The sequence below is a fragment of the Somniosus microcephalus genome, unplaced genomic scaffold (genome assembly GCF_052327205.1).
Source record: "Somniosus microcephalus isolate GS21.2 unplaced genomic scaffold, FLI_Smic_1.0 scaffold176, whole genome shotgun sequence".
In the NCBI taxonomy this organism is placed as follows: domain Eukaryota; kingdom Metazoa; phylum Chordata; class Chondrichthyes; order Squaliformes; family Somniosidae; genus Somniosus; species Somniosus microcephalus.
The window spans coordinates 19,298-91,386 of NW_028225363.1; the positions used below are offsets into that span (position 1 = coordinate 19,298).

At 46.8% G+C, this 72,089-nt stretch overlaps 2 pseudogenes; both read left to right on the forward strand.

The window, feature by feature from the left end:
* Positions 1 to 17,865: 17,865 nt before the first annotated feature.
* On the forward strand, positions 17,866 to 19,605 carry LOC147082095 (beta-1,3-galactosyltransferase 5-like; annotated as a pseudogene).
* A 16,536-nt stretch (positions 19,606 to 36,141) lies between these two features.
* On the forward strand, positions 36,142 to 37,296 carry LOC147082096 (putative G protein-coupled receptor 139; annotated as a pseudogene).
* The last annotated feature ends 34,793 nt before the right edge of the window (positions 37,297 to 72,089 follow it).

Sequence of the window (72,089 nt, forward strand, 5' to 3'; positions counted from 1 at the left end):
ATAGATAAAAAACGGGATGAGGTCCTAAAAGCTGAATATAGGGAGTTAGGACGTAGATTTAAAAATAGGACCGCAAAGGTAGTAATCTCAGGAGTGCTACAAGTGCCACGTCCTAGTCAGAGTAGAAATAGAAGGCTATTTCAGATGAATACATGGCTGGAGGAATGGTGTGAGGGGGAGGGATTCAAATTCCTGTGACATTGGAACCAGTTCTGGGAGATGTGGGAACAGTTCAAACTGGATGGTTTGCACCTGAGCAGGGCCAGGACCAATGTCCTAGGGGGAGTGTTTGCTAGTGCTCTGGGGGAGGGTTTAAACTAAAATGGCAGAGGGTTGGGTACCTGAGCAGGTTTACAGAGGAAAGGGAAACAAGGATAAAAGCAAAAGATAGGAAGGAGAAAAACAGAAGTGGCAGTCAGAGAAATCACTGGTTTTAATCAAACATGGCCACAGTAAATAACAATTCTAATAGGTCTAAGAGCGTTAAAAAGACAAGCCTGAAGGCTTTGTGTCTTAATGCGAGGAGCATTCGTAAAAAGGTGGATGAATTAGCTGCGCAAATAAAGGAATACGAATAGGATATGATTGGGATTACGGAAACATGGCTCCAGGGTGGCCAAGGCTGGGAACTCAACATCCAGGGGTGTTCAATATTCAGGAAAGATAGCGAAAAAGGAAAGGGAGGTGGGGTAGCATTGCTGGTTAAAGAAGGGATTAACACAATTGTAAGGAAGGATATTAGCTCTGATGATGTGGAATCTCTATGGTTAGAACTGAGTAATACCAAGGGGCAGAAAACGTTAGTGGGAGTGGTATATACACCTCCAAACAGTAATGCGCAGGTTGGGGATGGCATTAAAAGGGAAATTAGAGAAGCGTGCAATAAGGCCACAGCATTCATCATGGGCGAATTTTATCGACATATAGATTGGGCTAACCAAATTAGTAAGAATACTGTGGAGGTGGAATTCCTGGAATGTTTACGGGATGGTTTCCTGGACCAATATGTCGAGGAACCAACCAGAGATCAGGCCATCTTAGACTGGGTATAATGTAACGAGAAAGGATTAATTAGCAATCTTGTTGTACGAGGCCCCTTGGGCAGGAGCGATCATAATGTGATCGAAATCTTCATTAAGATTGAGAATGATGAGACTAGGGTCCTGAATTTAAATAAGGGAAACTACGATGATCTGAGGCGCGAGTTGGGTAGGATTGATTGGGGAATGTCACTCAAAGGGTTTACGGTGGATAGGTAATGGCAAACATTCAAATAACGCATGGATGATCTACGTAATTTTTTCATCCCTGTTTGGCTTAAAAATAAAACAAAAAAGGTGACTCAACCGTGGCTAACAAGGGAAATAAGGGATAGCATAAGATCCAAGGAGAGGACACATAAATTGGCCAGAGTAAGCGGTAAACCTGAGGACTGGGAGCAGTTTAGGATTCAACAAAGGAGGACAAAGAGATTAATTAAGAAAGGGATAATAGAATATGAGAGTGAGTTGGCTGGGAACATAAAAAACTGACTGTCAAAACTTTTATAGATATGTGAAGAGAAAAAGATTGGTGAAGTCAAGTGTAGGTCCCTTGCAGTCAGAATCAGGGGAATTTATAATGGGGAACAAAGAAATGGCAGACCAATTAAATATATATTTTAGTTCTGTCATAGCAAAGGAGGACACAAATAACCTCCCAGAGATGTCGGGGAACATAGGGTGTGATGAAAGGGAGGAAATGAAAGAAATCAGCATTTGTAGGGAAATGGTGTTGGGGAAATTGATGGGATTGAAGGCCGATAAATCCCCAGGGCCTGATAATCTACATCCAGGGGTAATTAAGGAAGTGGCCCTAGAATTAGTAGATGCATTGCTGATCATCTTCCAACATTCGAAAGAATCTGGAACAGTACCCATGGATTGGAGGGTAACTAATGTTACCCCACTCTTCAAAAAAGTTGGTAGAGAGCAAACGGGGAATTACAGACCAGTAAGTCTGACATCGGTAGTGGGGAAAATGCTAGAGACCATTGTAAAAGATGGAATAGCAGAGCACTTCGAAAACAGTGAAAGGATCGGACAAATTCAACATGGATTTACAAAAGGTAAATAGTGCTTGACTAATCTACTGGAATTTTTTGAGCATGTAACTAGTAAAATATATAAGGGAGAATCAGTGGGTGTGGTGTATTTGGACTTTCAGAAGACTTTCGATAAGGTCCCACATAAGAGATTAGCGTGTAAAGTTAAGGAACATGGGATTGGGGGCAAGGTATTGATTTGGATAGAGTACAGATTGGCAGACAGAAAGCAAAGTGTTGGAATAAATGGGTCTTTTTATGAGTGGTCCCTATATCCAGGGCTCTAATACCTATGGTCCCTATATCCAGTGCTCTTATATTCTCAGCCCCTATATCCAGGACACAAAAGACCCGTTGGAATAAACCGGTCTTTATCCGAGTGGCAGGCAGTGAATAGTGGGGTTTTGCAGGGAGTGTCCTTGGACCCCAGCTATTCACAATATATATTAATGATCTAGACAAGGGAACTAGATGTAATTTTTCAAAATTTTCAGATGACAAAAAGCTGGGTGGGCGTGTGTGCTTTGAGGAGGATGCCGAGAAACTACAGGATGATTTGGACAGGTTGGGTGATTGGGCAAAAGCATGGCAAATGCAAAATAACGTGGATAAATGTGAGGTTATCCTCTTTGGTGGCAGAAACAGGGAGGCAGATTATTATCTGCATGGCAATAATTGAGAGAAGGGGAAGTGCAACGAGACCTAGGTGTTGTTGTGCACGAGCAGCTGAAGGTAAGCATGCAGGTGCAGCAGGCAGTTAAGAAGGCAAATGGTATGTTGGCCTTCATAGCGAGAGGGTTTGAGTACAGGAACAAGGATGTCTTGCTGCAGTTGTACAGGTATTTGGTGAGACCACATCTTGAGTATTGTGTGCAGTTTTGGTCGGTTTATCTGAGGAAGGATGTTCTTGCCATGGAAGGAGTTCAGCGAAGATTCACCAGGCTGATACCTGGGACGGCAGGAATGACGCATGAGGAGAGATTGGGACGATTGGACTTGTACTCGCTGGAGTTTAGAAGAATGAGAGGGGATCTCATTGTAAATTATAAAATTCTGACAGGACTGGACAGAATAGATGCAGGAAGGATGTTCCCGATGGCCGGGAAGTTCAGAATCAGGGTTACAGTCTAAGGATAAATGGTAAGCTAATTAGGACAGAAATTAGGAGGAAGGCAGTAGACGCCAATACATTAAATATATTCAAGAAGGAGTTGGATATATTTCTTAAGGCTAAAGGGATCAAAGGGTATGGGGAGAAAGCAGGGACCGGGTATTGAATTTAAAGAAGCCATCCCCTATGGATAAGACCTGCGAATACACAGGATCTGCTCAGACAAGGAGGAACGCGATGGACACCTACAGATGCTGAAAGACGCCCTCGTAAGAACGGGATATGACGCTCGACTCGTCGATCGACAGTTCCGATGGGCCACAGCGAAAAATCGCATAGACCTCCTCAGAAGAGAAACACGGGACATAACCAACAGAGTACCCTTCGTCATCCAGTACTTCCCCGGAGCGGAGAAACTACGCCATGTACTTCGCAGCCTTCAACATGTCATCGATGATGACGAACACCTCGCTAAGGCCATCCCCACGCCTCCACTACTCACCTTCAAACAGCCGCCTAACCTCAAACAGACCATCATTCGCAGCAAATTACCCAGCTTTCAGGAGAACAGCGACCATGACACCACACAACCCTGCCACAGCAACCTCTGCAAGGCATGCCAGATCATCAACACAGATAGCTTCATCACACATGAGGACACCACCCACCAGATACATGGTACATACTCATGTGACTCGGACAACGTTGTCTCCCTCATACGTTGCAGGAAAGGATGCCCCGGAGCATGGTACATCACGAGACCATGCAGAGACTGCGACAATGGATGAACAGACACCATGCAACAATCGCCAGGCAGGAGTGTTCCCTCGCTGTCGGGGAACACTTCAGCAGTCAAGGACATTCAGCCTCCGATCTTCAGGTAAGCATTCTCCAAGGCGGCCTTTGAGACACACGACAATGCAAAATCATCGAGCAGAAACTGATAGCCAAGTTCCGCACCCATGAGGACGGCCTGAAACGGGATCTTGGGTTCATGTCATGCTACATGTAACCCCACCTGACGTAGGGTCATCTAGACTCGAGTCGTCATTGGCTTGTTCTCTCCACACAGATGCGGCCGGACCTGCTGTGATTTCCAGCAAAAAAAATGTTAATTGTCTGTTTTTTTGTTTTTATACAGACACCACCTCATTGCTTTTTGATGTAATGTTTTCCTGATTGACCTGTTTGGAAACCATTTACACCTTTGATTGCTGTGATTATCTCTCTGCCGAGGTGTGATAAATGGCAGTTAGAAAGATTACCTGTAAACATCTGACATTATTCTCTGACTATATAAGCTGTGTTTTTATGCATCTCTCCACATCACCTGACGAAGGAGCAGCGCTCCGAAAGCTTGTGATTTCAAATAAAGCTGTTGGACCATAACCTGGTGTTGTGTGATTTCTTACATTTGTCCACCCCAGTCCAACACTGGCTTCTCCACACCATGACTGTCTATAAGGTCAGAGGGATCACATCCAGCTATATATAGTGAGTGTATAAAAATCGCAATCATAAATTAAAATAATTAAGATCAAGACTCAAAAATTCAAAAATTAGAAGCATAAATCTGTCAAGAAAAACAATAAAACACCACAAGACCGTTTGAGACCAAGTACAGGATCATTTAATTCTTGAACATAAATAAAGGCAATTACAATGCTATGAAGACAGAGTTGGCAATCGTGGACTGGGAAAATAGATTAAAGGGCAAGTCGTTAGAAAAACAGTGGCTGTCAATTAAGGAGATTTTTCATAACTCTCAGGAAAGGTTTATTTCAGTGAGAAAGAAAGAATCTACGAGAAGGATGAATGATCAGTGACTAACTAAGGACGTGAAGGATGCTATGAAATTGAAGGAAATTCTGCTGATGATACAAAGCTAGGTGGGACTGTAACTGTTAGGAGAACACAAAGAGTCTGTGTAAACAGTAACCTGGGGAAGGTATTCTGTAACATCATAAACAAAAGACTTATAAACTTCCTTGAGGAGCACAATGTCTTGAGTAAAAGCCAAATTGGATTCCTGCCAAACTATAGAACATCAGGTCATATCTTCACCCGACAGACCCTAATTGACAAACACGTTCACCATAACAAAAGCTAAATCTACGCATGCTTTATAGATTTCCAGAAGGCTTTTGACTCCATCTGGCATGACGGTTTATTCCTGAAACTTATCGAAAGCGGGGTAGGGGGAAAAACATATGATGTAATTAAATCAATGTATACAAACAACAAATGTGCAGTTAAAATTGGAGACAAACAAACAAAATACTTCCCACAGGGGCGGGGGGTGATGCAGGGCTCGCCAATCTCACCGACACTCTTTAATATTTACATAAATGCATTGGCAAAACTACTTGAACAATCTACAGCACCCGGCCTCACCCTATATGAATCCAAGGTTAAATTCCTCCTCTATGCAGACGACCTGCTTCTGCTGTCACCAACTAAGGAGGGTCTACAGCAGAACCTGGATCTGCTGGAGTCGTACTGCCAGACTTGGGCCCTGACAATAAATCCCAAAAAAACCAAAGTCCTTGTGTTCCAGCAAAGACCCAGACAGCAGGGACCCAAAATAAATTTCACACTAGGAACAACCAAAATTGAACAAACCACTAACTACACATACTTGGGCTTAAAAATCAGTTCTACGGGAAACTTCAAACTGGCTGTGAATGAACTGAAAGAGAAAGCAAGAAGGGCTTTCTATGCCATTAAAAAATCAATCCAAATAGAAATCCCAAATAGCAGTTGGCTAAAAATTTTCAAATCAGTAATTGAACCAATTGCACTCTATGGCAGTGAGGTATGCAAAATGGGACAAACACCCAATTGAGATCCTACATGCAGAATTCTGTAAAAGTATCCTCCGGACTCAAAGGAAAACAGTAAACAATGCATGCAGGGCGGAACTAGGCTAATATCCATTAATAATCACTATCCAAAAAAGAGCCACCAAATTTTGGAATCACCTACAAATGAGCAACCCCCAATGCTATCACTACGACGCCCTGAAATGCCAAGAGCTGACCATAAAGAAGAATACCCTCAGTCAACTAGTCCTGGGACTCAGTGAAGTAACTACTAACACTACTAACAATAACCAGCCCCAGGACAGTGACAGCATAACACAAATAATTCGACCCAACACAATCGTCGCTGAGCAAAAGGAAAATCCAAAGCAAACTCAATTGCTACTTGTCCCTAAACAGACCATACAACATAGCTGATTACCTGACCATGGTAAAGGACAGCAAACTGAGAAAAATCCTGACAATGTACAGACTTAGTGAACATAGCCTGGCGATCGAAAAAGGTAGACACAGGCAGACCCGGCTACCAAGAGAGGACAGGATATGCTCTCACTGCAGTCAGGGAATGTTGGAGACAGAGATGCACTTCCTCACAGCTTGTAGAAAATATCAGGGCATAAGGGAGAATTTCTACCCAAAATTTACAAAAATATGCCCGGAATTCAGAAAATTGAATGACGACCAAAAACTCACATACCCACTAGGGGAAGAGAGAAGTTGCATAACACTAGCGGCACACTATGTTACAGCTTGCCATAAACAGAGGGACAACCACTAAAGATAAGATAAGAGTATATATAAATTATATGAAAGTATATTTTTCACTCAGGGATATATCTGTTTATACACTGTATGGATAGATCTGTATTTTTGTGAACAAACATGAATGTTTTCCGATGCTTTGGCAACATAAGATGTAACTTGTCATGCCAATAAAGCGATTTGAATTGAATTGAATTGATATATATCTATACATATAAATCGGTCCTTCTGTCTGTCCTTCTGTCTGTCCTTCTGTCTGTCTGCACGTGTGCATCTGGGCGGCAATGCGCTCGAAAGTTACAGGGCGTACCTACGCGTGCGTTACGTCGAAAGAAAGCTTACCTTTCCAACACTGTTTTAAGCATATTTAAGTTTCGGCCGGGCTAAAATCGCGCCCGCGGCATCTGAAAAACCTTAACATTCCGCTCATTAGCATCTCATTATCCGCTCATTAGCGACAGAGTGACCTCGAGCTCGACCAATCGTAGGCCGGGTTGCTGGCGTGTGCCGCCGGGCCAATTGATGCGTGTGTGGGCGGGACTTATCGTTCTGAACCGAGGTGAGTCGCTGCAATCTTGATTCCAAAATTTTCCTTTCTTTTTCCCGCTTTCTGCGTCTTTAAAAAAAACGTTGCTTTTAAAACACATATTGTTTTTTCAAAAAATGATTTAGAGAATGTAATTAACTTATCTAATCTCATTAATTTTCCTACCTTTCCCCGTTTTTCCAGGTTGGCGTCGAAGCCTCCGCCTCTCCTCCGCACCCACGCCCGAGCTAGGCACCTCCCGGCCCCACTCAAAGGCTGGAGGGGCGGGCCTCAGCCCAGCGCCGCTACCTTACAAAAGGGTGCGCGCGCGTGCAGCAGGAGCAGCTGAGATGCGGTGTCTCTCTCTCTCTGGCTCGGCTGGGGGGCGGGGCTTGGTGAGCGTCAAGGGTTACCCTGGCAACCGGGCCCGACGGCCGTCTCGCACAGCCGCAATCTTGAAGCCAGCTCGGGAGGCCGGTGCTCGGAAGATCACGCCTCCGGAGTTCGGTGCTTGGTTGGTGGGGGGGGCGAGCCTCGGGGGTGGGGGTGGGGGTGGGGGTGGTGGTTGGGGGGGCGAGTCTCTGGGGGCCAACCTCGGGAGTTTGGGGGGTGGGGATCAGGTGGCTCGGGAGTTTGGGGGGACGGGGATCAGGGGGCTCGTGTATTCACCCCCTTCCCCTCCCCATCCCCCTCCCTTCTCTCCCCCCTCCTCTCTCCTCCTCCCTCCTCACCCCCTCCTCCCCTCCCTCCCTCCGCCCTCCCTCCCCTCCCCCCTCTCCTCCTCCCTCCCCTCCCCCCGCCCTCGCCACCCTCCCTCCCTCCCCTCCCCCTCCCTTCCCTCCTCCCCCTCCCTCCCCTCCCCCCTCCCTCCTCCCTCCCCATCCTCCTCTCCCCCTCCCCTCCCCCTCCCCCCTCCCCCCCCCCCTCCCCCCTCCCTCCCCTCTCCTCCCTCTCTTCCATCCAGTCGTTCTCTCTCTTCCCCCCAGTCGCTCTCTCTTCCCCCCCAGTCGCTCTCTCTCTTCCCCCCCAGTCGCTCTCTCTCTTCCCCCCCAGTCGCTCTCTCTCTTCCCCCCCAGTCGCTCTCTCTATTCCCCCCGAGTCACTCTCTCTCTTTCCCCCAGTCGCTCTCTCTCTTCCCCCCCAATCGCTCTCTCTCTTCCCCCCGAGTCGCTCTCTCTCTTCCCCCCAGTCGCTCTCTCTCTTCCCCCCAGTCGCTCTCTCTCTTCCCCCCCAGTCTCTCTCTCTCTCTCTCTCTCTCTCTCTTCCAACAACAACATGCCCTCGAAAAAACCTCGGCACCGCTGGGCACTCCAGCTAGTATATATATATATATAGATACTAGCTGGAGTACTCAGCATTGCCGAGGTAACTGAATAACCCTCTGCCATGTTTATAAAACTGTTACTAAAACAGTTGGGATTGAAGAACTCTTCCTAAGCACCCAGGAGGTGGCTCTTTAACTTCGTTTTTTGTTAATGGGGATCGCCAGTAGACATATACTCCAGGTTTTATAGTTTTGTGTATGTCTCGCCTGGTCAACAGCTTGCCGTGCCTGAGTCTGGTCAGGAGTCTGAGGCTCTGGCTTGGGTATGTCTCGCTTGGCCAACAGCTTGCCGTGCCTGAGTCTGGTCAGGAGTCTCTGACACCCCCCTCCCTCCCTCACCCTCTCTCCCTCCCTCCCTTCCTCTCCCTCCACCTCTCTCTCCCTCCCTCTCACTCCCTCCCCTTCTCTCTCTCCCTCCCTCCCCCGTCTGTCCCACTCCCCCTCCCTCTCACTCGCTCCCCTTCACTTTCTCCCTCCCTCCCCCTCTCTCTCCCTCCCCGCGCTCCTTCTCAGCCTCTCCTCTCCCTCCCTCCCGCTCTCTCTCCCTCCCCCTGTCTCTCCCTCCCTCCCCCTCTCTCCCCCTCTCTCTCCCTCCCTCCCATGACTAACAATCTATCTCTTCCAATTGTGCCTTCAGTGTCCTTGCCCGCTGTACTCTGTCCTTGCTGCCCATCCCTGCCCCGGTTGAGAGAAGTGCCAGATGAATGCAAGTTGCTGCCGAGGAGGAGGGTAATATTGGCGTCGAGCAGGTTGACGGGCAGCTGCAGGGCAGAACCAAATAGATGGAGACTGGAACCGTTCACAGTAACTCCAAGTGTGGTTAGGAGAGAGAGAGAGAGGGAGGAGGAAGGAGAGAGAGAGAGAGGGGGTAGGAGAGAGAGAGATAGAGAGGGGGAAGGAGAGAGAGGTTTGAAGGAGAGAGAGAGAGAGGGGGAAGGAGAGAGAGAGAGAGAGGGGAAGGAGCGAGAGAGAAAGAGGGGGAAGGAGAGGGAGAGAGTGGGGAAGGAGAGAGGGAGAGGGGGGGGAAGGAGAAAGAGAGAGAGGGGGAAGGGGAGAGAGGGATGGAGAGAGAGAGAGGGAAGGAGAGAGTTAGAGAAGGAGAGAGAGAAGAGAGGAAGACAGCCCAGGGAAGGCGTTGGACACAGAGCCCGAGCGCAGTGACCCGGAGCCCCTGTGCGTGGCCTAGCGCCTCAGGCCCGGCCCGACTCACCTCAGCTGAGCTCCTGCTCCAGCCCACCGCCGGCGCTCCCCCGCTCACTGTCTCTCGGGCCGCGCAGTTCTCTCTGTGTAGATACATAGGAGAGAGAGAGAGAGAGAGGGAGGGGTGAAGCAGAGAGAGGGGGAAGGAGAGAGAGAGAGAGGGGGAAGGAGAGGGAGAGAGAAGGAGAGAGAGCGAGAGGGAAGGAGAGAGAGGGGGAAGGAGAGAGGGGGGAAGGAGAGAGAGAGCGGGGAAGGAGAGAGAGAGATAGAGAGGGGGAAGTAGAGAGAGAGAGAGGGGGGTGAAGGAGAGAGAGAGAGGGGGAAGGAGAGAGAGAGAGGGGGGGAAGGAGAGAGAGAGAGAGGGGGAAGGAGAGAGAGAGAGGGGGGAAGGAGAGAGAGAGAGAGGGGGGAAGGAGAGAGAGAGAGAGAGGGGGAAGGAGAGAGAGAGAGAGGGGGAAGGAGAGAGAGAGGGGGCGGAAGGAGAGTGAGAGAGAGGGGGAAGGAGAAAGAGAGAGAGGGGGAAGGAGAGAGAGAGAGAGGGGGAAGGAGAGAGAGTGAGCGAGGGAAGGAGAGAGAGAGAGAGAGAGGGAGAGAGGGAAGGAGACAGTGAGGGAAGGAGATAGAGAAGAGAGGAAGACACCGCGGGGAAGGGGTTGGACTCAGAGCCCGGCCTTGGTGACCTGGAGCTCCCAAGCGCAGCGTAGCGCCTCCGGCCCAGCTCGAGTGACCACAGCTCAGCTCTCGCTCCGGCCCGCTGCTGCCGCTCTCCTGCTCGCTGTCTTTCGGGCTCTCAGGCCGCGCAGGTGTGTCTGTCTCTGTGTGTGTATGCTCGCTGTCTCTCGGGCTCTCGGGCCACGTGGTTGTCTCTGTCTATGTCTGTGTATCTGTTTTCCCGGTCCCGCACTCACGGCAGGCTGTAGGATTAGGCCCCGCCCCACTCACGCCATGAACCGCCCCCCATTGGCAACCATCACGTCACTCAACGCTAATGAGCGGATTTTGTCTTTTTTTTTAAGGTTTTTTGTATACAATCCGAGCAATTTTTGTCTAACCAAAAAGTAAGTACATCTGTGACATTCCCCTAATCGTAACCTTTCTTTCGATATAACAGATGTGTAGGTACGCTCTATAACTTTTGAGTTTACCGTGGACATACAGACAGACAGACAGACAGACTCATTTATATATACTGATATATATAGAAGAAGTGAGTGGGCAGTAAGGTAGCAGGTGGAGTATAATGTATGGAAATGTGAGGTTATTCACCTTGTCAGGAAATATAGAAAAAGATAATATTTTTTAAATGGTGAGAAACTTTCAAATGTTGCTGTTCAGAGAGACTTGGGTGTCCGTGTCCAAGAAACAGAGAACCTAGCATGCAGGTACAGCAAGCAATTGGCATGTTGGCATTTATTGCAAGGGGGTTGGTGTACAAGAGTAAGGAAGTCTTGCTACAAATGTACAGTGCCTTGGTGAGACCACACCTGTAGTACTGTGCACAGTTTTGGTGTCCAATTCTAAGCTAGGATACACTTACCTTTAAGGCAGTGCAACGATGGTTCACCAGACTGATTCCTTGGAAGAGAGATCTGTCCTATGATGAGAGATTGTGTAGAATTGGCCTATGCTCTCTGTAGTTCAGAAAAATCAGTGGTGATCTCATTGGAACATACAAGATTCTGAAGGGGTTTTAAAGGCTCAGAGGTTGTTTCCCCTGGCTCGAGTGTCTGTAACTAGGGGACATTGTCTCAGGATAAGTGGTAAGCCATTTAAGACTGAGATGAGGAGGGATTTCTTCACTCAGAGGGTTGTGAATATTTGGAATTCTCTGCCCCAGAGGGCTGTGAACGCTGAGTGTTTGAGTATATTCAAGGCTGAGATAGATATATTTTTGGACTCTGGGGAATCAAGGGATATGGAGATCGGGCTTGAAATTGCAGTTGAGTTCGATGATCAGCCATAATTTATTGAATGGCAGAGCAGGCTCGAGGGGCCGTATGGCTTACTCCAGCTCTTACATCTTACGTTCTTATGTCCTTATGAAAAGGCATACGACGTTGCAAGATTAGTGGTAGGCCAGAGCATTGTGATTTTTTTAGAAACCAGCAAAGGGTGACTAAAAAATAATTAAAATGGAGAAATAGGTTATGAGAGTAAACTAGCAAAAAATATAAAATTATAAAAAGAAGAGAGTAGCTCAAGTAATGGTTAGTCATACAGAGGATGAGACTGGGGAATTAATAATGGGAAACAAGGAAATGGAAGAGAATTTGAACAAAATTTCGTATCAATCTTCATGGTAGAAGATTGTGAATCAAGCGGCTATAGGGAGGGAGGAATTTGAACAATCACTCTTAGCAGAGAAAATGTACTAATCAAACTAATGGGACTGAAGAATGACAAGTCCCCTGGACCTAATGGCACACATGCTATTGTTTTTAAAGTACTGGCTGCAGAGATAGTGGATGTGTTGCTTGCAATCTACCAAAATGGATTGCGGATAGGTCCCAGCTGATTGGAAAACTGCAAAATTAACTCCGCTATTCAAGAAAGGAAGGAGCCACAAAGCAGGAAACTATAGGCCAGTTAGCCTACCATCTGTTATCGAGAAAATGTTGGAATCCATTATTAAGGATATAATAACAGGACATTTAGAAAATCATAATATAATCAAGCAGAGTCAACATGGCTTTATGAAAGGGAAATCGTGTTTGACAAATTAGCTGGAGTACTTTCAGGATGTATCGAACAGGGTGGATAAAGGGGTACCAGTAGATGCAGTGTATTTGCATTTCCAGAAGGCATTCAATAACGTGCCACATAAAAGTTTACTGCACAAGCTAAGAGCTCGTGGTATTGGTGGTAATACATTCGATTGGATGGAGGATTGGCTGAATAAAGCAAATCAGAGATTCACAATAGATGGATCATTTTCAGGTTTGCAAAATATAACTAGTGGGTTGCTAAAGGGATCAGTGTTGGTGCTTCAACTATTTACAATTTATATTACTGACTTGGATGAAGGGATCGAGTGTTCTTTTGCTGAATTTGCTGACGATACAAAGATAGGTGGGAAAGCAAGTTTTGAGGAGTACAGAAAGAGTCTGCAAAGGGTTAAATTAATGGGTAAAAAATTGTCAGATGGAGTATAATGTGGGAAAATGAGAGGTTATCCAATTTGTTAGGAAGATTATAAAGCAAAATATGATTTAAATGCAGAGACACTACATAATTCGGCGGTGCAGAAGGATCTGGGTGTTCTTGTACATGAAGCACAAAAAGTTAGCATGCTGGTACAGCAATAAGGAAGGCAAATGGAATATTGGGCTTTATTGCAAGGGGGAAGGAGTATAAATGTACAGAAGTCTTGCTACAACTGTACAGAGCGTTGGTGAGACCACAGCTGGTGTACTGCGTACAGTTGTGGTCTCCTTATTTAAGGAAGGGTATACTTGTATTGCAAGAAGTTCAGAGAAGCTTCACTTGGTTGATTCCTGAGTTGAATGGGCTGTCTTAAGAAAAAATGATTGATCAGGTTCGACCCATACTCATTGGAGTTTAGAAGAATGAGAGGTGGTCTCATTGAAACATATAAGTTTCTGAGGGGGCTTGAGATGGTAGATGCTGAGAGGATGTTTCACCTCATGGGGAATCTAGAACTATGGGGCATAGTTTCAGAATACTGGTCGCCCAATTAAAACGGAGATGAGGAGGAACTTCTTCCCTCAGAGGGCCGCGAATACTTGGAAATCTCTACCCCAGGGAGCTGTGGAGCTGAGTCATTGAATATATTCAAGGCGGAGAAAGAAATCTCTATTTGAAAGTATGGTACATTCCAAGAAGAAGGAAGCATAAGGGAACCAAAGCAAGGGCTCCTTGGATTACGAGAGAGATAGAGAAGATGATGAAACAAAAAAGAGGGTGTTTGATGCATGTCAGGTGAATTCTTCAAGGGACAACCAGACTAAATATAAAACGTTGGGAGGGGAAGTGAAGATGAAAGTAATATTGGCAAAGAGAGAATATGAGAGTAGAATGGCCGTTAACTTAAAAGTGAACCTGAAAATCTCCTACCAGCATATAAAGAGTAAACAGGTATTAAAAGGCGGGGAGGGGCCTATTAGGAACAAAGCAGTTGATATATGCTCAGAGGCACAGGGCTAGAATACTTAATGAATACTTCGTATCGGTGTTTGCTAAGGAAGTGGATGCTGACAAAATATTGGTAGAAGCCGATATGGTAGAGGTATTGGATGGGGTGGAAATTATAGGCAGGATGTACTGGAAAAGCTGGATATGCTTCGAGTGGGTAAGTCGGCTGGTCCAGATCGCTGGCATCCCAGATTGCTAAGGCAAGTAGGGTTTGAGATAACAGAAGGGCTTGCCATAATCTTCCAATCTTCCCTAGACACGGGAGAGGTGCCAAAGGATTAGAACGTGGCAAAGATGACACACTTGTTCCAGAAAGGGTGCAAGGACAATCCACGTAACTACAGTTTAATATCAGTGGGGGGTCAGGTTTTAGAAACGATAATCAGGGAAAAATTAACAGGAACTTGTAGAGCTTTAAGTTAACTAAGAAGAGCCAGCACGGATTTACAAAGGGCCGCTCATGTTTAATTAATCTAATTGAATTTTTTGATGAAATAACAGAGAAGGTTGATGAAGGGAATGCAGTGGATGTTGTCTATATGGATTTGAAGACCGCGTTTGAAAAAGTACCACATAAAGGGCTGGTTATCAAAATTGGGCCTCATGGAATAGGAGTGTCAGTGTCAGCTTGCATAAGAAACTGGCTTAAGGACAGAAAACAGCGAGTCATGGTAAATGGTCATTCTTCAAACTAAAGCATGGTAGACAGTGGGCCTCCCAAAGTGTTAGTGCTGGAGCCACTGTTTTTTGATATAAACGACTTGATATTGGAATACAGGACAAAATTTTAAAGTTTGCCGATGATACCAAACTTGGAGGTGTGGCAAACAGTGAGGAGCATACCAATCTACAGCAACAGAAAATAGATAGGCTGGAATAACGGGAAGACAAGTGGCAGCTGGAATTTAATACAGAGAAGGATGAGATGATGCATTTTGGCAGAAGGATAGGGAGAGGCAATATAGACTTAATGGCGCAGTTCTAAAGAGTGTGCACAGACGGACCTGGGTTTCATGAGCACAGATCTTTGAACGTGGCAAGACATATTGAGAGAGTAGTTTTCAAAGCATGTGGGATCTTGGGCTTCATAAATAGAGGTATAGAGCATAAAAGCAGGGAAGTTATGCTGGAATAACAACAGAAAATGCTGGAAAAACTCAGCAGGTCAGGCAACATCCGTGGAGAGAAATTTGAGTTGACGTTTCGTGTCGAACCCTTCTTCAAAACTGGAAAAAAAAGAAAATAGATCGAAGGCAGGGCTGCGATCGGACAAAAGAAGTGAAAGAAACAAAAGAAGTAAAAGTGCTAGACGAGATGGTAATAGGCTGAGATTAGGTGTAAAGTGTCCTGGCAGGGCAAGAGATAGCTGCCAGGTGTGAGAGAGAAACAAAAGGAAAGGGGGGAGGAAAGGAGTGGAAAAATTACAAGAAAAAATGTGAAATAGGGGCCGAGGTTATGATCTGAAATTGTTGAACTCGATATTGAGTCCGGAAGGCTGCAGAGTGACCACTTTGCGGAACACCTCCATTCAGTCCGTAAGCGTGACCCCGAGATTCCGGTCGCCTGTCATTTGAATTCACTGCTCCATTCCCACTCGGACCTCACCGTCCTTGGCCTCTTGTATTGTTCCACAGAAGTTCAACGTAAACTCGAGGAACAGCACCTCATCTTCCGATTAGGCACTCTGCAGCCTTCCGGACTCAATATCGAGTTCAACAATTTCAGATCATAACCTCGGCCCCTATTACACATTTTTTCTTGCAATTTTTCCACTCCTTTCCCCCCCCCTGTCCTTTTGTTGCTCTCTCACACCTGGCAGCTATCTCTTGCCCTGTCAGTACACTTTACACCTAATCTCAGCCTATCACCATCTCGTCTAGCTCTTTTACTTCTTTTGTTTCTTTCACTTCTTTTGTCCGATCGCAGCCCTGCCTTCGATCTATTTCCTTTTCTTTCCAGTTTTGAAGAAGGGTTCGACCCGAAACATCAACTAAAATTTCTCTCCACGGATGTTGCCTGACCTGCTGAGTTTTTCCAGCATTTTCTGTTGTTATTTCGGATTTCCAACATCTGCAGTATTTTGCTATCGTACAAGTTATGCTGGACCTTTATAAAGCTCTAGTTAGGCCACAACTATGCTATTGCATACAGTTATGGTCACCACAGTTTAGGAAGGATGCGAAGGTGCTTGAGCTGGTTCAGAGGAGATTTTCCAGAATGGTTCCAGGGATGAGGGTTTTTATCCAGAAGGTTAGGTTGCAGAGGCTGGGTTGTTCTCCTTGGAGAAAACGAGTTTGAGGGGAGATTTGATAGAGGTGGACAAGATAATGACGGGTTTGGATAAGGTAGACAGAGAATGGCCGCTCTCATTAGCTGATGATATAAGGACTGGGGGATACAGATTTAGCTTTAGATCTCCACTGTTTCTAGCATTGGACCTCTAATATTTCTAGCTTTGAAATTCCAGTTTTTCTAGCTTTGGACCTCTAATATTTCTAGCTTTGAAATTCCAGTGTTTCTAGCTTTGGACCGCTAATATTTCTAGCTTGGAAGTTCCAGTGTTTCTAACTTTGGACCGCTAATATTTCTAGCTTTGAAATTACACTGTTTCTAGTTTTAGATCTCCACTGTTTCTAGCTATGAACCTCCAGTGATTGTAAATTTGGACCTCCACTGTTTATAGTTTTGGACCTCCAATGGTTCTAGCTTTGAACCTCCAGTTATTCTGGATTTGGACCTCCACTGTTTCTAGATTTGAACCTCCACTGTTTCTAGATTTGAATCTCCAATGTTTCTAGCTTTGAACCTCCAGTGATTCTAGATTTGAACCTCCACTGTTTCAAGGTTTGAACCTCCACTCTTTCTAGATTTGAACCTCCACTGTTTCTAGATTTGAATCTCCACTGTTTCTAGATTTGAACCTCCATTGTTTCTAGTTTTGGAGCTCCAATGTTTCTAGATTTGAACCTCCACTGTTTCTAGATTTGAACCTCCACTGTTTCTAGATTTGAATATCCACTGTTTCTAGATTTGATCCACCACTGTTTCTAGCTTTAGATCTCCAATGTTTCTAGCTTTGAACCTCCAGCGATTGTAGATTTAGACCTCCAGTGATTGTAGATTTGGACCTCCATTGTTTCTAGCTTGGGATCTCCACTGTTTCTAGATTTAAACCTCCAATGATTGTAGATTTGGACCTTCACTCTTACTAGTTTTATACCTCTACTGTTTCTAGCTTTGACTCTCAACTGTTTCTAGCTTTGGGCTTCCTCTGTTTCTAGCTTTGGATCACCACTTTTTCTACCATCAAAACATTATTCCTTTTACTGTATTTATAAATCACTGCTGACAAGATGAAAACCCGTTCAGACCCTCCTGTAACCTTCGACTTTTATTATGTTAATGGCGACTTCAACTTATTATATTAGACCAGTTACTGGGTTTTAAAGTCAGGGACAGAGGAACACCAGCCCAACAAGTTAAGAGCTGCTATGATGATTCGGCATTAACGTTTACATTACCAAGGCGAGTAAATGGAGATCAGATACAGATCAACCATGATCCAATTGAATGGCAGAACATGTTCGATGGGGTGAATGGCCTTCTACTATTCCTATGTTACTAATCAAGCCAAATAATCTTAAATTGCTAAGTGTTTCCCCTTGCATTGCCCGGATACCACCAAAATCAATGTGTTTATTTTGTTTTACAGTTGATTCAAAACATGAAGATCTTTCCTGGTGCAATATGTGGTTTCAAATTTCGTCCAAAAAAATGTTTACTTTTTTTGTGATCCTTTTGGTGACACTTGGTATATTTGGATATTTACTCTGCAACATTCCTGACCCTTGTCTTTACACAGAATTAAATGACACTTCCTATTTAATGTGACCTGATAGGAGATGTGATATCAGTCCCACATTTCTGGTCCTTCTCATCACCAGTGCCCAGGACTAGTTCGAAGCTCGCTCGGTCATTTGCCAGACCTGGGGGAGAGAGCCGACAACACAGGGCAAGAGGGTCATGACCTATATCCTGCTCGGGTACAGCCAGGAGCATCAAGAGCATCTGCTGGAGGAAGGTTTGCTGCACAAAGACATCATACAGAAAGAGTTCAGCGACACTTATTACTACCTGAACACCAAGGTGCTGATGGGACTGGAATGGGTGAGCCAATTTTGTCCGTCTGCCTCCTTTGTGATGAACACCGATTCAGACATGTTTGTCAATGTTGATTATTTAAGAGATCTCTTGTCGTGAACCAGTCGCAGGAACATCTACACCGGCCACATACAGAGATATGCAAGACCTGTCAGGGACAAATCCAGCAAATGGTACGTGAGTGAACAGGAATACTCTCTGGAAATGTATCTGCCATACTGCTCCGGCACTGGGTACGTGCTCTCAACTGATGTCGCCTGCCGAGTTTGGAACGTTGTGAATACCGTCCCGAAATTGAAACTCGAGGACGTTTTTGTCGGTCTCTCTCTGGCTAAGTTGAAGATAGCGCCGGTGGAACTCCACTCATGGCAAACGTTCCACATTTCAAAGGTCCCATTTTCTGTTTGTGACTTTTGTAAATTCATGGCCTCTCTTAGGGTGAAACCCTCCAACTGCTGATCTACTAGAAGACACTGGCAGATGCAGAAACTGAGGACTGCCCTGGAGATACGTTAAGGGGGCCAACTTGTCCTTTGCCCCTCCAAATGCCACTTGCTCCAGTCCATTTATTGAGAGGCATCACTGCATGCTGTCTGAACCCATCACTGCGGCCGCAGGGGTGCAGGCAGAATACTCACTGCCCCTCCAAAATAAGCTGTGTCAAGTGCACTAAGGTGTTTCTCGGAGATTCGACAAGGTGTTACGGTTCTCTACCCTTTATTGGAATTTGTAGATCTCCTTTGATTCACTACATTCTGTTCACTTTTAGGAAGGTTAGCTCCAGTATCGACTTCCATGCTGTAATTAAATGCTCCTTCCAGTTGTGGTGCTGCCGAGCCTCAGTTTGACATCTCCCACTTCCTCCGCCTGTATCAGAGAGAAGCCAAATCCACATCTCCGCTTCCCAAATTGCCATTTACCTCGATTTATGACCACAAATAATAATATAAATTCAAGATATGTAAAGATGTTCATTTTTAAGGGAGTTAGCCATTGAACCAGAGAGAAGATGAGATTATTTTTTGTCTCGCAGCAACTTCTTATGATCTGGAATGCAGTGCTTTAAAATGGTTGTGGAAGCAGTTTCAATAGTAACTTTCAAATTAATTGGATAAATTCTTCAAGGGGAAATCATGCTGGGCTATGGGGAAGGATCAGAGGAGTGGGACTAAATAGAGGCTCTTTCACAGAGCCGGCACAGAAACAAGTTTCTTGATCAATCAATAAATTTAATCAAAGAGATGGTTGAAAATAATATCTGTCATTTTTTTCAGTAACTGAAATGTCTAATCTTCAAAATAAGTATCTAAATAAAAACAAAAACATCATTTTCGCATCAACATCATTCAATCTAATGATTGCATTGTTTTAAATATTTATTTCAGGGCCTTCCATGAAGATTTACCTTCAAAGCCTCAGCATATCTCAGAAACTTGGGTTTACATGAAGATTTTTAACCTTTGAATTGTTAAATAAATCTTTCAAAGTCACATGTACATTCTAAGATGTTCGAATTTCTGAATCCCAGAAAGCCACATTTCATATTTCCCCCAACTACCTAACAACAGTGCCGTTCTCTGTGTTCACAAACTTTTAGGCCACATTCCCAGTGCTCACTGACCCCAAGTCTGGAGTCAGTGCTCTGACACCCTGAGATCCCCAATCATTTTCCCAGGGCCCTAAAACTAATGCTAAACCGTGAAACCTCAATGTACAAAAAAAACGTCGCTCTTACAAAACGGAAACTATCCATTCCGCCCATTCAGTCAATTACTTTATTTACCCTCCACACGAGCAAATAGCTCCACATTGACCGCCCCTGTTCCAAAACAAGTTGCGAATTTCAAGGTAATTGACAGGAAAGCCAGTGACGTCATGAAGAAATATTATTTTTGTACAGCGAGTCGTTGTTATCGGGAATGCAACACCTGAAAGGGTGGTGGGGACAGAATCAATAGTAAATTGCAAAATGGAATTGGAAACGGCAATAACCGTTGCTGTAAAATCCGTCTCACGGCATGTTATGAAACAATGAGAGTTTATTCTGTCCCGTTACAAGTTTAAATGTCCCTGTACTCCTAATTTATAGGAGGGGGCAGTCTCTCACTTTATTTCCCCATTAAACTGGATCCACAACGAATTCAGCTGTAACTTGCGCGAAATTTTTGGCAGAGATAACAGAAGTTCTCTCCCCGAGCGGGGCCTCACACACAGCTGGAAGATTAACTGATGTTCCCGGGTTAATTGTCCCCGTTTAACCATAAGATGATGGGACGATAAAGGGTTACTTGATGCGGCAAATGTATTTGGAGATTTGTCATGGTTCATGTCGGGACAAGTGACAAAGGGCAAAAAGGGCGGCGTTCTAGCTGAGGGATTATGTGGAGTGAGGAGCTAAATTATCAACCAGGTCTTCAAGGGTGCTAATCTCAGCATTATTACCCGGGCCACGTTCTAATTGTTACAGAGACAAGCAGACCAGAAAAGTGAACACATGGCTGGATGAGTGGTGTATGAGGGAGGGGATCCATTTCATGGGGCAAAGTACAGGGCAAAGAGATAGCCATACCGTTGGAACATGTTGTACCTGAACTAAGACAGAACCAAGGTCCTAGTGGAACGTATAAATAGCGAGGCAAAAACACATTATTCTCAAAAATGGGGTGGGGGGAGGATTCAGTCATAAACAACAGTAAAAATTATAATTGAACGATAAAAAGGATAAGAGCAGATTGCAGGTCATGACGTGATACTCCAGTGAAGGTAGTACTAAAATAATTAAAGCAGTTACAGCAGGCGAGACAAATAAGAAAGGTGTTAAGTTGAACGGTGTAAGAAAGACCGCATCAGGTCAAATACGTGTGCTACATACTAATATATGGGGTATAAGCAATACATTGAATGAATTGGAGGCTGCAATGTGTCAAATGAATCCGAGTTTGCAGATGATACAAAGTTGGGTGTGAAAGTAAGGTGTGAGGCAAATGCAAAGATGATGCAAAGCAATATAGACAGGTTACGTGAGTGGGAAAGAACATGGATGATGGAATATAAGATGGAGATGTGTGACCTTATCCACTTTGGTAAGAAAAAGAGGAAAACAGAATATTTTTAAATGGTGGAAGATTGGGTCATTTTGGACTTCAATTGAAACTATGTGTCATTCTACACTGCAAGTTAGCCTGCAGGTGCAGTTAGGAAAGCAAATGACATATTAGCTGTGTGGTGGACCTGCGAGAGGCATAGAGTCAGCGAGAGGAGGATAAAAAGAGCGTGGAGAGGAGGCCTGGGACCGGAGCTGAGCGGTGGACCTGTGAGAGGCACAGAGCCAGTGAGAGGAAGAATAAAAGAGCACGGAGAGGAGGACTGGGACCGGAGCTGAGCGGTGGACCTGTGAGAGGCACAGAGCCAGCGAGAGGAAGAATAAAAGAGCACGGAGAGGAGGACTGGGACCGGAGCTGAGCGGCGGACCTGCGAGAGGCACAGAGTCAGCGAGAAGAGGATAAAAAGAGTGCTGAGAGGAGGCCTGGGACTGGAGCTGAGCGGCGGACCTGTGAGAGGCACAGTGTCAGCGAGAGGAGGATATAAAGAGCATGGAGAGGAGGACTGGGACCGGAGCTGAGCGGTGGATCTGTGAGAGGCACAGAGTCAGCGAGAGGAAGAATAAAAGAGCACGGAGAGGAGGACTGGGACCGGAGCTGTGTGGTGGACCTGTGAGAGGCACAGAGTCAGCGAGAGGAAGAATAAAAGAGCACGGAGAGGAGGACTGGTACCGGAGCTGAGCGGCGGACCTGCGAGAAGCACAGAGTCAGCGAGAGGAGGATAAAAAGAGTGCTGAGAGGAGGCCTGGGACTGGAGCTGAGCGGCAGAATTGCGAGAGGCACAGTGTCAGCGAGAGGAGGATATAAAGAGCATGGAGAGGAGGCCTGGGACCGGAGCTGAGCGGCGGACTTGCGAGAGGCACAGAGTCAGCGAGAGGAGAGAGAGAAGTAAAAATAATTGAAGTGTGACGTCACCAGAAAGCAGGTAAGTGATTGGTTGGTGAATATTGCTCTCTTTCTCGCTTTTTTTCCAAATTTAATTTCCGTGTTTTATAGTTTCTAGGGTTCCTGTTGCATAGCGGTGAGTGCTGGTAAAGAAGGGCACTGAGTATATAATTTAATTGTAGTGTAATTAGCGGTATTGATTTGATTTAATTTAATTTGAATTAATTAAAGGGTAATTAATGGCAGAACTGCTCGGCTCTGTGGCATGCTCCTCCTGCTCTATGTGGGAAATCAGGGACACTTGGTGTGTCCCTGATGATCAAATGTGCGGGAAGTGTATCCAGCTGCAGCTACAATCAGACCACATTGTGGCGCTGGAGCTGCGAATGAATATATACTGAAGCATTTGCGATGCTGAGCACATTGTGGATAGCATGTATAGGGAGTTGGTCACACCGCAGGTAAAGTCTGCACAGGTAGGAAGGGATTGGGTTACAACCAGGCAGACTAGTAAGCGCAGGCAGATAGTGCAGTGGTCACCTGTGGCCATCCCACTTTCAAAGAGATATACCACTTTGGATATTGTTGAGGGGGTTGGGTTCTCGGGAGAAGGCAGCAGCAGCCAACTTTCTGGCAGCATGGGTAGTCATGCTGCACAGGATGGGAGGAAAATGTGCGGGAGAGCTATAGTGATAGGGTATGCTGTTGAAAGAGGAATAGAAAGGCGTTTCTGTGGCCACAAATGAGACTCCAGAATGGGATGTTGCCTCCCTGGTGCAAGGGTCAAGGATGTCTCGGAGCAGCTGCGGGGCATTCTGGAGGTGGAGGGTGAACAGACAGTTGCCGTAGTGCAGATATGTACCAACAATATAGGTAAAAAACTGCATGAGGTCCTAAAAGCTGAATATAGGGAGTTAGGAGGTACATTAATAAATAAGCCCTCAAAGGTAGTAATCTCAGGATTGCTACCAGTGCCACGTGTCTGGTTAGTGTAGAAATAGAAGGATATTTCAGCTGAATACTGGGCTAGAGGATTGGTGCAAGGGGGAGGGATACAAATTCATGGGACAATGGAACCAGTTCTGGGGGTGGTGGGACAAGTAAAAAGTGGACGGTTTGCACCTGGGCAGGACCGGAACCGATGTCCTAGGGGCAATGTTTGCTAATGCTGTTGGGGAGGGTTTAAACTAAAATGGCAGGGGGCTGGAAACCTGTGCAAGGCGACAGAGGAAAGGTAAGCAATGGATAGAAACAAAAGGCAGGAAGGAGAAAAGCAAAATTGGAAGGCAGAGAAATCAAGTGTGGAAATCAAACAGGGCCACATTGGAGAATAATTCTAAACAGGACTAAGAGTGTTAAAAAATCAAGCCTGAGATCTTTGAGTTTAATGTGAGGAGCATTCATAATAAGGTGGATGAATTAGCTGCGTATATAGATGTAAACGGGAATGAGATCATTAGGATTATGGAGACTTGGCTCCAGGGGGACCAAGACTGGGAATTGAACATCCAGGGGTATTCAATATTCAGGAAGGAAAGGAAAAAAGGAAAAAGAGGTGGAGTAGTATTGCTGGTTAAAAAGGAGATCAGCAATAGTAAGGGAGAATATTAGCTCTGATGTTGTGGAAATTGTATGGTAATAGCTGAGCAATACCAAGGGGAAGAAACCGTTAGTGGGAGTTGTATACAGACCCCCAAACAGTAATGCTGAGTTTGGGGATGGCATTTAACGGCAAATTAGAGAAGCCTGCAATAAGCGCAGTGCAGGTATCATGGTTGACTCTAATCTACATATAGATCGAGCTAACCAAATTAATAAAAATACTGTGGAGGAGGAATTCGTAGAGTGCATACGGGATGGTTTCCTGGACCAATATGTTGTGGAACCGACTAGAGATCAGGCCATCTTAGACTGGGTATTATGCAATGAGAAAGGATTAATTAACAATCTTGTTCTCCGAGGCCCCTTGGGGAGGAGCGATCAAAATATGATGGAAATCATCTTTAAAATGTAAGAAGTCACACAACACCAGGTTATAGTCCAACAGCTTTATTTGAAGTCACAAGCTTTCGGAGCGCTGCTCCTTCATCAGGTGAAGTGGAGAGATGCATAAAGACACAGCTTATATAGTCAGAGAATAATGTTAGATGTTTATAGGTAATCTTTCTAACTGCCATTTATCACACCTCGGCAGAGAGATAATCACAGCAATCAAAGGTGTGAATGGTGTCCAAACAAGTCACTCAGGAAAGCATTACATCAAAGAACAATGAGGTGGGGTCACAAGGGGTCAAGGACATTCAGCCTCTGATCTGCGGGTAAGCATTCTCCAAGGTGGCCTTTGAGACACACGACAATGCAAAATCGTCAAGCAGAAACTGATAGCCAAGTTCCGCACCCACGAGGACGGTCTGAACCGGGATCTTGGGTTCAAGTCACGCTACATGTAACCCCACCTGACGTAGGGTCATCCAGACTCGAGTCATCATTGGCTTATTCTCTCTACACAGATGCGGCCGGACCTGCTGTGATTTCCAGCAAAAAAAATTTTTTTTGTCTGTTTTTCTGTTTTTCACACAGACCCCAGCATCTGCAACATTTGACCCCTTGTGACCCCACCTCATTGTTCTTTGATGTAATGTTTTCCTGACTGACCTGTTTGGACACCATTCACACTTTTGATTGCTGTGATTATCTCTCTGCCGAGTTGTGATAAATGGCAGTTAGAAAGATTACCTTTAAACATCTGACATTATTCTCTGACTATATAAGCTGTGTCTTTGTGCATCTCTCCTCTTCACCTAATGAAGGAGCAGCGCTCCGAAAACTTGTGACTTCAAATAAAGCTGTTGAACTATAACCTGGAGTTGTGTGACTTCTTACATTTGTCCACCCCAGTCTAACTCCGGCATCTCCACACCATCATTAAAATGGAGAGTGAGGCAGTTGACTCAGAGACTAGGCTCCTGAATTTAACTAAAAGAAACTAGGAGGATATGAGGCACGAGTTGGCTAGGATTGATTGGTGAACGTTACTTAAAGGGCTGACGGTGTACAGGCAATGGCAAACATTTAAAGATCGCATGGATGAACTCCCAAATTTGGTCATCCCTGTTTGTCATAAAAATAAAACAAAAAAGGTGACTCAACCGTGGTGACAAGATACATTATGGATAGCATAAGAACCAAGGAGAGGACGTGTAATTTGGCCAGAAAAAGCAGCAAACCTGAGGGTTGGGAGCAGTTTAGGATTCAGCAAAGGAGGACAAAGGGATTAATTAAGAGGGGTAAAATAGATTATGAGAGCAAGCTAGCTGGAAACATAAAAACTGACTGTAAAAGGTTCTATAGATATGTGATGAGAAAAAGATGGGTGAAGTCAAGCGTAGGTCCCTTGCAGTCAGAATCAGAGGAATTTATAAAGGGGAACAAAGAAAAGGCAGGCCAATTAAATACATACTTTCGTACTGTCTTCACAAAGGAGGACACAAATAACCTCCCAGTGATCTCGGGGAACATAGGATCTAATCAGAGGGAGGAATTGAATGACATCAGTATATGAAGGTAAGTGGTGTTAGGGAAATTGACGGGATTGAAGGCCGATAAATCCCCAGGGTCTGATAATCTGCACCCTAGGATACTTAAGAATGCCCTAGAAATAGTAGATGCATTGCTGCTCATCTTACAAAGATCTATAGACTCTGTAACAGTTCCCATGGATTGGAGGAGAGCTAATGTAACCCCACTATTTAAAAAAGTTGGCAGAGAGAAAACGGGGAATTATGGACTGGTAAGTCTGACATCGGTAGTGGGGAAAAAGCTAGAGTCCATTATAAAAGATGTAAAAGCAGAGCACTTGGAAAACAGTGACAGGATCGGACAAAGTCAACATGGTTTTACAAAAGGAAAATCATGCTTGACTGATCTACTGGAAATTATTGATGATGTAACTGGTAGAACATATAAGGGAGAACGAGTAGATGTGGTGTATTTAACTTTCAGAAGGCTTTCGATAAGGTCCCGCATAAGAGATTAGCGTGCAAAGTTAAAGCACATGGGATTGGGGGTAAGGTACTGTCTTTGATAGAGAACTGGTTGGCAGACAGGAAGCAAAGAGTTGGAATAAAAGTGTCTTTTTCCGAGTGGCAGGCAGTGACTTGTGGTGTACCGCAGGGATCAGTGCTAGGACCCCAGCTATTCAAAATATATATAAATGATCAAGCCGAGGGAACTAGATGTAATATCTCCAAGTTTGCAGATGACAAATAGGTGGGTGGGCGTGTGTGCTGTGAGGAGGGTGCTGAGAATCTCCCGTATTATATTGACAGGTTGGGTGATTGGGCAGATGCATGGCAAATGCAGTATAATGTGGATAAATGCGTGGTTTTCCACTTCGGTTGCAATACAGGAAGACAGCTTATTATCTGAACAGCAATTGATTGGGAAAAGTGGAAGTGCAACGATGCCTGAGTGTCCTTGTGCACCAGTCGCTGAAGGTAAGCATGAAGGTGCAGCTGGTGGTTAAGGAGGCATATGGTATGTTGGCCTTCATAGTGAGAGGATTCATGTACAAGAGCAAGGATGTATTGTTGCAATTTTACAGGGCCTTGATGAGACCACACCTTGAGTATTGTGTGCAGTTTTGGTCGCCTTATCTGAGGAAGGATGTTCTTGCAATGGAGGGAGTGCAGCGAAGATTCACCAGACTGATACATGGGATGGCAGGAATGACGTATGAGGAGAGATTGGGTCGATTAGGCCTGTATTCGCTAGAATTTAGAAGAATGAGAGGGGAGCTCATTGAAACTTATAAAATTCTAACAGTACTGGACACACTAGATGCAGGAAGGTTGTTCCCGATGGCGGGGGAGTCCAGAACCAGGTGTCATAGTCTAATGATAAGGGGTAAGCCATTTGGGACTGAGATGAGTAAGAATTTCTTCACCCAGAGAGTGGTGAACGTATGGAATTCTTTACCACACAAGGCAGTTGATGCCAATTCATTAAATATATTCAAGAACGAGTTAGATATATTTCTTTAGGCTAAGGGCATCGAGAGATAAGGGGAGAAAACAGGGACATGGTACTGAATTTGGATGATCATCCATGATCTCATTAAATGGCAGAACAGGCTCGAGGGGCCGAATGGCCTACTCCTGCTCTTATCTTTTCTGTTTCTATGTTTCTATTACAAACCGATTGAAGTATAATATTAAATCAGTCACTCTGCAATTTTATACGTCCTTGCTAGGGATGTTGAGGATGGGGATGTTCATTGATCTTTCTCCCTCCGGTTAGTTGTTTAATTGTCCACAACCATTTATGACTGGATGTGGCAGGACTGCAGAGCTTTGATCTGATCCATTGGTTGTTGGGTGACTTAGCTCAGTCATTAGCATGTTGCACTGCTATTTAGCATGCATGCACTCCTGTGTTTTAGCTTCACCACATTGGCACCACATTTTCAGGTACGTCGGTTGCTGCTCCTGGCATGCTCTTCTATATGCTTCATTGAACCAGGGATGTTCCCCTGGCTTGATGGTAATGGCAGAATGATGGATATGCCAGGCCATTATAAGATCGCAGAGGGAACCTGGATCCAATTGATTCGAGGTTGAACCGTACTGGGGACAATAATTTCTCCTTATGCAGCACAAGCAAGGCTTAATACATTACAGTGTTTGAGCAGTCGTTTGGAGAGGACACTTGAGACTTACATTAATCTGTTAATCTCCGGGTAGAAGCGCAACCGTGAAAAAGTTGCACCCTATGTCTCTGGTCACTCCTCTTCCTTTTTCTCCCGAGTGTCTCCTTGAATCTTCCTGAAATCTTCTACACAATGACCCAGAAATTCGGGTCCCCACGCAAGAGTACACGCTGGGTACTCATGCATCGGCCCAACGAAAGTGCCGGTTTTGTGCATGCACTGCACATGCGTGGGAAACCGGAACTTCCATTCCCTTCAAAGAAGGGGTTGACAGGTGGAACGCGTGCACCAGAGAGGCAGTGCGTGCGCATCAAACTTACGTTTTTTTTGCAGGTTTCTCCGGGAGGGTAAGTCTCCAGCAGTTACACTTTTACAAAGCAGACGCAAGGCCTGCTTCTAACAAGGTAAGTGGTGAATTAATTAAAGTTAAAACATTTTTCCACAGGTTTATTATTCTTAAATACTTTAGCGAAAGATAATGTTATTTTTAGCCCCATTAGATTATGTAATTAATTTTTTCAAAGTTTTAAATTATTGTTTAAAATAGTTGTTTCTTGTTATTTATAGATATTTAAAAAATATTGTCCCAGAAATTCGGGTCCCCACTCGTGAGTACGCTCTGGATACTCGCGTGTAGGCCCAACCAAAGTGCCGGTTTTGTGCATGCACTGCACATGCGTGGGAAATCGGAAGTTCCATTGCCTTGAAAGAAGGGGTTGACAGATGGAACGCTTGCGTCAGAGAGGCAGCGCGTGCGCATCGAATTTATGTTTTTTTTGCAGGGTTCTCCGGGAGTGTAAGTCTTCAAAAGTTACACTTTTAAAAAGCAGGCGCAAGGCCTGCTTTTGACAAGGTAAGTGGTGAATTAATTACAATTAAAACATTTTTCCACAGGTTTATTATTTTTAAATGCTTTAAAGAAAGGTAAGTTTATTTTTAACCCAGTTAGAACATGTAATTAATCTTTTCAAAAGTGTAAATTATTGTTTAAAATAGTTATTTCATATAATTCATAGTTGTTATAAAAATGTGATTTTGTAAAATTAATTGAAGTTTTAGTGATGTTTTGGGGCTTATAGTATTTATAGGTTTGACAGCTCTTCCTGTCAAATTTATGAATGAAGCATTCCCTGCTACCATTGGTTCTCCATGGCCCACATGATCCCAGGGGATGCTTTGAACTAACTACGCCCCTGGTATACGCAAGCACTATGCGCCGGCAGTTGCAGGTGGCCCAGGATTGGAATACCACGGGGGCCCACAGCACAACGTCCAGCGCGCAAGGTAAGTGCAGGTTAGAGGCTTGTGCCCTCGGGAAGCCTCTGACACGAATTTCTGGGCATTTGTGTCTGTTAAGATCCCCCTGTTATACACTTACTCGCATTCAAAACCTTTTGGACTCTTACTGTGCAATTGCTGGCTGCCATCCAAAAGCCCTCAAATCAAATCACAGAGATGCCACGTCCGCTCCTACTTGGCTTACGCATGTTCTAGACATAAGATAATAATACATCAACTGTTTTTGACCAACAAGACACATATTTGGGTTAATTATGGCAATACAACGGCACATGTCTCCAGTTTGCAGAGATATAGCGTCCTAGCTGTTTCTGTGAAAGGCTTAGGTTTTCGTTTCGTTGGAGAAGTCGTAACATTCCATTACAGTGGCAGCTACACCTGACCTTGCCTCTCAGGCTAGTTGCACTCTATGTATCATCCTTACTGTGGCTAATATCCACCTTTCACCCACAACCTCCCTATTCGGCTATAGCAATTCTCTTTCTCACCCATAAGCTTACAGCATAAGTACATCATTTTAATTATAAGCGCAATGATTACAAAAATATAATTCAGGTTACCATTACATAAAAATGATGATAACAGATTTCTACATTTAATTCATATACATGATTATAACCTCATTACAGATGATTGGATTGGAGGCAGTTATAGAGTGGTGTTCCCCAGAGGTCTGTACAAGGACCATTGCTTATCTTGATATATATTAATGACTTGAGCTTGGGTTTACAGGGAACAATTCAAAATTTGCAGATGACAGAAAACTTGCAAGTATAGTGAACAGTGGGGAGGATAGTGGTAGACTTGAAGAAGACATAGGCAGGTTGGTGAAATGGGCAGACACGTGGCTGATTAAATTTAACGCAGAAAAGTGTGAAGTGTTACATTTTGGTGGGAAGAACGAGAAGAGGCAATATAAACTAAAGTGTACAATTCTAAACTGGGTGCATGAATAGCGAGACCTGAAGGTGTTGGTGCTCAAATAGTTGAAGGTGGCAGGGCAGTTTGAGAAAGCGGTTAAATAAACATTCGGTATCCTGGGCTTCATAAATAGAGGCATAGAGTACAAAAGCAAAGAAGTTATAATGAAAGTATATAAAACACTGGTTCAGCATGAACTGGAGTATTGTGTCCAATTCTGGGCGCCACACTTTAGCAAGAATGTGACGGCCTTAGAGACATTGCAGAAAATAATTCCGAGAATGATTCCAGGGACGAGGGAATTCAGTTACGTGGATAGACTAGAAACACTGGGGATATTCCCCTTAGAGCAGAGAAGGTTGAAAGTAGATTTCATAGATATATTCAAAATCATGAGGGGTTTAGACGGAGTAGATAGAGAGAAACTGTTCCCATTGGCGAAAGGGTCGATGAACCAGAAGACACAGATTTAAGGTGATTGGGAAAAGAACCAAAAGCAACATGAGAAATATTTTTTTATGCAGCGAGTGGTTAGGACATGGAATGCACTGCCTGAAAGGCTGGTGGTGGCAGACTCCATCGGAGCTTTCAAAAGGGAATTGGATAAATACCTGAAGGAAAAAAATGCAGGGCTACGATGAAAGGGCGGGGAAGTGGGACTAGCTCAAGTGCACCTGCACAGAGCCAGCACGGGCTCGAGCGGCCGAATGGCCTCTTTCTATGCTGTAAATATTCTGTGTTTCTATGATTATAGATATTTATTATAAGATATTAAATCAATATTCTAAAATCCAATTAATGCATGATAATCTTGCACCATGGCTTTACAGATTGTGGTCTTATCCAATTTTGTGGCTGCTGATGGCGCACGGCGTCTAGTAGAAGCTATGTTTTGAGCTGCTAATTCTGTTCTGAATCATTTAGCAAGGTGGTCGTGCCACACAACACGTTGGAGGTTCTCCGCAGTGAATAGACGGCACTTCGTCTCGACAAGAACTGTGCGGTGGTCTCTCCTAAGTATACTGTCATAAACAGATGCATCTGCGACAAGTAGATTGCTGTGGACGAGGTCAACTAAGTTTTCCCTCGTGTTGTTTTTCTCACCACCTGCCCCAAGCTGAGTCTGGCAGCTATTTCCTTCTGGAGTCGGCCAATTCGGTCAGTAGAGGTGCTACTGAGCCAGTTTTGATTTTGGACATTTAGGTCCGCCTCTCAGAGAACATTCTGTGCCCTTGCTACCCTTAATGTTTCTTCCAATGGTGTTCAACATGAAAGAGCACTTCTTCGTCACTGATGGAGGCTGGTATGTGCTAATCAGCATGAGGTTTGCTTGCCCATGTTTGGCCTGATGGCATGAGACTTCATGAGGGCCGCAGTCAATATAGAGTATTCCCAGTGCCGCAACTTCACGAATGCATACCACACTGTTGGCACATCTTGGAGGTTTCCCCTGCTGGTGGGACAGCACATACCCACGGATGGTGATAGAGGAGCCTTGGACATTAGCTGCCGGACTGGGCTTTTGGCAGGTGGTGAGAGAACAATCACGAGAGTAAAAACTACTTGACCTCGTCCTCACCATCTACCTGTTGCAGATGCATCTGACAATTACAGCACTGATAGCAGTGACCAGCGCACGGTCCTTGTGGAGATGGAATCCCGTGCTAAATGGGATAGAATCAGATAAGATCAAGCAGCTCCAAGCTGGGCTCGGTGAGGCGCGTGGCCATCAGCTGCAGCAGCATTGTATTACACCTGAACCTGTAAACTCATGGCACAGCATATCCCTCATTATGCTGTTACCATCAAGCCAGGGCCTTTGCAACCTTCTTCAGCCAGTATTGCTGAGTGGATGAATCGTCTCAGCCTGCTCCTGAGATCGCCACCTTCACAATTAGCTCAGAAATTCGGGTCTCCACGGGTGAGTACGCACGGGGTACTCACCTGTAAGCCCAATGGAAGTGCCGGTTTCCTGCATGCACTGCACAAGCGCGGGAAACCGGCACTTCCAGTCCCCTGAACGAAGTGGTTCAGAGGTCAAACACGTGCACGGGAGAGGCTGCGCGTGCGCATCAAACTTAGGTTTCTTTTGCAGGTTTTCCCGGGAGGGTAAGCCTCCAGAAGTTAGACATGTAAAAACAGTCGTAAGGCCTGCTTTTTACAAGGTAAGTGGTGAATTAATTAAAATTAAAACATTTTTCCACAGGTTTATTATTTTTAAATACTTTAAAGTGAGGTAAGTTTATTTTTAGCCCCGTTAGAAAATAAAATTATTTTTTTCAAAAATTTAAATTATTGTTTAAAATAGTTATTTCATGTAATTTTTAGTTTATTTAAAAAATGTGAATTTTTTAAAACATTTATTTGAAGTTTTAGTGCTATTTTGGGGCCGAGGTATTTGTCAGTTTTGACAGCTCTTCCTGTCAATCTTATGAATGGAGCACTCCCTGCTCCGATTGGCTCTCCAAGTCCCACATGATCCCAGGGGACGCACTGAACTAACTGCGCCCCCGGGATACGCAAGCACTGTGCACCGGCAGCTGGACCAGGCCCCGGATCGGAATTCCACGTGGGCCCACAGCTCAATGGCTGGCGCGCAGAGTAAGTGCAGGTCGGGGGCTCGCATCTGCGGGAAGCCCCCGACCCGAATTTCTGGGCCAATGTCAGTTTCATCCAATTCGATTCACTCCACGTGACATCAAGAAACGACTGAGCGCGCTTGATACGGCAAAGTCTGTGGCCCGACAGCATCCGGGCTGTGGTGCTGCAGATTTGTGCTCCAGATCCAGCTGCACTTCTAGCCAAGCTCTTTCAATACAACTACAACATTGGCATCTACCGATATAGTGAAAAATTACCCCGGAATGACCTGTCAACAATAATCAGGACAAATCAAATTCGGCCAATTAACGCCTCATCACCTTACTCTCAATTATCAGCAAAGTGATGGAAGGTGTAGTCGCCATTGCTATCAAGTGTCCCTTAATGATCAATAACCTGATCATGGATGCTCAGTTTGGTTTCCACCACATTAACATGGCTCCAGATCTCATTACAGCTTATTCCAAACATGGACAAAGGATCAGAATTCCAGAGGTGAGGTAACGATGATTGCCCCGGACATCAAACAGCATTTGACCTAGTGTGACGTCCAGCAGCCCTGGTAAAATTGACGTAAATGGGTTTCAGGGGGAAAATAATTCTCTGGCTGGAGTCATACCTAGCAAAAAGGAAGATTGTTGCAGGTCAGTCATATCAGCCACAGAACATCGCTGAAGTATTTCCTCAGGGCAGTGTTCGAGACACAACCATCTGAAGCAGCTTCATCATTGAAGTTCCAGCCATCATAAGAACAGAAGAGTCCGGATGTTCACTGCTGATTACAGAGTGTTCCGTTCCATTCATAGTTCTTGGGATAATGAAGCCCACATGCAGCGAGAGCAGGACAACTTGCGGGCTTGGGCTGAAAAATGGCAAGAAATATTGCTGACAGACATATGCCAGGAAATGAAAAAATGCAAAAAGAGTGAGTGTAACCACCTCCCCTTGAAAGCCAACGGCATTACCATTGTCGAAACTCCCAGCACAAACATCGTAGGAGACACCAATGACCAGAAAATTAACAGGAGGAGCCAAATAATTAATGTGGCTGCAAGAACAGGTCAGAGGTCGGGTGTTCTGCGGCGAGTATCCCACCTCCTGACTCCCCAAATTTTTTCTCCCATTTACAAGGCAGGAGTGTGATGGAATACTCCCCACTTGCCTTGATGAGTGCAGCTCCAACAACACTCAAGTAGCTCAACAGTTCCAGGACAAAGCAGCTCTCTTGATTGGCACCGATTCACCACTTTAACCATTCACTCCGTCCACCTCCGTTGCACTGTGACTGCAGTATGTACCATGTACTGCAGCAACTCGCAAAGTTTCTTCGACAGCCCCTCCCAAACATGCAAACTCTGTCGCCTGGAAGGACAAGGACAGCAGGCACATTGTGAAAACGACCACCTGCCAGTTCAACTCCAAGTTACACACTATTCAGACTTGGAATTATGTCTCCGTTTCTTCGTCGCCCTTCGGTCAAGACCCTGGAAATCCCTCCCTAACAGCACTGTGGGAGGACTTTCAACAAATGGACAGCAGTTGTTTAAGAAGGCGGCTCACCACCAAATTCTCAAGGGCAACTGGTGATGGGCAATAACGTTTGGCCTTGACTGTGCACACCAACATCCCATGAGCAAATAAAAAAAACGTCAGAAGCAGTAATGGTAGAGATGAGTCATCACCCATTGGCTTAGATTATTGTTACCAGCAGTAACATTTGAGATGGGTCACTACCAGCAATATTAAAATCGGATCACCAGGAATAATGGTGATTAGGGTCACCTACATTATTATTAGAGCCATGTAAGCACCAGTAATATGATCGTAGAGTCACCAGCAGGAATGTAACAGTAGAGGCATAGCCATTAATGTTAGAGTAGGGTCACCCCCAGTCATGTTAAAGTAGAGCCACCGCAAGTAATGTTTGAGTAGGGTCACCCCCAGTCATGTTAAAGTAGAGCCACCGCAAGTAATGTTTGTGTAGGGTCTCCCCCGTCATGTTAATGTACAAGCACCACCAATAATGTTAGTGTAGGTGCATCACCTGTTTGTTAGAGTAGTGTCTTCACCAGTAATGTTAGAGCAAGGGCACCACCAGTGACGTTAGAGTAGAGCCACCAACAGTAATGATAGAGTAGAGTCAACACCACTAAAGTTAGATTAGGCCAGCACAAATAATGTTAGAGTAGGGTCACCACCAGTAATGTTAGAGTAGAGTCAGCACCACTAAAGTTAGATTAGGGTAAGCACAAATAATGTTAGAGTAGGGTCACCACCAGTAATGTTAGAGTAGGTTCACCACCTATAATGATAGAGTAGAGTCATCACCATTATTGTTGGAGTAGCGTCACCATCAGTAATGTTGGAGCCGATTCAACATCATTCATCATCACAGTAAAAAACACAGTTTAATTAGACAATGGATGAGCGACAATTTCACCAAATTAAGATGAGGCTCCAAGAAATCAACGCAATATCCGGGGGAATATTTGCTTTATCCTTCAGGATTTACTGGACACGCGCAGAGTGCAGTGCTTCTGGGATTACTTTCCGTTAATGGATGCTAATAGACGGAGTTTCATGGACTGAGCTGTTCAATTTCCCCATTGGCGGCCCGGGCGCACTGAAGTTGAAAATCGCTCCTTGTTTTTTAAGTGACTGTAACTAAAGCCAATTATTGTGTAACCGGATTTTCCCACCGGGGCACCGATTGATCTATAAAGGGGGAGCATTTACGGATCTCAGAAACACTCAAGCCGGAACCGTAAAGTAGCTCAGAATTCACACAAATCTTAAAAACAATGGTACGGCCAATAATTCTACAGATACGGGACATTTACTACCATGTCCTCGCAGCATTTGGCATTCCCGGTAAGTCAATGTATACTGTTGCCTAATACCTGTTGACTATCTCAGTGTTAATGTAACAGATTCCGAGCATGTCCACACTGCAGAGTCATTTATTCACCGGGATCAGTCGGTGAAAATCAACGGCAATCACAGTCGCCCGCGCGACCGCTGAGGTGCTGTTCCGGTCGCTGGATCGCGGGCACCGGGCGCTCAATGTTCCTCCCTATACTGAGGGAGGGCGAGGCTGATTCCACGGCCTCCCCAACAACACATAGCTAAGTAAAGAATGTGTTGCTCAGTGCCCATCGTAATCACGTCTTTTGTGCCGTTGTTCCCTGTCTACATTATGTTGATAATAACTCGGACTGCAAAAACTTCCATCCAACAGGCGTTTTACGAAATAAATTCCACGCTGGAAGGAGCTCCCCTCCTCTCTGCAGCGTTTGAGTATAACTTGAACGCTTGTTTTTTATCGGAGTTGAGAATTTTATTTGTATTATATCTTTCCATTAATTGCCGTGTAATTATATTTAATACTTGACTGAAGTTTGCTGGACGGACGGCGTGTTTTCAGCCCCTCGATATTGAATGTTCAGTGATTTCATTCCTTTAAATAAAGTGTCTTCACCATCGCCTATGTTAATTAAAAAATCCGTGCGATTAACGCTAAATAGGGACACATCTGAACATTTCCCCACAATAATCTGTGAGATTTATCTGAATGACCCCGTTACTGACCTCTTGTTGCTCCTTCTTACAGCGAACCTACTGACAATCGTGATTCTCTCCAGAGGAAACTGCGGCCTTTCCAGATGTATCTCTGTCTACATGGTGGCCATGGCAACAGCAGATCTACTGGTCATGATCGTCAATTTATTAGTGAACCGCATTTTACGTTATTACTTTCCACATACATTCCTGTCGTTAACTGCTGTCTGTAAGTTCATTATATACCTGCAATGTGTCGCACTCTATCTGTCGGTGTGGTTTACAGTCTCGTTCACATTTGACCGATTTGTAGCTATATGTTGTAAGAAGTTTAAATCCAAGTATTGCACAGTAAGAACTGCAGCTGCGGTTATAACAACGCTCTCTGTCCTGATCTGTTTACAGAGCCTCCTCTATTGGTTTGCATTTGAACCTGAGCGAATAATTAACAATGTTCACTGGGGTTGCCGCTCCAGAGCGGAGTTTATTTCATCGCCTGTAGGTGTGGCGTTTTCCTGGTTACGTAGCATTTGTTTTTCTTGGCTTAGTTATGCTTTGATATTACTGTTTAATTGTTTGACAGCCAGACGTATTTTAGTGGCCAGTCGAGCCCGCAGGGGACTCCGGGGTCACAGCAGTGAGAATCATAGCGATCCAGAGATAGAGAGCCGAAGGAAATCGATCATTTTACTGTTCTCTGTATCGGGCAGTTATATATTGTTGTGGCTGACAGCTGTAGTATCTGTTTTAACTGCCAGTCTGATAAGCACCGTGCATTACAAAGGAGATTATGCAGCCCCTGCCTATATTGCCACTGAAACCGGATATATGCTCATGTATTTGAGTTCCTGTACAAACACGTGCATTTATGCAGCTACACAAACTAAATTCAGGGAAGAGTTAAAGCAGCTGATGAAAACTCCTTTGACATTTATTTGCAAATAAATAAACAATAAAACAAAATTTCTGGTCCAAACTAGAGAGCAAATACTATGGTTTGCTGTAGTGAAAATTGAAAGGCATCAGAGAACAGTTACTTCACTTTGTGTCTTGTGTTTGATGTCTGCTGCTTTCCCCTGGTGAACATAATCGATACCCGCTAAAACAGCGCACTTCCCGCTCAAGATCCAAAGGGAACAGTTATGACTGAGCTTCAGCAGTGGAGTAGAACATGTGGGCGTCAGCGTTAACCTGCTTACACCGTAGTTACTGGTATGAGACGCCCCAGTATAATTAATAGTTAAAGGTTTCTTTAATGTAGAACCTATGTGATACAATCGTGGTTTTCTGCAATTCTGTAATGTTGGTGTGAATGTTGCAGGCGCTGGTCTCCCCATCAGACTCCTCCCCACATTGTGTCCTGGACCAATAGAACGGGGCCTGTCTCCTGATCAGTGTCTCATGATGGAGACAGTAGGAACTTGACTCGTCAATGTGACACTAGACATCTTTGTTCACAGATGTTTACTTAAATCCCAAACTGGTCATCGAAATGTTGTAGAATTGATAACAGGGGAACAGATCATTTTAGCCAAGGAGTTCGTGTCCGCATTTACACAGCACCCGAGAAAATAGCTCCATTCACTTTAAACCCCCTGATCTCAACATCCCATCAACCTATTTTTATTCATTGATATATACAATTTAAACTTGAAATGGACGTAATTTCTCCCTCTGTGAATTCCACAACCTCACAACACTCCATGTAAAGAGTGTTATCCTACTCGCAGTTCTAAATCACTTCCGTTTATTCCTTTATCTATGGCAGTTAGGTCTTGATCCTGAACTAATGCAAACTCTCTCATTCTATCAATGCTATCACGTCCCTTCTTAACGAAAGTCACTTTGGCACGACTCGTCGAAAGATATAAGTCTGGAATCAATGTACAATCTTTTGAAAACAACCCTACTTGAAAAGGTTAATGTGGTTGTGGAGAGTTTAATGTGTAAAACCAATGGGTAGAGATCTGCACAAAAGAATAGACCGCGATAGATATACGTTGCTGATGAGATATAGATTAATGCTGACATGAAATACTCTAATCCTACGACGGAGGGCACTGTACGGGAAGGGAAAATCAGACTGTCCTGAAGTCTGCTAATGCTATACTGTATTGGTTTATCTTAATGTATTAATGTTTACCTTTAGCCTTTGCCTCTTAAGCATTTAATTTAAAGTAGCACTGAGCTGATGAGCGAGGGCTCACCCTGCAGCAATGATCAGATTCAGGATGCAGTAAGAAGAAATGTAATTAAAGTCACATAATTTTAAACTGATTCATATATTTCATAGAACTTTGCTCATTTGATAACAGTGTTGGAAATCTGTTAATTATGTAAAGGAAAACATCTGAAATGTCATCATAATTTTTTATTCGTTCATGGGATGTGGGAGCGCTGGCAAGGCCAGCATTTATTGCTCATCCCTAATTGCCCTTGAGAAGGTGCTGGTGAGCCGCCGACTTGAACCACTGCAGTCCATGTGGTGAAGGTATTCTTACAGTGCTGTTAGGTAGGGAGTTCCAAGATTTTGACCCAGCGATGAAGAAGGAACGGCGATGTGCTTCCAGGTCAGGATGTTGTGTGACTTGGAGTGGAACTTGGAGGTGGTGGTGTTCCCCTGAGCCTGATGCCCTTGTCATTCTAGGTGGAAATGTTCGTGGATTTGGAAGGTGCTGCCGAAGGAGCCTTGGCGTGTTAATTTGTACAAATAGCACAGAAATAAAGACAGAGTTATAATTAAACTTGGTCAAATAGCAATTAAAGGAACAAGAGTGAAATTATTGTTCATATAATGAACTAAGCTAATTATACGGGTCAGCCAAGAGGAAAACGTGCTCTTTAAGTAAAGATAACTATCATTTATGATAAAAGGATGAGACCATTAAATTTTCCTTATATAGATTTGTATTTTTACTTCTATATGATTAGATAATGCAAAATTGTGAGGATTGATACGAAGAGGCAGTGGAAATGTGACAGTTTGGACTGAGCATTCGCAATGGTCCAAGTAACTGAGTTCAGAATTACAACACGTTTGAATCCCCAACCAACAATCAGCAGCTGTGATTGTAGTTAGTAACTTTAATTGTATGATTAATTACTATTGCTTATACTTTGTGCTAAAATACCTATGCCACATCACTTCAATGTTCAAGAAGTTGATTGAAGACAATTCGCTGACAATAGCTTCAGTACGTTGTGAATGAGCTTCATTTATTAATCGTGATTAAGTGCCCTATTAAACCGTCACTCTTCAAAGTTCCTCTTGATCCTGAGCTTCTGTAAAAGACAAACTCCACTTGGTTTCAAGTCTCTCGAGAGCCCAGGCTTTGCCAATCCGGCTGCCATCCAGCTTCTGCGGAAGTGATTATGAGTTTCGAGTAAGTCTGTGTAGCAGGCACATTCTCATTTAACTGGAATCAGTCGTACATAAGGCACCAGTAAGGCTTCATGCAGAGGTTTTCATTCCATCAGACTCAGATGCGATGCATCTGCACACAGCTACAATCGTGAGAAGTCGCTATGTAATCAATCGCATCATCCAAATCAAAAAGTAAAATAGAAAGCAAAGTTAACAATTGCATTAACGTGTCAAATTCCATTCCATATGGTTGTGATTCTCGACCTCGTTTCTAATTAAACAGCCAGGACTTAAAAATCATTCTTCCATAAACTTTTCCAATTCTGATGAAGGGTTCAATCTGAAACGTTGCTTTTAATTGTCTCTCCTCCATGCGGCCTGAGCTGCTGAGTGTTTCCAGCATTTTCTGTTGTTATATCAGATTTCCAGCTCTGCTCTATTTTGCTATTCACATTGAAGTGTTGTTGTGTGCTCCTGGCATTCCTGTGATCTCTATTTGTTATTAAACGGTGAATAGCCTTCCATGTCCCCCAATTACTCTGCCATCTATCACTAATTACACAGTTACTGTGTTCCCCTGAGTACCCTGCACTCTATCTCTAATCACACAGTTAATGTGTTCCTCGGAATAACCTGCCCTCTGTTTCTAATCAGACAGTTACTCTGTGCCCCAAAATTAACATGTCCTCTATTTCTAATTACACAGTTACTGTGTTCCCCTTAAATTTCCCTGTCATCTATCACTAATTACAGAGTTAGTTTTCCCCTAACTTACCCTGTCCTCTATCTCTAATTACACATACTGTGTTCCTCTATATCATCCTGTCATCTCTCTCTAATTATCGTTACTGTGTTGCACTAAATTACCCTGCCCTCTATCGCTAATTACAAAGTTATCGTGTTCACCTAAATTAACCTGTCCTCATTCTTTAATTACAGTTACTGTGTTCCCCTAAATTACACTGCCTCTATCGCTAATTACACAGTTACTGTGTTCCTCTAAATTACCCTGCCCTCTACCTTTAATAACAAATTTACTGCATGCCCCTAAATTACCCCATCTTCTATCTCTAATTACACAGTTACAGTGTTCCCCTAAATCACCCTGTCCTCTATCTCTAATTACACAGTTACAGTGTTCCCCTAAATACACCTGTCCTCGATCTCTATTTACATAGTTACTGTATTCCCCTAAATTACCCTGCCCTCTATCTCTAATTACACAGTTACTGTGTTCCCCTAAATTACCCTGCCCTCTATCTCTAATTATATAGTTACTGTGTTCCCCTAAATTACCCTGTCCTCAATCAGTAATTACAGTTACTGTGTTCCCCTAAATTACCCTGCCCTCTATCTCTAATTACACAGTTACTGTGTTCCCCTAAATTACCCTCTCCTCAATCAGTAATTACAGTTACTGTGTTCCCCTAAATTACACTGTCCTCCATCTCTAATTAAACATACACTGTTCCTCTATATTATCCTGACCTCTATCTCTAATTACACAGTTACTGTGTTCCCCTAATTGTCCCTGTCATCTATCAATAATAACATGGTAGTTTTCCCCTAAATTAACCTGTCCTCTATCTCTATTTACACAGTTACTTTGTTCCCCTAAATTATCCTGCCCTCATTCTCTAATTACACAGTTACTGTGTTCCCCTAAATTACACTGTCCTCAATCTCTAATTACACAATTACTATGTTCCCCTAAATTACACTGTCCTCAATCTCTAATTACACAGCTACTGTGTTCCCCTAAATTACACTGTCCTCTATCTCTAATTACACAGTTACTGTGTTCCCCTAAATTACACTGTCCTCTATCGCTAATTACACAGTTACTGTGTACCCCTAAATTACACTGTCCTCAACCTCTAATTACACAGTTACTGTGTTCCCCTAAATTACACTGTCCTCAATCTCTAATTACACAATTACTGTGTTCCCCTAAATTACACTGTCCTCTATCTCTAATTACACAGTTACTATGTTCCCCTAAATTACACTGTCCTCAATCTCTAATTACACAGTTACTGTGTTCCCCTAAATTACACTGTCCTCAATCTCTAATTACACAGTTACAATGTTCGCCTAAATTACACTGTCCTCAATCTCTAATTACACAGTTACTGTGTTCCCCTAAATTACACTGTCCTCTATCTCTAATTCCACAGTTACTGTGTTCCCCTAAATTAAACTGTCCTCAATCTCTAATTACACAGTTACAATGTGCGCCTAAATTACACTGTCCTCAATCTCTAAATACACAGTTACTGTGTTCCCCTAAATTAAACTGTCCTCAATCTCTAATTACACAGTTACTATGTTCGCCTGAATTACACTGTCCTCAATCTCTAATTAAACAGTTACTGTGTCCCCTAAATTATCCTGGCCTCTATCTTTAATTAGACAGTTACTGTGTTCCCCTAAATTATCCTGCCCTCTATCTCTAATTACACAGTTACTTTGATCCCCTAAATGATCCTGCCCTCTATCTCTAATTATATAGTTACTGTGTTCCCCTAAATTACACTGTACTCAATCTCTAATTACACATTTACTGTGTCCCCTAAACTACACTGTCCTCAATCTCTAATTACACATTTACTGTGTCCCCTAAATTACACTGTCCTCTTTCTCTAATTACACATTTACTGTGTCCCCTAAATTAAACTGTCCTCCATCACTAATTACACATTTACTGTGTCCCCTAAATTAAACTGACCTCCATCACTAATTACACATTTACTGTGTCCCCTAAATTACACTGTCCTCTATCTCTAATTACACATTTAGTGTGTCCCCTAAATTACCCTGTCCTCTATCTCTATTTACACAATTACTCTGTTCCCCTAAATTACACTGTCCTCAATCTCTAATTACACATTTACTGTGTCCCCTAAATTACACTGTCCTCTATCTCTAATTACACATTTACTGTGTCCCCTAAATTACACTGTCCTCTATCTCTAATTACACATTTACTATGTTCCCCTAAATTACACTGTCCTCAATCTCTAATTACACATTTACTATGTTCCCCTAAATTACACTGTCCTCAATCTCTAATTACACAGTTACTGTGTCCCCTAAATTACACTGTCCTCAATCTCTAATTACACAATTACTGTGTTCCCCTAAATTACACTGTCCTCAATCTCTAATTACACAGTTACTGTGTCCCCTAAATTGCATTGTCCTCAATCTCTAATTACACATTTACTGTGTCCCCTAAATTACACTGTCCTCAATCTCTAATTACACATTTACTGTGTCCCCTAAATTACAGTCCTCAATCTCTAATTACACATTTACTGTGTCCCCTAAATTACAGTCCTCAATCTCTAATTACACATTTACTGTGTCCCCTAAATTACACTGTCTTCTATCTTTAATTACACAGTTACTGTGTTCCCCTAAATTACACTGTCCTCCATCACTTATTACACATTTACTGTGTCCCCTAAATTACACTGTCCTCTATCTCTAATTACACATTTACTGTGTTCCCCTAAATTACACTGTCCTCAATCTCTAATTACACATTTACTGTGTTCCCCTAAATTACACTGTCCTCTATCTCTAATTACACATTTACTGTGTTCCCCTAAATTACACTGTCCTCAATCTCTAATTACACATTTACTGTGTCCCCTAAATTACACTGTCCTCTATCTTTAATTACACATTTACTGTGTCCCCTAAATTACACTGTCCTCTATTTCTAATTACACATTTACTGTGTCCCCTAAATTACACTGTCCTCTATCTCTAATTACACATTTACTGTGTTCCCCTAAATTACACTGTCCTCAATCTCTAATTACACATTTACTATGTTCCCCTAAATTACACTGTCCTCAATCTCTAATTACACATTTACTGTGTCCCCTAAATTACACTGTTTTCAATCTCTAATTACACATTTACTGTGTTCCCCTAAATTACACTGTCCTCAATCTCTAATTACACAGTTACTGTGTCCCCTAAATTGCATTGTCCTCAATCTCTACTAAACATTTACTGTGTCCCCTAAATTACACTGTCCTCAATCTCTAATTACACATTTACTGTGTCCCCTAAATTACAGTCCTCAATCTCTAATTACACATTTACTGTGTCCCCTAAATTACAGTCCTCAATCTCTAATTACACATTTACTGTGTCCCCTAAATTACACTGTCATCTATCTTTAATTACACAGTTACTGTGTTCCCCTAAATTACACTGTCCTCCATCACTATTTACACATTTACTGTGTCCCCTAAATTACACTGTCCTCTATCTCTAATTCCACATTTACTGTGTTCCCCTAAATTACACTGTCCTCAATCTCTAATTACACATTTACTGTGTCCCCTAAATTACACTGTCCTCTATCTCTAATTACACATTTACTGTGTCCCCTAAATTACACTGTCCTCTATCTCTAATTACACATTTACTGTGTTCCCCTAAATTACACTGTCCTCAATCTCTAATTACACATTTACTGTGTCCCCTAAATTACACTGTCCTCTATCTCTAATTACACATTTACTGTGTTCCCCTAAATTACACTGTCCTCAATCTCTAATTACACATTTACTGTGTCCCCTAAATTGCACTGTCCTCTATCTCTAATTACACATTTACTGTGTTCCCCTAAATTACACTGTCCTCAATCTCTAATTACACATTTACTATGTCCCCTAAACTACACTGTCCTCTATCTCTAATTACACATTTACTGTGTTCCCCTAAATTACACTGTCCTCAATCTCTAATTACACATTTACTGTGTCCCCTAAATTAAACTGTCCTCCATCACTAATTACACAGTTACTGTGTCCCCTAAATTATCCTGCCCTCTATCTTTAATTAGACAGTTACTGTGTTCCCCTAAATTACACTGTCCTCAATCTCTAATTACACAGTTACTGTGTCCCCTAAATTACACTGTCCTCAATCTCTAATTACACATTTACTGTGTCCCCTAAATTACACTGTCCACAATCTCTAATTACACATTTACTGTGTTCCCCTAAATTACACTGTCCTCAATCTCTAATTATACATTTACTGTGTCCCCTAAATTACAGTCCTCAATCTCTAATTACACATTTACTGTGTCCCCTAAATTACAGTCCTCAATCTCTAATTACACATTTACTGTGTCCCCTAAATTACACTGTCCTCTATCTTTAATTAGACAGTTACTGTGTTCCCCTAAATTACACTGTCCTCCATCACTAATTCTACATTTACTGTGTCCCCTAAATTACACTGTCCTCTATCTCTAATTACACATTGTCTGTGTTCCCCTAAATTACACTGTCCTCAATCTCTAATTACACATTTACTGTGTCCCCTAAATTACACTGTCCTCTATCTCTAATTACACATTTACTGTGTCCCTTAAATTACACTGTCCTCTATCTCTAATTACACATTTACTGTGTTCCCCTAAATTACACTGTCCTCAATCTCTAATTACACATTTACTGTGTCCCCTAAATTGCACTGTCCTCTATCTCTAATTACACATTTACTGTGCCCCCTAAATTACGCTGTCCTCTATCTCTAATTACACATTTACTGTGTTCCTCTAAATTATCCTGCCCTCTATCTTTAATTAGACAGTTACTGTATTACCCTAAAATAATCTGTCCTCCATCAATAATTATACAGTAACTGTGTTCCCCTAAATTAAACGGTACTCTATATATAATTACACAGTTACTGTGTTCCCCTAAATTAAACTGTCCTCTATCTCTACTTATACAGTTGCTGTGTTCCCCTAAATTACACTGTCCTCCATCTCTAATTAAACATACTCTGTTCTTCTATATTTTCCTGACCTCTATCTCTAATTATACAGTTACTGTGTTCCCCTAATTGTCCCTGTGATCTATCAATAATAACATTGTTTGTTTTCCCCTAAATTACCCTGCCCTCTATCTTTAGTTAGACAGTTACTGTGTCCCCTAATTGTCCCTGTCATCTATGAATAATAACATGGTAGTTTTCCCCTAAATTACACTGTCCTCTATCTCTATTTACACAGTTACTGAGTTCCCCTAAATTATCCTGCCCTCTCTCTCTAATTACACTGTTACTGTGTCCCCTAAATTATCCTGCCCTCTATCTTTAATTACACAGTTACTGTGTCCCCTAAATTATCCTGTCCTCTCTCTCTAATTACACAGTTACTGTGTCCCGTAAATTATCCTGCCCTCTCTCTCTAATTACACAGTTACTTTGATCCCCTAAATTATCCTTCCCTCTATCTCTAATTATGTAGTTACTGTATTCCCCTTAACTACACTGTCCTCAAAATCTAATTACACTTTTACTGTGTCCCCTAAAAAGCACTGTCCTCTATCTCTAATTATTCAGTTACTGTGTTCCCCTAAATTACACTGTCCTCTATCTCTAATTATACAGTTACTGTGTCCCCTAAATTATACTGTCCTCTATCTCTAATTATACAGTTACTGTGTTCCCCTAAATTACACTGTCCTCTATCTCTAATTATACAGTTACTGTGTCCCCTAATTTACACTGTCCTCTATCTTTAATTATACAGTAACTGTGTTCCCCTAAATTAAACGGTATGCTATTTATCATTACACAGTTACTGTGTTCCCCTAAATTACCCTGTCCTCCATCACTATTTACACAGTTACTGTGTTCCCCTAAATTAAACTGTCCTCTATCTCTAATTATATAGTAACTGTGTTCCTCTAAATTAAACGGTCCTCTATTTATAATTACACAGTTACTGTGTTCCCCTAAATTAAATTGTCCTCTATCTCTAATTATACAGTAACTGTGTTCCCCTAAATTAAACTGTCCTCTATTTATAATTACACAGTTACTGTGTTCCCCTAAATTACCCTGTCCTCTATCACTAATTGCAGAGTTACTGTGTTCCCCTAAATTACCCTGTCCTCTATTTCTAATTGCACATTTACTGTCTTCCCCTAAATTTCACTGCCATCTATCACTAATTAAATAGTTACTTTGATCCCCTAAATTACCCTGCCCTCTAGCTCTAGTTACATTTACTGTGTTCCTCTATATTATCCTGTCATCTGTCCCTCATTATACATAGTGTGTTGCACTAAATTACCCTGTACTCTATCACTAATTACACAGTTACTGTGTTCCCCTAAATTACCCTGTCCTCTATCACTAATTACACAGTTACTGTGTTCCCCTAAGTTACCCTGTCCTCTATCTCTAATTAAATAGTTACTTTGATCCCCTAAATTACCCTGTCCTCTATATCTAATTACACTCTTACTGTGTACCCCTTTTGATTGTGGGATCGCTTAGCCCTGATTATAGCATGCTGCTTCCGCTGCTGAGCATGCATGTACCTGTGTTGCAGCTTCCCCAGTTTGGCAACCCATTTTTAGGTACGCATTGTATTTCTCCTCGCATACACTTCTGCACTCCTAATTGAACCAAGTTTGCTACGCTGGCTCGAAGGTAATGGGAAATTGAGGGATATGCCGAGCCATGAGGTTACAGATTGTGGTGGAATATAATACTGCTGCTGCTCATGGCCCACAGCGCCACATGGATGCCCAGTTTTGAATTGCTAGATCTGTTCTGAGTTTTACATTTATCACGGTGATAGTGCCACACAACACGATGGAGGGTGTACTCAGTGTAAAGACGGGACTTCGTCTCCATAATAACTTTGCCTTGGTCACTGCTACCACTGCTATCAAGGATAGCTGCATCTGCGACAGGTAGATTGCTCAGGACGAGGTCAGGTAGCTTTTTCCCTCGTGTTGGTTCTCTCACCACCTGCTGCCGGCCCAGACTGGCAGCTATGTCCTTCGGGACTCGGCCAGTGGTGGTGCTATCTTGGTGATGTACATTGAAGACCCCCAGCCAGAGTACATTCTGTGCCTTTTCTACTCTCAGTGCGTCTTCCAAGTTGTGTTCAACATGCAGGAGCACTGAATCATCAGCTGAGTAAGGGCAGTAGGTGGTAATCAGCAGGCGGGTTCCTTGCCCATGCTTGACCTGAAACTTCACAGGGTTCCCAGTCAATGTTGACGGCTCCTGGGTCCAGTCCCCCCCGATTGTACACCACTGTGCCCCCACCTCTGGTGGGACATGACATATCCAGGGATGGTGATGGAGGAGTCTGGGACATTGGCTGAAAGATATGAATCTGTAAGTATGACTATGTCACACTGTTGCTTGACTAGTCTGTGGGACAGCTCTCCCAATTTTGTTACAAGTTCCCAATGTGCGTGACGAGGATTTGGCTGATTCAACTGGGCTGGGTATGCCAGTGGCGAGGTCCAAGCCAGGAGTTCCATCTGCTTTTATTCTTATTCGTAGCGGTTTGGTTCAACTGATTGACTTGTTATTCCATTTCAGAGGCCCGTTCAGAGCCAAGCACATTGCAGTGGGTCTGGAGTCACATATCAACCAGACCACGTAAAGTCAGCAGATTGCCTTCCCTAAAGGACATTATTGAACCAGATGAGGCTTTACGACAATCTGATAGTTTCATGGTAATCATTACTGATACAAACTTTTTTATTCCAGACTTTTATTTAATTAACTGAAATTAAATTCCTCAGGTATTATGGTGGGATTTCAACTCACGTCTCGGGATCACCAGTCCAGGCCTCTGGATTACAAGCACAGCAACATAAACACTATACCACCGTACACTCATAGGAGCCCACAGTTAGAAATCGCATCATGTTATTGTCTCACTTTCTTAATTCCTATTGCTTGTCAGTTTTAGCTCACTTCCTGTTCAGAGACACACTGATGGAGGTACATCTCATAGAGCTCTGCCTGCAAAAAAGAAAGGAGTATTCCCATGTTAATAAAGGAAATTCAAGAATGAATTGCGTCAAAACTGGAATGTCTGGTGAATATAATTGTCGAGAGACAGATATATACAAATACAGAAGATAAATACAGGGCCTGTAAAAGGCAAATATAATGCAAATGTCGATATAGAGAAGTTTATAGGTAGATTGTTAGGATCAGAGAGAGGACAGAAAGACAGGGAAAATTCACCTGTTTCTCAACCACAACACATTTGACATAGTCACGGTTTGCTTCTAGTTTCTTTTTCTCCTTCCTCAAGAGTCGTTTTTGTGCTGAAAAATGGAGGCAGAAATTCAGCACAGTGAGTGGGTGAGCAGTTTCCTCATCTCCTCATTCACAATCTAGCATTATTTATATCTGGCAAACTGCACCTGCAGAAATCTTCCTCCCTGGTTAAATGCCTACCCCTCTACTGATGATAGTCTCCTTCAAACTATCTCTCTCTCTCTCTCTCTCTCTGTCTGTCTGTCTCACTCTCTCTCTCTTGCTGTATATCGCTGTCTCTCTCTTCCCTCTATCTTTGCTTTACTCTCTCTTTCTGTCCCTCTTTCTTTCTCCCTGACGCTCTCTTGGTCTCCTCGATCTCTGTTTCTCTCTCTGTCTTTCACCTCTCTCTCTCTCTGTGCTTCATTATATCTCTGTCCCCGAGTTTCACCTGTATTTCTCTTTAACCCCCTCTCTCTGTTTATGCCTCCACTTGTCTCTGTTTTTTCCCTTACATCTGCCTGTGTGTTTGTAGATGTCTTTGGCTCTTTCTGATATTACCTAGCTTCCTTCACCTGTTACTCCTTCTCTCCCTATATCTGAGTCTTTCAGTCTCTCTAGCCTTATCCCTTTACATCGCTTTCCCTTTGTTTTTGTTCTACTGCATCTTCCGCTGTCAGAGTAACATTGAAACGAACATGAATCTGATCAGCATCATCAGCGCCAGAAGGTAACTGTCTCCGGTGAACCAGTTCCAGGTTTTAGTTCTCATGTTTGAAGAAACCACATTTTGTGTAATAAAACACTTTCTTCATTTACAATGGCATGTCTGCTACTTACATGCATCTTGCCCTTCACAGGCTTGGGGGTATCAGACCGGTTCCATTCCTGTTCTTGGAATGGCAGCAAGCATTCCGTGAGAGGGGCCTAGAAGCTACTTCTGATCAGACTCTGATGCACAGCCTGAGAAGAGCCACTCGCGTAGAAGTTCAGGGCAGCAGCCATCTTCTCAGCCACCAACAGAGATGTCCTGCACCTTATCTGAGGCTGCAGATCTGGCTGAAGCAGCTGGCACAGCTCAGTCACCACCTCCTTTGGAAAGCGCAGCCTTCTGATACACTGCTCCTCCGACATGTCCATGTAGGAAAACTGCTGTCGGAAAACCCTGCCAGCGCAAGGTCTGGTGTGGCGACATCAGTTGGCCATCCTCCGTCTGGCCATGCCTGCCCCTCTCTCCATGTTTCTCTGTGCCGTTCCCTGATGATTCAGCAGCAGGGCGCTCCCCTCCAATGCAGCCCCCATAATAAGTGCACACAGGAAGTTTTCCCATTGTCAATGCTCACCAACACCAACGTGATGGTCAGAGGGCTGAAGTTCCTCTGCCAGTGCTGGCTCAGTGGTGAAATGGCTCGCAGTGTGCAGCTCAGCAACTCTCTGTAACTCTCGAGGAACTTGTGAGCCAAAAAGGCTGGCGCTTTCAAACCACACCAGTCCCCTTTAAATAACGCCCCTCCAGCCCAAGAGTGACTGGGGAAGGCTTGAGGTAAGCTGTCCTTATTATCGCCAGGCGGTACGGAATGGGGCGCTACTGGATTTCCGGTCCGGGGCGCCCTAAAGGCGTTGCACACTCAAATGATGTCATCATCTGCCTGCGCCTGTGAGCGGGCGCTAAGATTTTGCGCTGACGCTAAATATCAGCTCAATATGGGGAGAGGTGCTGGGTTCGCTGCGCTCATCTGGAAATTGGCTAGCGCCCCATTTCTCAGCCTCTTTAGGCGCTGAACGGTGGCGCTACCAACCGAATTTCTCCCCCATGAACTTTTCTTTAATGCAGAGATTATCGTCGATAATTTGTATATTCAGTTCCTTGTCTGTAAACAGGCACAGTGACAGGAGCTGAAGTAATCACACAGTTTGGGGAATTAACATGCTAGTTACCACGTGGCCTGTGTATGACCACTTTCCAATGAGTTGCCATAGAGACGGATCAACTTTGTTCAGACTTGTACTGCCACCAATATATGGTCGCTGCCTCGCTGTCTGTCCTTGCATCCACAACATCCCTGTATATATTGTTTCTTTTTTATTTTAAGAAGTATTAAGCCGGCATTGATAAAAGGTCTTTTTCCAGTGGACTCATCTTTATTTTGAGTTATAATGCTTAATAATATCAGAAATCCGTCTCCACTTCCATGAGAAAATGTAGTTCAGGCTTATATTTTTTGGTTAAACAACACTTGTGGTACAGTTGTTGTTAAAAGCAGTTTATTTCTGGCTCACCGCCAGCGGCAGGCACTTTTCAATGCAATGCGTGCGCGTGTGCGCACTTCATGCAAAAAATAACAAGATATGGCAACAGAAAAAAGTTAGTAAAACACCCAGTCATATCATGAAGTTGTCTCTGATAGTTGCTAGCGAGACAGAAGAAAATGTCCTTATTATTCTATGTTTGTAAAAATGTCAACTAGCTTGTATTAATTTTACCTTTGAACGATAGAGTAAATTAGTTATATCGAGTTTACTGCAGAATCAACTTACAGTTCGTTATAACAACGGTAAACTCAAATGATCACTTACTTTGAAAATTCTGACATCCACGGTTCCAGATAACCTCTCACTTTTTGCTAGGTTAATGTCGCTATTTGATATGAAGTTTGACATATATTCCCCATTTCAATTTATAATTCAACAGTTACTGTGTTCCCCTATATCCCCAATTCCCATTTATACTTAAACAGTTACTGTATTCCCCTATATCCCCATTCCCCATTTATAATTAAACAGTTACTGTGTTCCCCTGTATCCCCCATTCCCCATTTATAATTAAAAAGTTACTGTGTTCCCCTATATCCCCATTTCCCATTTACAATTAAACAGTTCCTGTGTTCTCCAAATCCCCCATTCCCCATTTATAATTAAACAGTTACTGTGTTCCCCTATATTCCCCATTCATAATTAAACAGTTACTGTGTTCCCCTATATCCCCATTCACCATTTATAATTAAACAGTTACTGTGTTCCCCTATATTCCCCATTCCCCATTTATAATTAAACAGTTACTGTGTTCCCTATATCCCCATTCCCCATTTATAATTAAACAGTTACTGTGTTCCCCTATTTCCCCCATTCAACATTTATAATTAAACAGTTACTTTGTTCCCTATATTCCCCATTCCCCATTTATAATTAAACAGTTACTGTGTTCCCCTATATCCCCACATTCCCCATTTATAATGAAACAGTTACTGTGTTCCCCTCTATCCCCCATTCCCCATTTATAATTAAACAGTTACTGTGCTCCCCTATATTCCCCATTCCCCATTTATACCTAAACAGTTAATGTGTTCCCCTAAATTCCCCATTCCCCATTTATACCTAAACAGTTACTGTGTTCCCCTATATTCTCCATTCCCCATTTATCCCTAACCAGTTACTGTGTTCCCCTATATTCCCCATTCCCCATTTATAATGAAACAGTTACTGTGTTCCCCTATATCCCCATTCCCATTTATAATTAAACAGTTACTGTTTTCCCCTATATTCCCCATTTATAAATAAACAGTTGCGGTGTTCCCCTAAATTCCCCATTTCCCATTTACAATTAAACAGTTCCTGTGTTCTCCAAATCCCACATTCCCCATTTATAATGAAACAGTTACTGTGTTCCCCTATATTCCCCATTCATAATTAAACAGTTACTGTGTTCCCCTATATCCCCATTCACCTTTTATAATTAAACAGTTACTGTGTTCCCCTATATTCCCCATTCCCCATTTATAATTAAACAGTTACTGTGTTCCCCTATATCCCCATTCCCCATTTATAACTAAACAGTTACTGTGTTCCCCTATATCCCCCATTCAACATTTATAATTAAACAGTTACTTTGTTCCCCTATATCCCCATTCACCATTTATAATTAAACAGTTACTGTGTTCCCCTATATTCCCCATTCCCCATTTATAATTAAACAGTTACTGTGTTCCCCTATATCCCCATTCCCCATTTATAATTAAACAGTTACTGTGTTCCCCTATATCCCCCATTCAACATTTATAATTAAACAGTTACTTTGTTCCCCTATATTCCCCATTCCCCATTTTTAATTAAACAGTTACTGTGTTCCCCTATATCCCCACATTCCCCATTTATAATTAAACAGTTACTGTGTTCCCCTATATCCCCCATTCCCCATTTATAATTAAACAGTGACTGTGCTCCCCTATATTCCCCATTCCCCATTTATACCTAAACAGTTAATGTGTTCCCCTAGATTCCCCATTCCGCATTTATACCTAAACAGTTACTGTGTTCCCCTATATTCTCCATTCCCCATTTATCCCTAACCAGTTACTGTGTTCCCCTATATTCCCCATTCCCCATTTATAATGAAACAGTTACTGTGTTCCCCTATATCCCCATTCCCATTTATAATTAAACAGTTACTGTTTTCCCCTATATTCCCCATTTATAAATAAACAGTTGCGGTGTTCCCCAAAATTCCCCATTCCCCATTTATAATTAAACAGATACTGTGTTCCCCTATATCCCCATTCCCCATTTATAAATAAACAGTTACTGTGTTCCCCTATATACCCATTCCCCATTTATTATTAAACAGTTACTGTGTTCCCCTATATTCTCCATTCCCCATTTATAATTAAACAGTTACTGTGTTCCCCTATATTCCACATTCCCCATTTATAATTAAACAGTTACTGTGTTCCCGTATATCCCCCCATTGCCCATTTTGAGTATTGTGTGCAGTTTTTGTCGCCTTATGTGAGGAAGGATGTTCTTCCCATGGAAGGAGTGCAGCGAAGATTCACCAGGCTGATACCTGGGATGGCAGAAATGACGCATGAGGAGAGGTTGGGTCGATTGGGCTTGTACTCGCTGGAGTTTAGAAGAATGAGAGGGGATCTCATCGAAACTTATGAAATTCTAACAGGACTAGACAGACTAGATGCTGGAAGGATGTTCCCGATGGTCAGGGAGTCCAGAACCAGGGGTCACAGTCTAAGGATAAGGGGTAAGCCATTTAGGACAGAGATGAGGAGGAATTTCTTCCCAGAGAGTGGTGAACCTATGGAATTCTCTGCCAAAGAAGAAGTAGAGGGCAATTCATTAAATATATTCAAGAAGGAGTTGGGTATATTTCTTAAGGCTAAAGGGATCAAGGGATACGGAGAGAAGGCAGGAATAGGATACTAATCATTGAATGGTGGAGCAGGCACGAGGGGCCGAATGGCCTACGCCTGCTACTATCTTCTATGTTTAACAGATGATGGAGTCTCTGGCAGGTTTTGTCTCCAGGGTCACTGTGATTGTGAAGCGAATGGAGGAGTCCATAGCAAACATGAGCAGAGCCTTTGTGGAGTCATTGGCGCTTGAACGCATCACCATGGAAAGGATGGCAACCTGCATGGAGGAGATAAGTCACCAGGGTATGGAAAACATGGTGAGTGTTCATAATAGAATTACATCTCTTGAGGAGCGATGGGCATCTATTGAACAGAGAAACCAGACCTTCATGGAAGTCCTTCTGAGTAGGACTGCCAGTGCAGAAATGGGTCCCCATGATGTGCAAGCAACGTGCTCTCAAGCCACTTCCAAGTGCTGGCCCGTTCAGCTTCAGGTGGGTGAGCAGCAGCCTGGTGCTCCTGTTGCTGCTGCTGTTCTTCCTGGTTCTGCTGGTGCCACGGCTGGTGTTCGAGGTCATCTAATGCCCAGAAGGGAAGGAAATAAATGGCTCCCATGCTTCTGGTATATGCCTCTGTTGAGGAAACGCTGAGTGAAGCTGGCGAGCAGGGTTTCGCAGGAGGTCACACTGGCGATGTGTGTGAGGCTCCAACCTTCCACAGGTGTGGTTAATCCTGGTAAAATTTGCCCCAGGCCTGAAACAACATAGTCCTGCCACCTGCAAATGATGACTGATCAAATCTCCTCTTTAATGGTTGACATGGTTGACCTGCAGCTAATAGTCAGCAAGCCAATAGTGCTCATGCCAGGTTTCACAGGCGTGATCTGCACCAGGTGTGTTTTACGTAGGAAAAGGGTTAAACAGGCCTGTTAAAATGGGATTATAATGGCCAATTAGTGCTGTTTAAGCGCCCTAAAGACCAGTCCCGCCTGTTGCAGGCGGGACTGATTCGGGACCAGCAGACATGCCTGGAATAAAATGGCTAGGTATCTGGAACCAGGCGGGGGGGCCCGACCCCCAGGTTCTGTAATTTTAACCCCTCACATGCCTCAAAGCCCACCTGATGGCTGAGTTAAAATTGAGCCCAATATATATATAATATGTTTTTACAAAATTATTGTCTTGATTGGGTTGATCTGAAGGGGAGAGTAAAATCCCACAGCAGGATATGCCATGAAACACTTCACAAACATTCCCTGAGAAAGTCCAGTCCAGGAAAGTAACACACACACACACACACACACACACACAAAATTGCCACAAATCACTGTCAGACATGAAAGAATGTTGAATTCTCTCATTGCTCTGCTATGTTGGGTAGTTTGCAAGCAAACTGACACTGTTCAGTATCTTATCTTTTCATTTCACAGCCTACAGAAACGAACTTTCTATTCTGCATCAAAAGCAAAGGCTGTGGATGTGGGAAATCTGAAATAATAAAAGAAAATGCTGGGAATACTCAGCAGGTCAGGCAGCATCTGTGGAGGGAGAGAGAAACAGAGATAACGGACCCGATTTTCTGGATCGTGCGTGAAATTTTCGGGTTCCCTGAATGTCGGGTTCTGACCTGAAAATAAATGGGTCAGCCAGCTGCACGCAATTTTCCCTCAAGTGGCCAATTAAGTTCCAGTATGTGGGCAGCCTTGCTAATTGTCCATTTCCAGTCAGAAAGCCCCACAGTATGATGTCATCATTCGTGGTGCTTTTAAAGTGTCCAGCCAGCTTCTCAACCTCTGCAGGCTTCTCAACCACTCTTGCAGAATTGCAGAGCAGCCTGCACCAGCTGCTGCCAGCGGCAGAGGCCGAGCTGCTGCCAAATTCAACGAGACGTCACTGCAGACATTGGTGGATGGGGTAAGGACCCATAGTGAGGTCCTCTACCCTCACTCAGGGAGGAAGAGGCCTCCCAAAGAGACCAGGGCTGCCTGGATGGAGGTTGCTGCAGAGGTCAACACTCTGGGAGTCACCTGTCGCACCTGGATGCAGTGCAGGAAGCGCTTCCATGACCTTCACCGCACAGGGAAAGTACGAACGAAGTTTCCATCACCCACAACCTGATTCACATTGCCTTTCCCCAACAGCACTCAGCTTCAGCAATCTCTTCCTCCACATCCCACTTCACAGTCACATCCATGCACCCTTACCCTTTCCATATGTCTCTATGCACACATTCACATCTCTATTCCACCATGAAGCCCTCACACTGCCTCTCACTCTGATGCTTGGAACACAAATGACAACACACAGGGAGGGCCCTTGTGTCAGGGTTGCTGTCACGGGGCCGTGTAGACACGGGGCCGTGTTGTCCAGGCGAGGCTGCTTCTGGACCCAAGTGCAGACAGACGAGGCGAGTAGCAGGTATGCAGTTTTAAATAACGGTAATTTACTAGAGTCACACAGGTAAACAGTACAAGTATAGGAGCTCAAGACAAGCTACCACATAGGCAAACGGCTGGTCAGGATAGGAACCCAAGACAAGCTACCATGAGGCAACCGGCTTGTCAAGACTGAGCTCGAGACAAGCTACCACAGGGCAACCGGCTTGTTCAAACTGAGCACCTTATCAAGACTGAGCAACTTGTCAGCACCTTGTCAAGACCGAGAACAAAGAGAAAAACCACAGAACTTAAATACAAGCAAAACATAACACAGATAAACAGTTATAGACATACGAGCTCAAGACAAGCAACAACTAAGGCAACCGGCTTGTCAAGGCAAGCTACCACAGGGCAACAGGCTTGTCGAGACTGAGCACCTAGTCAAGACAGAGCACCTTGTCAAGACTAACTCCCTTGTCAGGACTGAGCCCAGAGGGAAGAAACCACAGACTTAAATAAAAGCAAAAACAGGTGAAACCAATAAACTAGATAAAAGGCAGTTAAATAATAAACACAGGAGAAACTAGTCAATTAACAAAGGGAATACCAACCAGTGAAGGTGCCATCTAGGGGTTACTGAAGGAACTGACCGGCACCCTCACAGGACCCCCTCCCCTAGGAACGGCTCCTGAAGTTCCTCCTGGACGATTAGGGTGGCGACGGCGAAAATCCCTGATGAGTTCAGGATCCAATATGTCCCAGGCTGAAACCCAGGAACGCTCTTCAGGACCATAACCCTCCCAGTCGACCAGGTATAGAACGCTCCTCCTAACCCAGCGACTATCAAGGAGGCGACGGACAGTGTAGGCTTGCTGACCTTCAATCATGTGGGGTGGGTGGGCGGGAGGGGAGTCTGGAAGCAGGAACCAAAGGACTGATAAGGCAGTATTCGTGGTCCTGGTGTACAAAACTCCATGCCTGTACAGCCAAAAAAGCGTCACTTAGCACAGTCATTGCCTCTACCTTAAAACACTCAGCTTCAAACATTTAAAAACAAAACACAAAATCAATTACTCAAGACAGAACTACCAAGAGCACATTTAGCAAAACAAAAGAACCCAGAAAGCTTGCTGCCCAAGAGCAGTGGTGAAATGGCCAATACACCTCCTGCAATTTGGGTAACCAGCAACATGAGAGCAAACAAACAGCAAAACATTGCTCAAAACAAACCATAAAGCACATAACCAGAAACAGACAATTATAAAATGGCCCTTGTTTCATTATAAAGACATAAGGCATAGAAAAATCATTTAAGTAAAAATAGAGCATATGGTTAAATTATCCACACTTCTGTATTATAGTGGTATGGATACCCAAAGGGGAAAAAGACTTAAAAGGCTCAAACTTGATAAATCCGAAGTCACAGTCACACGTGTACAAAGGTAGCTAGCCACACACCCTCCTGGGCATTTAGAACTAGAAGTCAAAAATGAAAGAGTCTGTATTAGTACACATAGCGAATTTTCTTGGCTTTTCAAGCAATGATATTTCCCATTCCGACTGAGCACGAACTGCAGATGTTCTGAAATCTCAAGACAAAATCATCCTCCTCATCCACTAGCGGCAGGCACATGTCATAGCGATCATATGATCATAATCTTCATAAGCGACGGAGCCATCATTTTCCAGAGTTAGCACGCTCAATGGATTATATTCCGAAGGGATGCAGGAAGGGCGAGGAAAGCACCTTAACGGGCGAGAATAGAACGAAATTCCTCCATCGCTGCTGGGTCCATACTGGCTCAGTCCTAACATCAGGGTGGCTGTCACGGGGCCGTGCTGTCCGGGTGAGGCTGGTTCTGGACCGAAGTGCAGACAGACGAGGCGAGAAGCAGGTATGCAGTCTTAAATAAAGGTACTTTACTAGAATCACACAGGTAAACAGTACAAACATAGAAGCTCAAGACAAGCTACCACATAGGCAACCGGCTTGTCAAGATAGGAACTCAAGACAAGCTACCATGAGGCTACAACACTGGCATTCACCCGGCAATGTGGAAAATTGCCCAAGTATGTCCTGTCTACAAAAATCAGGACAAATCCGACCCGGACAATTACCGTCCCATCAGTCTACTCTCAATCATCAGCAAAGTGATGGAAGGTGTCATCGACAGTGCCATCAAGCGGCACTTACTCAGCAATAACCTGCTAACTGACACCCAGTTTGGGTTCCGCCAGGGCCACTCAGCTCCTGACCTCATTACAGCCTTGGTCCAAACATGGACAAAAGAGCTGAACTCAAGAGGTGAGGTGAGAGTGACTGCCCTTGAAATGAAGGCAGCATTTGATCGAGTGTGGCATCAAGGAGCCCTAGCAAAACTGAAATCAATGGGAATCAAGGGGAAAACTCTCCATTGGTTGGAATCATACCTAGCAAAAAGGAAGCTGGCTGTGGTTGTTGGAGGTCATTCATCTCAATCACATGACATCACTGCAGGAGTTCCTCAGGGCAGCGTCCTAGGCCCAACCATCTTCAGCTGCTTCATCAATGACCTTCCCTCCATCCTGAGGTCAGAAGTGGGGATGTTCGCTGATGATTGCACACTGTTCAGCACCATTCGAGATGCGTCAGATACTGTCACAGTCCGTGTCCATATGCAGCAAGACCTGGACAACATTCAGACTTGGGCTGACAAGAGGCAAGTAACATTCGCACCACACAAGTGCCAGGGAATGACCATCTCCAACAAGCGTGAATCTAACCATCTACCCTTGACATTCAATGGCATTACCATCGCTGAATCCCCCACTATCAACATCCTGGGGGTTACCATTGATCAGGAACTGAACTGGACCAGCCATATAAATACTGTGGCTACAAAAGCAGGCCAGAGGCTGGCAATTCTGCGGCGAGTGTCTCAACTCCTGGCTCCCCAAAGCCTTTCCACCATCTACAAGGCACAAGTCAGGAGTGTGATGGAATACTCTCCACTTGCCTGAATGAGTGCAACTCCAACAACACACAAGAAGCTCGACACCATTCAGGATAAAGCAGCCCACTTGATTGGCACTCCATCCACCACCTTCAACATTCACTCCCTCCACCACCGCCACACTGTGGCTGCAGTGTGTACCATCTACAATATGCACTGCAGCAACTCGCCAAAGCTCCTTTAACAGCAGCTTCCAAACCCGCGACCTCTACCACTTAGAAGGACAAGGGCAGCAGACACATGGGAACATCACCACCTACAAGTTCCCCTCCAAGCCACACACCATCCTGACTTGGACCTGTATCACCGTTACTTCACTGTCACTGGGCCAAAATCCTGGAACTCCCTTCCTAACAGCATTGTGTGTGTACCTAAACCATATGGACTGCAGCGGTTCAAGAAGGCGGCTCACCTCAATCTTACCAAGGGCAATTAGGGATGGGCACTAAATGCAGGCCTAGCCAGTGACGTCCGCATCCCATCAATGAATAAAAAATAAAAAACGGCTTGTCAAGACTGAGCTCGAGACAAGCTACCACAGGGCAACCGGCTTGTCCAAACTGAGCACCTTATCAAGACTGAGCAACTTGTCAAGACCGAGAACAAAGGGAAAAACCACAGAACTTAAATACAAGCAAAACATAACACAGATAAACAGTTATAGACATAGGAGCTCAAGACAAGCAACCACTCAGGCAACCGGCTTGTCAAGGCAAGCTACCACAGGGCAACAGGCTTGTCGAGACTGAGCACCTAGTCAAGACAGAGCACCTTGTCAAGATTAACTCCCTTGTCAGGACTGAGCCTAGAGGGCAGAAACCACAGAACTTAAATACAAGCAAAAACAGGTGAAACCAATAAACCAGATAAAAGGCAGTTAAATAATTAACACAGGAGAAACTAGTCAATTAAGAAAGGGAAACCCACCAGTGAAGGTGCCATCTAGGGGTTAGTGAAGCAACTGACCGGCACCCTCAGAGGAGCTCATTGTGTTGCAGCAGTGAGAGGAGAAGGCTGTGCTCTTCCTGAGCTCCTGCTGCTGTGGGGAGCACCACTACTAGCAGCCTACATTATCCTGTTGCAGCAGTGAGAGGAGAAGGCTGTGCTGTTCCTGAGCTCCTGCTGCTGTGGGGAGCACCACTACTACTACTAGCAGCCTACATCATTTACAGAGGTGCCTGGAGAGGACGGAGGAGAGGACAGAGGAGGAGGCCAGCATTCCAACAGGAGGGGCTTTTTTTTACATCACTGCCTCCCAAGTCGGCCTCCAGCCCAGGAGAGGGAGAGAGGAGACCAAGCAGCTCCACGTGGAAGGAGGGGAGGAGCTGCAACTCGAAACATCTGCAGGTGGGTGTCTATGTGCATTCCCCCCTAAAGACTTTACATCATAGGCGGGGGGAGGAAAGAAGACGGGCCGAAAGCCTGGCCTGGGTTGGCTGGAGCCTGCCCAGGTGAAGTTTTGTTTCCTCCATACCAAGAAGACCTGGTGTGGGCTGAGCCTGGGTTTTTTTCCAGCCTACCCAGGTGAAGACATCTTCTCCCCCTGACCGAAGACCATCGGGAAAGACTTTTTTTTATTCCATCGGGGGAGTGCACCCAGCCGACGCCCACCCACCGACCAACACCTTAAGTGGGGACCCTGCCTTTGTGGCCCCCCCTCCTTCCCATCCCCCTCTTTCTCTCTGCCTCTCCAAAAGGCACCTCTTTTATTTTTTCTAATTACCCATTGAGCAGAGGGAAGGAAGGGCCCCCGTCCCAATTAATACCATCAAGGGGAGAGGCGGGCCAGTTAATTTACATTCCCTCTGCTCTGGGAAAGACACACTTACTGAGGCCATTAACATCTTAGGGCCTGTGACTTTTGGGGTGTGTGTGGCTCTTCCTTAAAAACCGCCCCATTATGGCGAGCACTTCTTCGGTGGTGACGGGGTCAGCAATGACCTATGCGGCAGTGGCGGCCAAGGCCGGGGCTGCTCCCGCTGCTGCTGCGGCCCCGTCGCCGTTCCGACTAATGACCATGAAGCTCGGGGTGAAGAGCTACATCCACCCCAACATGACTATTGAGGCGAGCGTGAAGGCTATGGCCGGGGTTGTCGGCCCTCCGGCCATAGTCGCCACCTCAAAAATGTACGGGAAGGCTGTCTTCTTCCTGGAGTCCGAGCGGGCGGTGGGCCTGGCGATCGCCCAGGGGCTCACCGTGGGTGGGACTTTCCTGCCGGTGGACCCGCTGGAGGCCACCGCGCAGAGGGTTGTCCTGTCGAATGTCCCGCCCTATATCGCCGGTGAGCCCCTCCTCCCCCACCTTCGTCAACTTGGGGAGGTGAGGTCAGGGATTTCTCCGATCCCGCTCGGGCTCCGGGAAAGCAGCCTTCCCCATGTCTTCTCCTTCCGGCGCCAGGCCTTTGTCCAGCTGGCGCGGGAGGGGGAGACGGGCGGGGCTTTCACGTTCCTCCACGGGGGGACCCCGTACTGCGTCTTCTGAACGATGGACGGCAAGCGGTGCCACGCCTGTAGGGAGGTGGGGCACGTTCGGAAAAACTGCCCTGCCTCCAAGGCCGCCAAGTCATCTGGAGTGTCCAAGGCTGGCGCCGCCGCCGCTCCTCCCTCCGGCTCTAGCTGCGCCCCCTCTCAATCAAACGCTACCGGGTCACGGTCGTCGTCGGAGGCCAACGACATCCAGGCCTCCGGCGGGGGGGAGGAGGGAGGTCCGGTCAAAAAGAAGGCGCGGGACAAGACCAGAAACCGTTGGGGGGTCCCCCCGCGGAGGGCGTACCCCTGAATTTGGAGGCCCTGACGCCCGAGCGCGTCATTCAAATAATCGCGGAGTGCGGAGGTGGGGGGGACCTCGTGCCCGAGCCTGTGGCCGCGACCGCCGAGGCGGTAACGCCAGAACCTGCGGCCGGGCTTGGGCCCGGTGGACCCAAAGAACTCGCTCTGCCAGAGGGAGCAGGGGAGGCGCCAGAAGAAATGGAGGTCTCCCTTTACCCCTCCCACTCAAGAGAAGGCGCGACTGCCTGGACGAGGAGGAGGACCGGGAGGTGCAAGGTCCCCACCCCACCGCTAACACCATTGGCGAACGGCAGGGGTCGCCTGTCCCTGGGAAGGCTGAGGCAGAAGCGTCTGCCCAGCTCGTGCCTCCCGGGGATGGGGACGAGACCCTGCCCGTGGGGGGGGTCGCGGAACAACCCACGGCGGATATAGATCCCTTAACGGTGGCTCTCCCCCTCGACGGGTCGGGCGGCCAGGGGACCGGGTCGGGCGAGTCGTCTGAGGACGAGCTCGCCCAGAACGACCAGGATTTTTCCCAGGTGCTGCTCGACCTCGTCGAGGTGTGTAAAAATTTCACCCCGTCTGCTGGGTCGGAGGCCGGTGGCGTCGCAGAGGAGGGCCCTCTGTCTGTGTTTCCATCGCCAGATGACTTGGAGGAGGCCCGGTATTTGTATTCACCGGTCTCTCCGGTCTCTCCGGCCGTTCCGGCACCTGGGACGGAGGTGGTCTCCGAACCGCCGCCGTCTTCTGGCCCGGCCCCCCTAGAGGAGCCCAGGAAGAAATCCTCCGCTACCGATCCTGGGGGTGGGATCCGGGCGGAGGCGGGGCCGGCCATCACGGCCGAGCCGCTCGATGCGCACTGCGTGGCGGACGGTTTGGAAGACGGTGGCGAGCCCCCGGAGGAGGACGGGGACTCGGTGGTAGGGGCGGAGGAAGATCTAGATGCCGTCGCCGAGGAGGCGATGGATGACCTCGCGCCCCTCTCCGGGACCCCCCTCATTCTAATTCCCATCAGGGACCTCCGGGACTTTGTGGCCACGTGCCAGGGTTGCCGCACTACCCGGTGGGCCCTCGACAGATGTTCGGAGCTGGCGCAGCTCATCGGGTCGGCCCGCGTCACCTACAGGACCATGGGCGAGGACGCGGGCGCGGACCCGCTCGAGCTGCGACGGTTCCGGCTGTTTCTCACTGGGCTGCTAAGGAAGTGGCGGTCGACTAGCGGCCGCCCTTCCTTCCCCCGTTAGTTATAAGTAGGGGTTGGTTGTGCTTCTGAAATGAAGATAACCATAGCCAGCCTCAACGTCAACGGCAGCAGGGAAGCTAGCCGTAGGTTTAATAACTTTTCGGTCCTTCGGGACGGGAAGTATGCGGTGTGCTTCCTGCAAGAAACCCACACCGTTCCGGGAGACGAGGCCAAGTGGCTCCTGGAGTGGCAAGGAGGGGTCAACATGAGTCACCTCTCCAGTGTTTCCAGTGGGGTGGCTATCTTGTTGGCCCCGCATTTTCAGCCGGAGATCTTGGGGGTCAAGGAGCTCGTGCCGGGCCGCTTGCTCCAGGTCACTGTTCGCCTGGGGGGCGTGCCGTTCCATCTAGTGAACGTGTGCGCCCCCGGGGCCGGTGCGCAGCAAGCGTGCTTCTTTGAAGAAGTGTCCACTCTTTTGGGGTCCATCGACGCGGGCGAGTGCGTCATCCTCGGGGGGGATTTTAATTGTGCCCTCGAGGCGAGGGACCGCACGGGTACCCAGCCGTGCCCGGCGGCGATGGGGAAGTTGAGGGACCTGGTCGGGTCCCTCTACTTGGTGGACGTCTGGCGTAATCTCCATCCCGACTCCAGCGCCTTCACTTACGTGAGGTCTGGGGGAGGAGCGTCCAGGATCGACCGCCTCTACATTTTGCGGGCATACGTCTCCTGCGTTCCGGCGGCTTCCGTGCGGCCGGTGCCATGCACGGACCACCACCTGGCGTGGGCGGAGCTCGTTCCACTGCGCGCGTGGGGGGGGTCCGCGTATTGGCACTTTAACAACCGGCTGCTGGAGGACGCGCGGTTCCGGGATTCCTTCGGTCGGTTCTGGGCCGGCTAGAGAAGGAAGCAGGGGGGCTTCCCCTCCTTGAGGCTATGGTGGGATGTGGGCAAGGCTCACATCCGTCTCTTCTGCCAGGAGTACGCGAAGGGGTCGACCAAGAGGCGGGAGGCCCGGGTCGGGCATTTGGAGAAGGAGGTGCTCGACCTGGAGTCCCGTCTCGGTCAAGTCGTCGAGGACCCGGCCCTGCGGCTGGTGTACGAAGAGAAGAAGGGCGCGCTGAAGGACCTGCAGCTCGTCGGGTCCCGAGGCGCGTACGTGAGGCCGCGGATCCAGTTCCTGCGGGACCTGGAATGCGGCTACCCCTTCTTCTACTCACTGGAAAAAGAACGGGGGATCCGTAAGCAGCTCTTGAATCTGCTGGCTGATGACGGATCTCTGGTCTCAGATCTGGAGGGAATCCGCACGGAGACCCGCGCCTATTACGGGGCTCTGTTCTCTCCGGATCCGTCCAGCGAGGACGCGCGCAGAGTTCTGTGGGAGGACCTGCCGAAGGTCGGCCTGGAGGGCGCTGAAAAATTGGACGCTCCTCTGAGTTTGGAGGAGCTGTCCGGTGCCCTCCGCCAGCTCTCTAGGGGGAAGTCCCCGGGGCTGGAAGGGCTGACCGTTGAGTTCCACAGGGCGTTCTGGGGCGTCCTGGGGGGCGGCTACGTGCGGGTCCTGGGGGAATGTTTGGCGACCGGGGAGATGCCCCTCTCTTGGCGCAGGGCGGTGATTGTCCTGCTGCCTAAGAGGGGTGATCTCCGCCTCCTTAAGAAATGGCGCCCGGCCTCCCTCCTCAGCACGGATTACAAAATCTTTGCCAGGGCCATGTCTGTTCGCCTTGGCGCCGTGCTGGCCCACATGATCCACCCCGACCAGTCCTACACGGTCCCGGGCCGGACCATCTATGATAACATCCATCTGGTCCGGGACCTGGTCCACCAATCCCAGAGGGCTGGTCTGTCGGTCGCCTTCCTTTCCCTGGATCAGGAGAAGGCGTTCGACAGGGTGGATCACGAGTATCTTTTCGGGACTCTGCGCGCATTCGGGTTCGGGACGCATTTTGTCGCCCGGATCCGACTTCTGTACGCTGCCGCGGAGTGTCTGATTAAAGTTAACGGGTCCTTGACGGCGCCCCTTCGCTTCGGGAGGGGGGTGCGTCAGGGATGCCCCATGTCCGGCCAGTTATATGCCATTTGCGTAGAGCCTTTCCTGCGCTCTTGCGGAAGAGGTTGGCGGGACTGGCTCTGCAAGGGCCGGGCGTGGAGGTGGTCCTCTCGGCTTACGCCGATGACGTGCTCCTCATGGTCACGGATCCCGTTGACTTGCGGAGGATGCGGGAATGCCAGCAGATTTACTCGGACGCATCCTCCGCCAGGATCAACTGGGAGAAATGTTCTGGACTCCTGGTGGGTCAGTGGCGGGTGGACTCCCTGCCGGAGGAGTTCAGGCCCTTTGCCTGGAGCACTACACACCTCCTCTACTTGGGAGTCTACCTCAGCCCTGCCGAGGATGCCTGGCCGGCGAACTGTCACCTCTCGCTTAGGATGCTGGACAGGATTGCTCCGAGTGTTGTCCTACAGGGGTCGGGCGTTGGTCATAAACCAACTGGTGGCCGCCATGTTGTGGTACCAGTTGGTTACTCTGATCCACACCCCTGCGTTTGTCGCCAAGATACAGAAGAAGCTCGTCGACTTCTTCTGGGACAACAGGAGGCACTGGGTCTCTTCCGCGGTTCTGAGTCTCCCGCTTAGGGAGGGCGGTCAGGCGCTGTTGTGCCTTCGCACCCAGGCTGCGACTTTCCGTCTTCAGACGCTGCAGAGATACCTGTACGTTGAGGATCCTCCCAGATGGTGTGCGCTGGCGACGTATTTCTTCCGCCAGCTACACGGCCTCAATTACGACATGCAGCTCCTGTTTCTGGAAGTGGGCAGCAGGCGTGCCAGCCTGCAGGAGCTGCCTGTCTTTTACCAGGAACTGCTATGGGTTTGGAACTCCGTCGACTCCAGGCGGAGCTCTCCCCCGTCAGGAATGGCGGCTGTCCTTCGAGAGCCGCTGTTCAGGAATCTGCACCTCCGCATCCGTGAGTTCGGGTGGCTGGTGGAGCGGAGGGCTGTGTCTGGCAGGGTGACTAGAGTCGGGGACCTACTCGATGGCGGAGGAGCGGGCTGGATGGCGCCGGAGGAGTTGGCGCGGCGTATGTCGTGGGACAACGTCCGGCTCGCGGTCGATGCCATCGAGGCGGTGAAGGCGAGGTTGCGCCCCGGCGCCACGAGGTGTATCGAGGCGGCTCAAGCGCGTGGGGCGATCCCGCCCGAGCTTACTCCCGTTCGGACGGAATTCCATATCGGCGCCATGCCCCAAAGCTCCCCTCGGGGTTTGGCGCCTCACAACTTGAGCCATCTCGAGGGGATGCCCTCCGTGCCTTTTCATTCTGCACGGAGGGGTTTCCTGTACGGGCTGCTCTTGCACACCTTCCACTTTGCCATCTTCGCGTGCCATCCGGACACGCCGTGGCGTGCCGTTTTACCTTCCGGCGGAGGCGGAGGTCCCCAATGGGGGGCTCTCCATGCGGGAGTCTTCCCTTGTTCTATTGGGGACTTGGCCTGGAGGGTGTTGCACAGAGCAGCCCCGTGCAATAGGTTTTTAAGTTGGTTCACGGACTCCCAGGCCGCCTGTTTGTTCTGCGGTCTGGAGGAGTCCGTGTTCCACGTTTATGTTGGGTGTGGGAGGTTGCAGCCCCTCTTCCACTATTTGAAGGGGCTGCTCCTCAAATTTTGGTAGCACTTCAGTCCCACGCTCTTGATCTACGGTTACCCGGTGCGGAGGGGAGCGGGCAGGTCGGAGGACCTCCTCGTGGGCCTGCTCCTGGGCCTGGCCAAGAAGGCCATTAATTGGTCCAGGCAGCGGGCGGTCGAGGGGGTCGTCCAACCGGATTGCCTCCCTCTCTTCCGTGGCCATGTTCACGCCCGGGTGGCCCTAGAGATGGAGCACGCGGTGTCCAATGGCGCGCTCGAGCAATTTCGTGACCGGTTGGCGCCGCGGGGACTGGAGTGCATAATTAGTTCAAACAACCAAATTTTAATTTGATTTGTCAAGTTTTATTTAAAGGGTTGTTAGACTTTTAGTTATGGTTTATTTTGTTTAATGTTTATTGGTCTACACAAAGAAGGGAGAAACTAGTCAATTAAGAAAGGGAAACCCACCAGTGAAGCTGCCATCTAGGGGTTAGTGAAGCAACTGACCGGCACCCTCAGAGGAGCTCATTGTGTTGCAGCAGTGAGAGGAGAAGGCTGTGCTCTTCCTGAGCTCCTGCTGCTGTGGGGAGCACCACTACTAGCAGCCTGCATCATCCTGTTGCAGCAGTGAGAGGAGAAGGCTGTGCTGTTCCTGAGCTCCTGCTGCTGTGGGGAGCACCACCACTACTACTAGCAGCCTACATCATTTACAGAGGTGCCTGGAGAGGACGGAGGAGAGGACAGAGGAGGAGGCCAGCATTCCAACAGGAGGGGCTTTTTTTACATCACTGCCTCCCAAGTCGGCCTCCAGCCCAGGAGAGGGAGAGAGGAGACCAAATAGCTCCACGTGGAAGGAGGGGAGCAGCTGCAACTCGAAGCATCTGCAGGTGGGTGTCTATGTGCATTCCCCGCTAAAGACTTTACATCCTAGGCGGGGGGAGGAAAGAAGCCGGCCGAAAGCCTGGCCTGGGTTGGCTGGAGCCTGCCCAGGTGAGGTTTTGTTTCCTCCATACCAAGAAGACCTGGTGTGGGCTGAGCCTGGGCTTTTTTCCAGCCTACCCAGGTGAAGGCATCCTCTCCCCCTGCCCGAAGACCATCGGGAAAGACTTTTTTATTCCATCGGGGGAGTGCACCCAGCCGATGCCCACCCACCGACCAACACCTGAAGTGGGGACCCTGCCTTTGCGGCCCCCCTCCTTCCAATTCCCCTCTTTCTCTCTCCTTGTCCTCTCTCTGCCTCTCCAAAAGGCACCTCTTTTACTTTTTCAATTACCCATTGAGCAGAGGGAAGGAAGGGCCCCCCTCCCAATTAATACCATCAGGGGGAGAGGCGGGCCAGTTAACTTACACTCCCTCTGCTCTGGGAAAGACAAACTTACTGAGGCCATTAACATCTTAGGGCCTGTGACTTTTGGGGTGTGTGTAGCTCTTCCTTAAAAACCGCCCCATTATGGCGAGCACTTCTTTGGCGGTGATGAGGTCAGCAATGACCTATGTGGCGGCGGCGGCCAAGGCCGGGGCTGCTCCCGCTGCTGCTGCGGCCCCGTCGCAGTTCCGACTAATGACCATGAAGCTCGGGGTGAAGAGCTACACCCACCCCAACATGACTATTGAGGCGTGCGTGAAGGCTATGGCCGGGGTTGTCGGCCCTCCGGCCATAGCCGCCGCCTCAAAAATGTACGGGAAGGCTGTCTTCTTCCTGGAGTCCGAGCGTGCCGTGGACCTGGCCATCGCCCAGGGGCTCACCGTGGGTGGGACTTTCCTGCCGGTGGACCCGCTGGAGGCCACCGCGCAGAGGGTTGTCCTGTCGAATGTCCCACCCTATATCGCCGCTGAGCTCCTCCTCCCCCACCTTCGTCAACTTGGGGAGGTGAGGTCGGGGATTTCCCCGATCCCGCTCGGGCTCCGGGAAAGCAGCCTTCGCCATGTCTTCTCCTTCCAGCGCCAGGCCTTTGTCCAGCTGGCGCGGGAGGGGGAGATGGACGGGGCTTTCACGGTCCTCCATAGGGGGACCCCGTACCGTGTCTTTTGGATCACGGACGGCGTGCAGTGCCACGCCTGTAGGGAGGTGGGGCAGTTTTTCCGCACGTGCCCCACCTCCCTAGCGTGACTGGCGCGAACAAGGCTGGCGCCGCCGCTGCTCCGCCCTCTGGGTCTAGCCGCGCCCCCTCCCGAACAAAAGCTAATGGGGCGCGGTCGTCGTCGGAGGCCAACGTCATCCAGGCCTCCGGCAGGGGGGAGGAGGGATGTCCGGTCGGAAAAAAGGCGCTGGGCAAGAACAAACACTGTAGGGTGGGTCCCCCCGAGGAGGGCGAACCCTTTGATATGGACACCCTGACGCCCGAGAGCATCGCGGCATTGTTTGTGGAGTGCGGAGCTGGGGGGGACCCCATGCCTGAGTCCGTGGACGCGACCGCCGAGGCGGGACCACCGGAACCTGCGGCCGGGCTTGGGTCCGGGAGACCCAAAGAACTCGCTCCTCTGGAGGGAGCAGGGGAGGGCCCTGAAGACATGGAGGCCTCCCTCTATCCCTCCGCGCTCAAGCGAAGGCGCGACTCCCGGGACGAGGGGGGGACCGGGAGGTGGAAGGTCCCTCCGGTCAGGGTGAGTCGTCGCCCGCCGCGGGCGCTGCGCCCCACCCCACCGCTATCACCATCGCGAGGGAATGGCAGGGGTCGCCTGTCCCTAGAGTTATTAGAGTTTTGTTTACAGTTTATTTGTTTGACTTATTTGTCTCGAAAAAAGAGGAACCAACCAGTGAAGGTGCCATCTAGGGGTCAGTGAAGCTACTTACCGGCCCCCTCACAAGCTCAGTCTGGTCCTTGCAGTCAGAGGAGCAGGTTGTGTTGCTCAGCTGCTCCTGCTGCTGCTGTGGGGAGAGAGTGTGTGGTTGCCTTGGCCTGGGAGTAGAGTGGAGTGGAAGGAAGGAGTGACCCCAGGCCACCACTACTACAACCTACCCACACTCACCCATCTACATCATCTACAGAGGTGCCTGGAGAGGAAGGAGTGGAGGACAGAGGAGGAGGCCAGCATTAGAACGGGAGAGGCCTTTTCCAGCACTGCCTCCCAATTCAGCCTCCAGCCCAGGAGAGGGAGAGAGGATACAAACAGCTCCACTTGGAAGGAGGGGAGGAGCTGCAACTCAAACATCTGCAGGTGGGTGTCTCTGCGTATTCCCCCTAAAGACTTTTGCATTCTAGGCGGGGGGAGGAAAAGAAGACGGGCCGAAAGCCTGGCCTGGGTTGGCTGGAGCCTGCCCAGGTGAAGCTTGTTCCTGCGCATCGTGAAGACCTGGTGTGGGCTGACCTTGGGCGTTCTCCGGCCTGCCCAGGCGAAGACATCCTCTCCCCGGGCCCGAAGACCAGCTTATAGCTTAAAGACTTTGTGAGTTCCATTGGGGGAGTACACCCTGCCGACACCCACCCACCGTCTACCATCATTGAGTGGGGACCCTGCCTTTGCGGCCCCCCTCCTTCCCTCCCCCCCTCTCTCTCTCTCTTTGTCCTCTCTCTGCCTCTCCAAAAGGCACCTCTTTTCTCATTCTATTATTGCCAATTGAGCAGAGGGAAGGCAGGGCCCCCTCCCAATTTATTCCATCAAGGGGAGAGCTGGCCCAGTACATTTACACTCCCCCTGCTCAGGACTCTTTTTCCGAGGCCATTAAAAACCTCCAGGCCTGTGACGAAGTTGGGGTGTGTGTAGCTCTTTTTAAGAACCACCCCATGATGGCCAGTACTTCTTTGGCGGTGAGGTGCCAACGATGACATATGCGGCGGCGACGGCCAAAGCCTCGGCTGCTCCCACTGCTGCTGCTGACCCGTCGCCGTTCCGGCTAATGACTAAGAAGCTTGGGGTGAAGAGCTACACCCACCCCAGCATGACCATCGAGGCGTGCGTCAAGGCTATGGCTGGGGTTGTCGGCCCTCCGGCCATAGTGGCCGCCTCGAAAATGTATGGGAAGGCTGTATTCTTCCTGGAGTCCGAGCGGGCGGTGGCCCTGGCCATCGCCAAGGGGCTCACCGTGGGCGGGACCTTCCTGCCGGTGGACCCTCTTGAGGCCACCGCGCAGATGTTCGTTCTATCAAACGTCCCGCCCTTTATCGCCGGTGAGCTCCTCCTCCCCCACTTGTTCCAACTTGGGGAGGTGAGGTCGGGGATTTCTCCGATGCTGCTCGGATTCCGGGAGAGCAGCCTTCGCCATGTCTTCTCCTTCCGGCGCCAGGCCTTTATCCAGCTGGCGCTGGAGGGGGACACGGACGGGGCCTTCACGGTCCTCCACGAGGGGACCCCGTACCGCATCTTCTGGACAATGGACGGCGTGCGGTGCCACGCCGGTAAGGAGGTGGGGCACGTTTAGAAAAACTGCCCCGCCTCTAAAGCCGCCAGGGTGACTGGCGTGGCCAAAGCAGGCGCCGCCGCCGCTCCTCCCTTTGGGTCTAGCCGTGCCCCCTCCCAAACAAATGCCACCGGGGCGCGGTCATCGTCGGAGGCCATCGCCATCCAGGCCTCCGGCGGGGGGGAGGAGGGAGGTCCGGTCGGAAAGAAGGCGCGGTACAAGACCAAAAACGGCAGGGTGGATCCCCCCGTGGAGGGGGTCCCACTTGATTTGGAGCCCCTGACGCCCGAGCGTGTCATCGCACTGATCGCGGAGTGCGGAGGTGAGGGGGACATCGTGCCTGAGGCTGTGGCCGCGACAGCCGAGGCGATTACACTAGAACCTGCGGCCGTGCTCGGGCCCGGGGGACCCGAAGAACTCGCTCCACCGCAGGGAGCAGGGGAGGCCCCTGAAGAAATGGAGGCCTCCCTCTACCCCTCCGCGCTCAAGAGAAGGCGCGGCCCCCTGGACGAGGAGGAGGACCGGGAGGAGGAAGGTCGCTCCAGTCGGGGGGAGTCGTCGCCCGCCGCGGATACTGCGCCCCACCCCACCGCTGACACAATCGCGGGCGAACGGCAGGGGTCGCCTGTCCCTGGGAAGGCTGAGGCAGAGGCGTCTGCCCAGTTTGTGCCTCCCGGGGATGGGGACGAGACCCTGCCTGTGGGGGGGGTCGCGGAACAACCCGCGGCAGGGATTGACCCCTTAACGGTGGAATTGCCCATCGACGAGTCGGGCGGCTTGGGGTCTTGGTCGGGCGAGCTCGTGGAAGATGAGCTCGCCCAGAGCGGCCCGGACTTTTCCCAGCTGCTGCTCGACTTCGTCGAGATCTGTCAACAATTTACCCCATCTGCTGGGTCGGAGGCCGGTGGCGTAGCAGAGGAGGGCCCTCTGTCTGTGTCTCTGGCGCCGGGCGACTTGGAGGAGGCCGGGTCCACGTATTCTCCCGTCTTTCCGGTTTCTCCGGCCGTCCCGGCGCCTGGGGCGGAGGGG